This window comes from Helianthus annuus, chromosome 2 (genome assembly GCF_002127325.2).
Source record: "Helianthus annuus cultivar XRQ/B chromosome 2, HanXRQr2.0-SUNRISE, whole genome shotgun sequence".
NCBI lineage: Eukaryota > Viridiplantae > Streptophyta > Magnoliopsida > Asterales > Asteraceae > Helianthus > Helianthus annuus.
In genome coordinates, this window is record NC_035434.2 from 158562982 (window position 1) to 158621308 (window position 58327).

General features: G+C 39.6%; 2 protein-coding genes across 2 annotated transcripts; one reads left to right on the forward strand and one right to left on the reverse strand.

Annotated features, from left to right (window-relative positions):
* Positions 1 to 24193: 24193 nt before the first annotated feature.
* Positions 24194 to 29918, forward strand: LOC110925891 (cytokinin riboside 5'-monophosphate phosphoribohydrolase LOG7). Its single transcript, XM_022169697.2, has 7 exons — positions 24194 to 24419; positions 25479 to 25576; positions 26985 to 27015; positions 27728 to 27827; positions 27916 to 27986; positions 28260 to 28403; positions 29599 to 29918. The coding sequence occupies exons 1-7, from the start codon at positions 24309 to 24311 to the stop codon at positions 29692 to 29694; spliced, it is 651 nt and encodes a 216-aa protein (XP_022025389.1). The 5' UTR covers positions 24194 to 24308; the 3' UTR covers positions 29695 to 29918.
* Positions 29919 to 33982: 4064 nt separating this feature from the next.
* Positions 33983 to 34678, reverse strand: LOC110899108. The gene has a single exon (XM_022145987.1). The coding sequence runs from the start codon at positions 34676 to 34678 to the stop codon at positions 33983 to 33985; it is 696 nt and encodes a 231-aa protein (XP_022001679.1).
* Positions 34679 to 58327: the final 23649 nt, after the last annotated feature.

Below are 58327 nucleotides of genomic sequence, written 5' to 3' on the forward strand. Positions count from 1 at the left end.
GATGAAGATGTACACAAGACTGCATTTAGGACTCGCTATGGTCATTACGAGTTCCTAGTGATGCCTTTTGGGCTCACAAATGCACCGGCTGCGTTCATGGATCTCATGAACCGCGTTTGCAAGCCATACTTAGATAAATTCGTCATAGTCTTCATCGACGATATCCTTATCTATTCCAAGAATCAAGCTGACCACGAGAAGCATCTCCGTTGCGTTCTCGAATTACTACAACGTGAGAAACTCTACGCCAAATTCTCGAAATGTGAATTCTGGCTACGAGAAGTTCAGTTTTTAGGACACGTTGTGAGTGAGCGTGGTATCCAAGTGGATCCCGCTAAAGTAGAGGCAGTCATGAACTGGCAAGAGCCAAAGACGCCTACCGAGATTCGTAGTTTCCTGGGATTAGCAGGATACTACCGGAGATTTATTGAAAATTTTTCAAGGATTGCTGCGCCCTTGACTTCCTTGACCAAGAAGAAAGAAAAGTACATTTGGGGCCCGAAGCAGCAAGAGTCCTTTGAAATACTGAAGCAGAAGCTAAGCAACGCACCTGTGTTGACCTTGCCTGAAGGTACAGATGAATTCGTAGTTTACTGCGATGCATCACACACAGGCATGGGGTGTGTTCTTATGCAGAAGGGCAAGGTGATTGCCTATGCTTCAAGGCAATTAAAGGTGCATGAAAAGAATTACACCACCCATGATTTGGAGTTGGGTGCCGTTGTATTTGCACTTAAGTTGTGGAGGCACTACCTTTATGGTATTAAATTTGTGATTTATTCAGATCACAAAAGCCTTCAGCACCTGTTCAACCAGAAAGAGTTGAACATGAGACAACGCCGTTGGATGGAAACCCTGAATGATTATGACTGTGAAATCAGGTACCATCCCGGCAAGGCGAATGTAGTCGCCGATGCCTTGAGCAGGAAAGAAAGGGTAAAACCTATTCGAATCAATGCCAAGAGCATTGAGGTCAAGAACAATCTAATTGAAAGGATTTTGGCTGCACAGCGAGAGGCTGTGTTGGAAGCTAATTATCCTAATGAAAAGCTGGGAGTAACTGAGGAGCAGTTGACTCTTAGCAAGGATGGAATTCTTAGGCTGAACGGACGTATATGGGTTCCGATTTACGGAGGACTACGTGATGTTGTTCTCCAGGAAGCCCATAGTTCCAAATACTCAGTCCATCCTAGTGCTGATAAGATGTACCAAGACTTAAAGGCAAATTATTGGTGGATAGCCTTGAAAAAGTCTGTAGCCGCCCATGTAGCAAAGTGCTTGACTTGTGCTCAAGTCAAAGCCGAGCACCAAAAGCCGTCTGGCTTGCTACAACAGCCTGAACTTCCCGAGTGGAAGTGGGAATGCGTAACTATGGACTTCATAACCAAGTTACCCAAAACCAGGAAAGGAAACGATACAATATGGGTCATAGTCGATAGGCTGACCAAATCAGCTCATTTTCTACCCATCAAGGAGACGTATAGCTCCGATATGTTAGCCCAACTTTATGTTGATAAGATTGTAACCTTACACGGCATACCTGTGTCTATTATCTCCGACAGGGATACTAGATACACATCTCACTTCTGGAAGAGTTTCCAGCAATCTTTGGGCACGCGTCTAAACTTTAGTACGGCTTACCATCCACAGACGGACGGTCAAAGTGAGCGTACTATCCAAACGCTAGAAGACATGCTTCGTGCATGTGCGATCGATTTAGGTGGTAACTGGGATAAAAACCTACCCCTAATCGAATTCTCCTACAATAATAGCTACCACACCAGCATAAAGGCTGCGCCTTTTGAGGCATTATATGGTAGGAAATGTAGATCGCCTGTTTGTTGGGCGGAAGTAGGAGAGGTCCAATTATCAGGACCAGAGATTGTTTTCCAGACAACGGACAAGATTGTCCAGATCCGGGAACGTCTCAAGGCTGCCCGCGATAGGCAGAAGAGCTACGCTGATCCAAAGCGTAAGGATTTTCACTTCGAAGTGGGTGAAAAGGTATTACTTAAGGTGTCACCCTGGAAGGGGGTGATGCGCTTCGGCAAGAAGGGCAAGCTGAGTCCGAGATACATAGGACCTTTTGAGGTCATTGAACGGGTCGGATCAGTTGCCTATAAACTAAACTTGCCTGAAGAGCTCAATGGAATTCACAATGTGTTCCACATCTGCAATCTCAAAAAGTGCTTCGCCGACGAGTCGTTGGTGATTCCACACACAGATGTGCATATAGATGAGAGCTTAAAGTTCATAGAAAAACCTTTGTCGATTGAAGATCGACAGGTGAAGAAGCTTCGCAGAAAGCACGTACCGATTGTAAAAGTCAAATGGGATGCTCGTAGAGGTCCTGGATATACGTGGGAAGTCGAAGCTACAATGAAAGAAAAATACCCCTATTTATTTGAGTAAATCTCGGGTCGAGATTTATTTTAAGGGGGTGAGGATGTAACACCTCGAAATTTTGTGTCCAATGATGTGTTAACACGTGTCATTTGTTTACACGTGGCATCTATAATAAATAAAGGGCTAATTTTGACAAACCTTGAAAGTATATAAATTCGAGGGTTATAAATGTCAACAAGGGTAAATATACTGTATAGTATCCCTAAATAATACTTAAACCTTCAAACGAATAAATTATAGATCGTACAAAAACAAAACGCGGAAGAAAGTGAGAGATTACAAACTACAGGGGTTAACTGTGTCAACATGTTTAATAATACCTCTGAGTGACCCTTTAACGTTCCATAGACTTTGTAACGGTATTATACCCTCACTAAAATAATATATATGAATTTCGCGAAGTTTCGATATGAAACGAGAAAGTTACGATCGAATTCGTAGAAGAAGGGTTAAAAGCGTCAACAATGAAAGTTAAGGCTTTCCAATATAATTAATAAATAAACCGGGGACTTAATAATGCGGGTAAATAACACGAGGCCCCTATCGGTAAATAACCGAGGGCCAAACCGCAAAGTTACCCCTTCAAAACCGAAAGGTCAGGTAAATCATTACGAAAGATTTCGTTATTAATGACCGGATTCTGTAATCATTGCAAAAAGATTTAAAAATTTCTGAAATCTTAACCCACGCGGCCCGCATTGCATAATGGGTTAAGTTGAGGCGGGCCGCGAGCCTCCTCAACTATGCGTCTGATCTTTTAATCCCAGGCGGCCCGCGTAAAAGAAGCATGGAATGTCCATGCGGGCCGCATTAGACGCCCAGATGCAGAATTATAGTAACTACTTGGCTTTTGGAGCTTTTGAATGATCAAACACCAATGTATGAGGCATGGGCACCCTACACTTGACCCATAACTTCAGGGGACACCTACCCATCACCCTTGACCTGTTGTAGTGCTTGTAATGATCATGCTTGCTTGACATTGGCTATAAATAGCCAAGTTTGGCACATAACATTCACACAACTCAAACAACACCTCTCTGATCATTCTAAGTGCTCCCAAGCATTCTCTTCTGCTCTATAAGCAAGAACACACTTCTGTAAGTCGTCATAACCATTTTGGTTTCACATTTCCATAGTTATAGCTCATAAACGCAACCGTCGTAACTAACGGTTGTCATTACAATAACTCGCAAATGATTCAGTCTTATGACGAATCAAAGATGGTTATGAGTTGGTATTTATGTGGGTATTAAACCTCTAAAATGGTTCCCCCTGATCACCACTCTAACTATGTCAATTATCGAGTCAAACGTGCGGTTAAAAAGTCAACAGAAAGCTATTTTAGCGATTTATGCATAATCTGTAATATATATGTTATGGAACCTGTTTTGATAATCATAAAACATGATAATAAGTATATAAACATGTTTGCGCTCGTTTGAATCGATCATTTACAATATTGAACCGGTTCGGAGCCGAAAGTCGCAAAAGTTTGACTTTTGCTTTGACTTCAGTTCTGACCCGTTTTAGCGAGGTATAAATATACCTTAGGACTCTCTTAGGACCAGGTCACATATTGGTATACACCTCTGTGGTCGGTTCATGAGTTATCCGAGTCTTTTACGTATTTCCGTCATTCGCCTAAAAGTTGACCGTAACGGCCTTTTAAAATAAAAACGAGTATTTCGGACACGTGAACGGACCAAAACCTTGCTTATTAAATTATAAGCATGTCCTTAAAGTTTCACGTCAATCCGAGGCCTAGAATGAGAGTTATGCTAAAAGGCGCACTTTTAAGAAAGTTTTGTAATTAACGGCGCAATTAGCATAACGCCCATCTAACCCAAGTTTTCGTCACCAAAACTTTTACCCACTGTGGTAAAATAATATTTTGGGAATTTTAAAGATTTTTAATAAATTTTACCTTGCTCATAACCTGCGGTTATAGCTACGGTTCGGTAAATACCGAATATGCCCTTTTTGGCCAAAACGGGAGTTCTACAAGGTCTTTTGACCCGATTCCAGTTGATACTGGTTTTAAATAATAAATAAAGTATTTTAAGCTTTATAAGCTGTTCGGGAAACTCAGATTCCCTGTAGAACTCGAAAAACCCTTTTAAAGTCTTTAAAATGACCGAAAAGCCCCTACGGGGCATAATATTAACTTAAACTCGTTACGGGCATTACGGAAGGTATCCTACTGATACCAAAATACTTTTAAAGCATATTGACTTAGGAAATAAGCGTACGACTCTTATGGTTAACTGTTTCGCCTATTTGCGCACACGGTACGGCTCATGAAACTAGTTTTCGTGCAATAGCCGATATGGGTCAAATTATATTATTTGAATCCCAAAAATCCAGAGTATGAACAGTAAACCCATATAAAACAAGTCACTAAACTTGTTGGGTCCAAATCATACTCCATTCTCGGTTTTCGCCTTTTCATGCGAATTAACCATATCTATATATCGGAATCAACCGGTTTAAAGCTACGGCTAATACAAAGACCGTTAGGATTCTAAGAGGTTAATTAAAACCTTCGTTCCAGATTAGGAGCCCCAGTAAAAGCTATCGGTGACTTGATCTAAATTAAGGATTAATACTTGCAAAGGTAAATACTTTAACTTATTTCCCCTATATGGGCTTGGGTTACGGTATATTAATACCGCTTGATTGAGCATTATATACTTCCATCGCTTGGGTGGTTAATTGCTTAAATATGATTGGCTCATTTAAACAGTTTTGTTGCTTATAAGCCTTTGGGGGGTTTAATGACCGTTGTCCCGGATATCCTTGGCATCATTTTACGAAATGGCCACGACCATCGACATCCCGGTGTAGGCGTACACCCGGTATAAAGTGTCGACATTAAAACTAAAAGACGTAGCCGTTGGTTTTTATACTACGGTTTTACGCAAACGTGGTGTGTCTATAAATCTTTAACCCGGCACGACCCGGGCTACTGAACGCATAAAAGAACATGTAAAACGTTCACAAGATCATTATGAATTTTCCCAAGTTATAAAAGAGTTTGTGCCTTGTGCATTCAAATCAATTTTAATAAACATTTTCAAATGTGTCAGTTGAATGTATTTACCAGTGTAAACTGACGTATTTTCCCCAAAAAGATTAAGTGCAGGTACCTAAACGTAATTGGCTGGTATTAGCTCCCTAGCGTCGGGATAAGCCTCGCAAGCTTGATTGCAGTATCTGATGGAACAATACTTTATCTGTATTTACGATCCACTGTGGATATTCGACTTCTGTAATACATTTTGATATTACAAATCAGAGGTTGAATTTATATATTTATCTTATGCTTCCGCTGTGCATTATATAATTGTGTGCTTTGACTATATTGTTGCCAACATCGTCACGGTAATCCCCCACCGGGCCCACCGGTGAGACACGTGGAAATCGGGGTGTGACAATTAGTGAGCCCAAAAGGCATCACTAGGAACTCGAAATGACCATAACGAGTCCTGAATGCAGTCTTGTGCACATCTTCGTCTTTAACCTTCAATTGATGGTAGCCTGACCTTAGATCAATCTTGGAAAAGTAGCTTGCTCCTTGCAAGTGATCGAACAGATCGTCGATCCTGGGCAAAGGATACCTATTCTTGATTGTAACTTTATCCTTGCAAGTGAACAGAAAACAAGTCCACGCAGGGACCAAATACAAGGATAGATGTCCACACAGGGACAAAAAGATAAGTCCACGCAGGGACTGAAAGGCAATTGTCCACGTAGGGACTAAACACAATAAATGTCCACGCGGGGACTAAAACAAATAGATGTCCACACAGGGACTTGATTGAAATAGGAAATACAATAGAACATATAAAGACTAATGATCTCGCTTCTTCTTCCCCTTTAGCAGGTTTGCTAGGCCTTTAAGGAATCCACGATTGTTCTTACGTTCTTGCTCAAAGTCTCGTTCTACCCTATTTAAACGGTGAAGGATTTCTTCCTGCTCCGGTGGGGAAAAACGTGGCTGCTGCGACGGTTGTTGAACCGGAGGTCTAGTAGGTGCTGGATACCCATGAGCTGCGTATCCTAATCCCCGAGGGTTTCCATAAGGTCCTTCGGGATGGAGGGCGTTATAATTGGCCGCTACCAAATATGGGTCGGCGTCAGCATAATTATAGTGAGTGTGAGTCGGCAACTCAAACGGGTTGTACGTGGTGGAACCGGCGTACGCAGGTATTGGGTTATCATAGCCGAATGGTGGTGGAGGTGGTGCAACTGGTGCAGAATTCACCTCTGCAGGGTGGCTCGAAGGTTCACCCATTTGTGGTTCTTCAGGCAATGGCGGAAAATGACTTGCACTCGAGTGGCGAGGGGTGCTAAAGTGAAATTCCCCTCCTCAGGTGGACATCCGCGCGCCTGATCTCCTACGCCTTGGCGGATCTGGAGGTGCTTGATGAACTGGTGGCGGAGGAGGCGGTGGCGTAACTGCCACGAAACGCGAATCCTCGGAAGGATCCTGCTGCTGTTGCTGCTGGTGAGGTGATGAATGGTGGGAGGGTGTAAAGTACCACTCGCACTGGTTAAACCTCTCCTGGTAACTGTCAGGACCTTGATAGGGTGTTCCGTGGAAGGATGACCCATCAGAGATCTCGATAGGATGGTTGGGAGTGCCTCTTGCGGGTTCGATGGGGTCCGTGCCCTCGTCCATATCTACCGCATTATCCTCGGAGAAATGGTCTTCGGGTCCTAAAGGGTTATAATCTATTGGTTCTTGCACATAATCAGCCGGGTTGAACTGGCCTTGGAAGAAAGGAGTGGGATTGCCATAGGAATGTTGCGAAACAGAACGCTGGAGAGGTATGAAAGAAGGTTGAGGGTTACTGGGCTCGTTCTCTGAATTCGGTCCAAAAGAGTGACGGTATGAAGGTGTCGAACTGTGTGAGGTAGACCGTCTTGCGGGCTCAAAGAGGTTCCTCCTGCGCCTCTGAGGTTCTTCACTTCTTGTGCTGGAAGGAGCTCGCATATGTGAAGGTCCGGCCTCGTGATCATTATGAGTAGTGATCGGCCCTTTGCCTCTTCCTCCTCTTCTAATTGCTGGTGGCATATTTCCTGCTTAACAAATCTTTAAATCACAATAAACAATAAAAGACAAACTAGAATAACAATTCGAATTTGTCCTATGTTCTTGTCTAGACTCGAGTATGTGCAATTGTGTCATTGAGATTAAACACATAAGGATAGTGTTTAATTCACTCAACGTTGGCTCTGATACCAACCTGTCACACCCCGATTTCCACACGTTTCACCGGTGGGCCCGGTGGGGGATTACCGTGACGTAGTTGGCAACAATATAATCAAACCACACAATATTTAAATGCACAGCGGAAGCATAAAGATAGATATATTTCAACCATTCAATGTAATATCCAAGTATCACAAATAGTCGAAATAATCCACAGGGGATCAAAATAAAAATAGAAATATTGTTCAACAGATAGTGGCATCCCAAGTTTGTGAGACTCTAACGATGCTAAGGAGTGGCCAGCCTATTTCGTGTAGAACCTGCATTTAATCTTTTTGAGGAAAATACGTCAGTTTACACTGGTAAATACATTCAACCGACACTTTGGTAAAAGGTTTATTAAAATTGATTTGAATGCACAAGGCACAAACTCTTTATAACTTGGGATAATTTATAAATTAAATCTTGTAAAAGAATTACATGTTCAATATGCATTCAGTCACCCGGGTCGTGCCGGGTTTAAGGTTAATAGACACGCCACAAAGCATAAAGCCGTGGCGGGAAAACCAACAGTTATACCTTATAAATATAGACACATTGTCGGGTGTACGCCTACACCCGCGTGTCGAGGTCGTGGCCATTTCGTAAAATGATGCCAAGGATATCCGGGACATGGTCATTAAGCTCCCAAAGGCGTAAAGCCAACAAAACCAATTTTTAAACGGGTCACATTGAAAACACCCAACTACTAGTGAGTTGCGGTCAATTGCCCGACCAAGCGGTATTTTTATATACCGTAACCCAAGCCAGTATAACGGAAAATAAGTTAAAAGTATTTACCTGAGCAAGTAATAACCTCAATAAACAAATGCAAGTATCTTTTACTGGTCTCCTATTCTGGAACGAAGGTTTATAACAACCTATTAGAATCCTAACGGGTCTTTAATTTAGCCTTAGCTTAGACCGGTCAGTTTCGAAGGATAAATACGGTTTAATCGCGTGAAAGGCGAAAACCAGGGATGGAACGTGGTTTGGACCCGACAAGTTTGAAGACTTGTTTTATATGGGTAATATAACCACACTCTGGATTTTGAAGTAAAAACGATAAGGTTTGACCCGTTTCGGCCAGTTTATGTAAACGAGTTACATAAACCGAACCGTGCGCGCAAAAGGCGTAACGGGTAACCGGAAGAGTCCTACACTGGTTTCCTAAGTTAATATGCCCTAAAGAGGTTGTGGTATCAGTAGGATACCTTCCATTATGCCCATAACGAGTTTAATCCCAATATACGCCCCGTAGGGGTATTTTGGTCGTTTTGAAGATTATAAAAGAGGTTTCCGAGTTCTACAGGAAATCTGAGTTTTCCGAACAGTTTATAAAGTTCAAAATACTTTATTTATTATTTAAAATCAGTAGTAACTGGAATCGGGTCAAAATACCATGTAGAACTCAAGTTATGTCCGAAAAGGGTATATTCGGTATTTACCGAATCGATGCCATAACCGCAGGTTATGAGCAGGTTAAAAATAATTAAAAATCTTTAAAAATTCCAAAATATTATTTTACATCAGTGTGTAAAAGGTTTGGTGTCGAAACTTGGGTTTAGATAGGCTTTACGCTAAATGCGCCGATTAATTACTAAAGTTTCCTTAATTGCGCTATTTAGCATAACTCCTATTCCAGACCTCGGTTTGACATGAAATTTTAGGGACATTCTTAGAAATCAGTAACTAAGGTTATTGTCCTTTCACATGTCCAAAATTCTCGTTTTAGAGTTAAAAGGGCGTTATGGTCAACTTTTAAGCATTTAACGGAAATGTGCAAAAGACTCGGACAAACAATGAACTGGTCAGAGAGGGTTATACCATCATGTAACCTGGTCCTAAGGGAGTCCTAAGGCATATCTAAATCATACCATAACGGGTCAGAAGTGAAGTCAAAGCAAAAGTCAAAGTTTTGCGACTTTCGGTTCTGAACCTGGTCAAAACAGTAAATGGTCGGATCAACAAGCTTAGACCACTTATAATACTTATTATCATGTTGTATGAGTGTTAAAACATGTTACACGCTATCTACATTGTTAATTATGAATTAAATCGAAAGTTAGCATTCTGTTGACTTTTTCTAAGCAAGTTTGACTCGACATTTGGACTAGTTAGAGTGGGAATCAGAGGGTGCCCTTTTAAGGGTTTAAAGCCCACATGATTACCAACATATAACTACATTTATTTCGATTAATTACTGGACCATTCGTGATTTATCGTTAAGTCAATCGTTAATTACGACGGATTGACTTTTAAGCTATATTTAAGCAAAACTTAACCAAGAAATGGTGGAGCATACTTACAAGAGTCCTATGCACGACCAGGGATGAGTAGTGAGAGTTCTTGAGCTCTAGAAGTGATCAAGAAAGCAGTTGAAGGTGTGAAGAACAATGTTGCTACTTATGGTCCTTTTATACTAGTTTAGGATGCATAAGATCATCACAACAAGGCCTACAAGTGTTCTTGGATGATCAACAACTGTCCCTGAGTGCTAGGGGACGTTTAGGGGGCGCCCATGCTCTCATTATTGCTCAATAAGTCGGTTAAAACAGCAAACAGTGCTTCTGTCCGACTTTTCTGCATCTGGGAGGCTGACGCGGCCCGCGTTAATGATCAGGTAACCTTTACGCGGGTCGCCTGAATCTCAATGTCAGAGCCCATATCTATACTGTCAGCGCGGCATTCTAACGCCTCTTTCTTGAAAAAGTGGGATGCATACATAACCTTGTCTTCCTCTGCGCACTTACAGATTTTAATTACTGCTTTGGTCTTCTCTAACCAACACAGTGCGGCAATTGCACCTTCATTGCCTGCAAATTTGACCGGCTTACAGGCAAGAAATTCCTAATAAGTGCAACCAGGTGTTGCAATTTTCATTTTCTTAAGTATTGGGGCTTGAACCACATTATTGTCATTATTGCCGCCTCCATTTACACTGTTACTGAAATTATCGTCGCGAGTGCGTTTACTATGGTTGGCTTGTGAAGGTTTAGCAGGATTCTTAACAGCAGCGACGATTGCAGGGATAACGTTGGCTATTCCCTGAGCGACGATATTTTCTATATCTTGCCTATTAAGAAAATGATCTTCATTGTGTTGTTCAGATTGGTTAACTTCGGTTGCCGGTTGGTTTATTGCGTTTTCCATCTGAATAATTATCAATATATATTATTGTCACAAAATGGATAGTAACTAAACACAATAAGGAAAACACAAACACAATTAAGTCACACGTATAGCCAAAATCGTCGACCTTGCGACATTCATATATTTTTATAATATTATGCATCCGTACACGCCCGATATTGACAGATGTTTTATTTTAGTTAATATTATACAATATTATATTATTTTATTGTTATTATTATTATTATTATATTATTATTATATAAACATTCAACCTCCGTTAGCTGGCTTCTTCAGAAACGACGTTCCCTCTCGTCGTACTTCCACGTGATGTTTTCCCCCACTTCGCGAATCCGATTTCCCGCGTTCACCAATTCCTCGCCGTAGTGGCGTAATTCGGCAACGTTTTCCGCGCTCATAGGTGGGAAAGGTGTAGGTTCAGGATCAAACTAGGGAAAATAAACATTGGGGTTATTCATGAAATTCTGAAAATGCCAGTCGCTCATCCACCATTCTTCCAACTGCCCTGTAAAAGGTTGTGGGTTGACAATCGGGTCTGGAATAGCAGGTTCCAATTTGATTGGAAGTTCGGATTGGGCAGGAAAATTGAAAAGGGTTTCGTCAGCAGGTCCGATGAGGTCACAGTTTGCAAGTTTCCTATCAAGTTCTTCCCAAGGTGGCATCTCCTGGGCTTGACCGAAACTCTCCCCTATTTCCTTTCCTTTGCCTTTTGGATCCTCCGTCTTTTTCACCTTTTGGGCAGCGGGCTTCTTCCTTCGTTTGCATTTCCAGTCCAGGAGTCTTCTTCTCTTTTTGGGTTTTGGTTTTTCCTGGGGTTGGGCCTGGAACACTGGTGGCTCCTCAGTATCCGCTTGATAGCCGGATTGGGTTCCTGTTGTATCCATATCGGTGGTATGGATGGTAAAGTTTCGGAGTGCCTCCGACAGTTCATTCATGCTGTTAGCACACATGAAGAAACACATAAAAATTCAGGATAAAATTTTCATTTATTGTAAATTAATTTATCACAGAATCACACAATGGAAATCTGAAAAAAAATAAGTATTTCTAAATACTTAATTAGCTTAAATCAGTGGCTCTGATACCACCTTTTTCAGTCACGACCGCCGTCCCGGTTTTACCCGGTTCGGAAGCCGCGGGACAGAAACCCGTGGTAATGGTGTTGGATTTGGTAGCGAAAATTTTAACAGGATCGTTTAAACTGAAAACACTCATTTATTTTATTTAGAAATTCGGGACAAACCCCGTAATTTACAATAAAGGAATTTCCCTGGGAAATTTCCTGATTTTCAAAACATGTTTATTTATTTACTGAGCCACTTTATCCAAGCTGGTAGTGCTACACGGCACTTTTTCCTTGTTCACAGTAAATCACCTGAAACATGTTTAAAAAGATTGTATCAGCGGGGAAATACTGCCGAGTCATTCAAGTTGTACAAAACGACACATTGTTATAAATTACAGTATTGAGAGCGATTACAATTGCCCCTATCTCATAATTAGCTGGTTCAGTTGTCACTCGATCGGATCTATGACTGTGGTCATATCACAATTGGGTCCTTTCACCTAAAGGTGACGTGTATCACTATTAGGTCCTTTCACCTAAGAGTGATAAAACTGCAGTAATTGTGCACAATACCCCACTTACTACCAGTAATTTAAGATAACAAAGACTTAATCCCTGTAACATATAACTGGAAAACATTTAGGTATTGTAAAACACTTTTGATAAAAGATAATGACTCACATTGCAAGTTTAGTTGGACAGAGTTTTGCCTACTGATTAAGCCTGGTAACCTAGTTGAATAATGCAAACGAAACTAGGTTAGTAACTTAATACAACATTTACGATAACTCACGAAATCAAAACCCTCACGACGAATGACAAAGTATAGCTCGAATTCAGGCAGCACTTAAACATCCATCCGATCGGTTTCAATTGATCGGACATTGTATCGTAGCAGTGATCGAGTTATTACCCTGTTATCGAAGCAGTGTTTCACCACTAAAATGTAAAATTTGCACAGAAAGGAGGCTGTATTTGTGAAAGTTTTCAAGCAGACGGAAATGGCCATGCAACGTACAATTTATATCTGAAAATTAGGTTCTTCGCGGCCCTCGTAAACTCGAAGGACAATCCTTCGCGGCCCGCGAGGGCCATTCTAGCTACGACTAGGACTGCTATATCACCCCCTAGGTCTGCCACGTGTGTGACACGTGGCCTAAAGCTTATCCGGAGAGTTTTCAAGCTGTCGCGCCCCGCGTAAGTTTTGGTTAACTCTTACGCGGCCCGCGACAGATCAATAAAATTGGATTTTCTTGATTTTTCATGAAATTTAGGGTTTTAGGGGTCCGGGGTTCTACTTACGGAGTGTTTTAGGATATTTTCGTGCAGGTCCTTACAAAAGTAGTTTTTCAATAAAATCATGGGTGTTTAAATTATTTACATAATTAGTCCTTGGAAAGGTGAATGACAAAAATACCCTCCTATGCCAGACACATGATCAGGTTTAACAGAAAATTATAACTAGGCTAGGGCTAAAGGACAAAGCGTGTAACATTTGGAAACATTAAGTACAAAAATCGTCAATTTTAAAGACAAAGGACACGGCCTGCAATTTGATGTAAACATAAAGGAGAAAACTTGTAATTTACTCTTAAATGTATCTCCAAACATACACCATCTCTTAGTTTTCTTATTCGTACACGCTGCACATCCAAACTACAACTCTTGATCTCCAACACGGATAAGTAAGGTGTTATGAGCCTCCTTGAGGGTATATTGGCTTTTTAATATTAGGTGGAGTCAAGTAGGGTAGCTGATGTTTTTTAAGGCAAAACTTCATTCAAAAAAACAAAGTAGCAATAAGCTAGACCAACTACAAACAAGGCACAAACAAAAACACAACCAAGTGGAGGAATTATTTTATTATGCAAATTCAGTAGCTATGATGTTAATCTTATTTACATATTTTTCCTAGGAATTATTTTGCTATAAACTAGATATTTATCTTTATATCCTATTAGTATATTTTATACTAGAAATTCATGTTAATCATTTTAGATTAGTAATTATTAAATTTCTAGAATAACATTGGAGTATTATGATTATAATTTTACTAATCTAGTTGTAGCCTTTACTAAATTAAGTCATATATTTTATGCAATAAATGCTTCGCATTTCTGTACTTTCCATATTTAGAAAGTTGTATCAGTATTTCTAATTTTTAGGCCACATGGGGGACGGCCTAGGGTCGGTGAGGGTCGGCACTGCCCAGCACACCACCCCTAGCCACGTCCCCGTCGTCAACGTCTTCCCCTCGACGTTCTTGTCGTGCCTGTTATCCTCACACACACATATACATACAACACACACACACATATATATGAGGCCCATCCCCCACACCCTAGGTCCATCCCCTTCAGCCCCATCCTCACACCCGTTTACGTGGACGCCTACGTGGTGGAGCATCCTTTGAGGACTACCCTCCTCCACACCGAGTAGTCTTAGAAACTTGTATCCGTACTTCATTTCCAATCTTATAATCCGAGACTTCGATCATAATGGAATTTCATATTTATATCAATCATACTCGTGTTATATATATACAATCAATCATTAAATACATATTTATACGCAATACCGAGACTTATTATACATGCAGACTACCACTCATACACGCACAATACATGATACATGATACATGCATACATACACTTCCTATACTTGAAACCCCCAGAATATAAACTTCTAACATAAAATAACATATCCATACAAGTTCAGGGCCAGTCTCGTCAAAAATCAAACTTCGGATGAATTTTTTACATGCCGCGTCACGCGGCGGGCAAATACAAGGAGCCCGCACGACGCGTAGATACTCAATTCGAAGAATGTTATTTTAACCAATCCGGATTTCACCTTTCCAACCTCATTTTTTCCCAACACCTTCATTCTTCATTAAACTCTAACCCTAATCCACCATTATATAAACAAGCCTCCTACACCTTCATTTCACTTTTCCCACACTCTAAACACTCTCAAACTACTAAAAATACAAGCTTGGGGTAGATTCTTGCAAAGTTCAAAAGTGAGCTTCAAACTCACTTTTCTTTCTCTTCTTCTTGAATTCTTGCTTCAAACTCATTTGGAACACCTCTAGGAGTGTTTCCACAAGTTTCCCATGGTAAACTAAGGTGGAACATCACCATTTTAAGGTCCAAACTTTCTGTTTTGGTTTAACTTTTTACAAACTTTTCATAAGCTTGTTATTTATGTGGTAATCTTGCACCTACCTTTCTTCTAACCAAACCTATGGTTGTGGGGCTTGAGTATGGTTGATTCCTATAAGTTTAGAGGTCCAACCACCTCCTAAACTTTCTGTTTTAACAAGATTCCAAGAAACCTACAAGTGTTGAGAACATCCAAGCTCACCATCTTCAATGTGGTGAGAGTTATGTTTTGGTAATGTGTGAACCATGGAAGCCTTGGCTTTACAACTTTGTTTCCACTACCTCACTTGCTTAACTTGTCATTTAATCTTACATCTAAGTTTCCAAGTAAACTTACTAGTAACAAAGTGACAAAACTACACCAAGTCTCCAAAAACTTGCCATGATTGGAATGCACTAGTCTAGTTTGCGATCACTTGATTATTTGGTTACTTAGATATTACAATATTTCAAATAGCTTCCTAGAATCAAAGTAAGCCAACCCCACCTCGTCTCCAACATTTGCCATGTTGGATATGCACAAGTTCGGGTTGTCCTTATTTGGAAACTTGGAAAACGTTGTTAGTTGTAATCTCAAACTTATTCATGACCAACCGAAATCCTTAACGAAGTTGATAATTTTGTGATTTGGTGAATCATATAATGAGGTTTAATGGACGTTAATCATCCTACCTCCTTGCATGACCGTTCTCGTGGTACCTTTACTTTCATTTACATATAAACTATTCTCTAAACTTCGAATCCAATCCAATAATCGAATCCGCAACTCACACACCTTCATTTCCCCTCTTAGGGTAACTTCATTGTTGTCACACCCCCAAAATACCACATGCGAATTTCACCATGAGGAAGCGTGACGTACCTGGATCTATCCACTAGTCATGTCGAACTAATAGTAATTAATAATAAACGCAATCATTAAGTCCAACATGAATAATGGATTTCAATAATAAATGTTTCAAAATTGTATACGTTCAATGGAAACAATTGTAAATGTTTTAATCATATGAAACCAAATTGTTTAAAAAGCATAACATTCATTGTTCATTATGCAACACATCCCATGATACTCTTCGTTCCTCATACTGCAAGTTCCAAAGCATGATGTATCTAACGACTTGTAAGCATGCAGAAAAGTGTGTCAACATAAAGTTAGCAAGTTCACAGTTTTGTTTATCGTAAATCATATAAGTGTTTAGTTTAAAGACATGCCAAGAATAATAAACTCGATACCGAATGACTGTCATGTTTGTTATGCCCTCATCAATGTCTATCAGCATTGATACAAGTGTTTAAGGTCATTAGTTCACGCCAAGCTCCCAGCACGATGTGAGGTTGTCAAGCCTAATAGCGCTATCAACTAATACCCCATTGCCTCCCAGGCAACTAGCTCGATAGTAAGTAGGGACTTTCGTTGTGACGACCCGAGATTTCAAGTTCTTGCTTTTTACGTACCTCTTGTGTGGCAATTCTGTTTTGTTAATTTGTTTCAGTTATGTGATGTGTAAGTTTGAAAGATTAGAGTTTGTGTTTAATGGATTGATTGGTGAATGGAACTTATAACTTACAAATATTTCGTCGCATGATGTTCACGACGAAAGACTCACGAAAGACTCAACTTTCGCCATCATCGACCAACCGGCGAAACATGTATTTCGTCGGGAGCCTTATTCGCTGGACTGGGCTTGGGCCCAAATGAAACCAGACGTGCTAACCTTCCTATTTAAACCTAAACCTGCTTAACCCTAAACTTTTCTTCTCAACTACAAACATTGGTAATACCATTCATCTCTTTCGAAGCCTTCTTGCATTCACGTGATTATCTCGTCGATCGGTTAGTGGGTTGGTTGATTAACTTGGAAACGGGTAACTAAACAAACCGAGCAAACCAAGGTGAGTTCACTGCTCTTTTTCCAATCATGCATCCCGGGGAGGGATATCGGGTAACGTTCCGGGGAGGAATGTCAGGTTATTGGGATGTTGGTTATTACACTCATTTCTATCGATAAGTCCCCTTACATATACCGATTAGTTGCCGGGGAGGCAACAGGGTTATTAGTTGATAGAGCTATTTGGTTTGGCACCCTCACACCGTACCGGGGAGGACGGTCGTGAACTAATTACCTTAACCACTTGACCAATGTGTGATAGAGCATTGGGGTTTGGGCAAATAAATCTAGAGCCATCTGCGGTAATCGAGTTAATAACAACATCAAATCATTGAATCGTCTTATACTCATATCTGGTAACTAAAACGTGTTAACAAACTTTGAACTCACCAGTGTCGTCTGACACACTTGTCTGCATGCTTGCAGGTCGTTAGATTCTTGATTATGGACTTGCTATCTGGGAGTGCTGAAGTGGTCATGGGTCACAGCTCTTGGATATTTACTCTTGATTTAGTACATTGTTTTGAAACATTTGAACAACGAACAACCTTATGCTTCCGCTGAATGTTTACTTTGGTTTTAACTTATGACTTGGATTTTTATTATGAAATGAATCGAATGTTTTTATTTAAATATTTATTAATGGTTCAATGTGATTGGTGGCTTGGATCCTGGTACGTCACACGTCCCGCGGTGTTTCCGCATGTGATATTTTGGGGGTGTGACATTCGTGATAGAGTTTGAGTTTATTAACCGACATCAAATTTAAACTACAACGTTTTAAAAGTATTCCTCCCAGGAATATTAGTTTGTTTGCCCCCCTGGGATGCAAGCTTATGAAAGAGTAGTGAACTCACCTTAGTTTGCTCGGTAAGTGTTAACGTGCCTCTACGCGTTAACTAAATGTTAGGTCCATTACACACAACCTAAAGTACATTAAGCGTAAGTATGTATAAAAGTAGGGTTCGCAATACCCTATTGTCCAAACATCCGAGTATTTATGTGATCAGATCAACAAGTTATCACACAGTAACATAGTAACACAAGTAGCACACAGTTGGATTTCTCTAGTTGGTGACATGTTAACTCGGGTACATATATATAAGCTCTGATAATTCAACAACACATAAATTTGGAATAATTGCTTAACAAACAAATTCAGAATCTAGACTAAACTTGGATCATGTATATCCTACATACATAAATGCGGAACATCGTGTACAACACATCTACATAATTTTGGAAAAATATCATATATATACATTCATGTTAAGCTCGGAACTTCATGTGAATCCCGGACACTTGTTAAATCTATAAGTTCGGACCACACAAGTACGACATAAACCTAGAAATCATCATATATATACATGTTCAGGTTGAACTTGAAACTATTAGCAATTCGCAAACATACAAACTGATCAGAACTTCATATAACTCGGACTAGTGAATAACTCGGAATTTTTGTATTAATTCTAGTTCCCAGGTAAACAAAATCCAACAAAATCCGGACATCTAGTATACATTGTAAAACTCGGACCACCCATAAAGCTTGGACCAGGCCCAACACACATAACCCGGACGCACAAGGCAACGAAAACCCGAATCCACATCTATGTTTTTAATAAATCCGGACATTAATAAGTCCGACCTTCTTAATTCCATTTTTTTTAACTCGGACCCATGGCTTGTATAAACCCGGACCCTTTACTCCACTATATTAAACCCGAACCCTTTAACTAATGAAACCCGACCCACATGGAAACAATCCTCGGCAGGTATTCTTTTTCTTATAAACTCGGACATGCCATTTCTTTTTACTCAAACTCGGACCCATCAAGTGCAAAACTCGGATCCCTTTTATTTTTATTAACAAACTCGGAAGTTACATAATTATATAAAGAAAACTCGGACCTGATAACATATACAGACACAAGGAAACTCGGAATTTATACACGTTGGTTATACTCGGACGACTTTGTTTAATTATTAAACTTGGATACGAGGTTATATAATAAACTCGGACTCTTGTTTATATAGTAAACTCGGAATCTTGTGACTTCACAAGGTCGAACCAACCCTAGTCGCACAGTAACAGTTTGAAGTTTCTACGATCATAACTCTAATTAACAATGATCACAATGTTCTGAATCCAAAACAACCAATTAGCAGTTCTATCACATGAATAACATCAACAGTGTCTGATAAACAGTTACTCATTCATTTACAATCTTTCAAGCATGATCACTAAACATAGAACTATTGTTTGGATTTCTAGGGTTTACATGAAATCAAATGAACAGGAGTAAACATTACCTTAGATTCGATGTAGGGATTGTTCTTGAAGAAATTAGAGATCGAAGATTGATGATTTGAGATTTGTGTTGTGTAGCCAAAATGATTAGAGAATGATGGAACTGTCGTATGATTGATTTGAAAGGTTTAGGGTTATGCAGTAGATTATTAAGGTTTCTAATTTAACCATAAAGTACCCCTAATTATGTCACTTTCACAAAAGGCAAATAACAACTTGTAATTTGCAATCAAGCATGTATTTCATGTATTTGCCATGCAACACATAAGTTTCATATAAACCGTCCGTTTATAATTATTATCCGTGTTAATCACCAACGTTCGAGAGTTAACTTGTGTGTGTGTTCCGGTAATTCCCTGAATTACCAAAGTAGACTCATTTAACTAACCCTAGTTAAATGTAGTGCTATGAATGTATTTCTAAAGTAACAGTGGTTAGGTTAAAGTGTTAGCCTGAAATTGCGGGTTGTTACAATTGTTCCAAAACTCAAGACTCAACAAACTCACTTTCATGGACTTTCTACGCAAACCGTGAGTATACTCGAATCCCCCTTTTATGCTTAAACACTTTTGGGGTGTAACATGTATGATTAATCAACACACTTATGCACACAATTAAACTTATGAAATCACTCAATCCATCAAACATGTTATTTGTTATGCTTAGGTTATTCATGCTAGATACTCAAACACTCATACATGCAAATTATTTGTCATTAACTTTGCGCAAGCCTACCTTAACACGTATAATGCTATAGGAATAGCACACCACCCTTAGGAAGGGTCATTGTTAAGTATTCAATCATATACCGGTCTTGTTCATTGCGATGACAAGATTACGCTCGTGGAAACTATGGTTTGACATTTAGGTTGTGCATGCTAGTATGAAATTGACTTATTGTACAAAATGTCATGTTGGATTTGAGACAACCATTTATACGTATGCTATATAATCAAACTTGTATGCTCGCCAACTTTTGTTGATTGTATTTTAATATATGTTGCAGGAAATTAATGATGATGCGTGAAGAAAGTTACTTAGGATGGACTAGAAACGCATTTATTAATTTATGTTTTGTATGTCCTTGTCATTTGAATTTGTCACAATTAGTCTTTATGAATTCTCGAACAATCTTGTTTTCATCTCACTCCGATGTTTCTGCCATCAGTTGGGGTGTGACAATAAATGTATATAATGCTAAAATCTATATTTCGCTAATTTATATTTGTGCCTTTAGATGTTAGACGATCTTGCACATTAGTGTTAATGATAGACTTAATAATGTTAATATTAGACTTCATTTTATTCATTTCATCTACACTTGTATATATTATATGTTGTTAGGATAACTTTTGGAATTTATTCCAAAATACTACAACTTGTTTTAAGTTGTAATTTGCTATCTTCACAGCATGTGAACATTCATAGATCATTTTTTTCATTTTATGTTTTGGGGTGTATCATGAATTCACATTCTTTCATTTAAAGTTATGCGAATTATTATGTGTATGTGTTAATTTGTGCAATGTGTTGAACCACTTCTATTGCTAGCCTAAGCCTAAGCCTATTTCTAGCATTGATCATTAATAAACTATGCCTAAAGTAGTAGATAATAGCTCTATTGGATTGACACCCACCCGAATTTAACCTGGGATGGCATCTAGGTATTGAAACTGTTTAAAATTCTAATTCTAGTAAACTAAGGTTTGATCATTTCATTGTTTATACATATGTGCTAAATTATATCATTTTACTATTGATTCGCTATTCTATTTTTACTATGTGTGTGAAAACCTATGTTTTCTCACCAACTTGTTAATTGACTCTTTATTTTATACATGATACATGTGATGCAATTTAAGATAGTATCAAGCTTGATAATACACTTGGGATGCATGGGACTTAGTTTCAATGCATAAAATATTACTTTATGTTATGTTGTGAGACAATTTGTTTCTTTGTAATGAATCTTTAATTTGGTATGATTAAATATATATCACTTTTAAATAGTTTCATGTGTTATGAACAATAACACATCACGCCCCGACATATTCCGTTGTTGGTTGGGGTGAGACAAAAAACACTAAGGAAGGTGGTCGTGCTTGATCAAACACACCCCCGTGCCCATGACCCTGAGTGAAGACAACACTAAGTGGACCCACGAGAGTTGACTACAGTCGTGCCTTACCTAGGAACAAGGTCGTGCCCCATGCAAAATGTCAACTCTATAACTGGCAAAAAAAGACAAATGGCAAAAAGTCAAAGGCACAAGGTTCGTGCTTCACTAGGCATGGTGGCATGCCTCATGACCTGGACAACCTATAAATAGAAGTTCTTGCTTCCCACTTCCACCCTCACCTACTTGACTCACAACCCATTTCCACACCATCAACCCACCATTTTACCACCTTTTCATTGTTTAATTTCGGTTTTATTTGTCAAAGGTTGTAAGAACTTTCTTTAACAATCATTCTTGTATGTCTTTATCTACAAAATCAAGTTTGATATTTTCCATATTTATAGCCAGGCTAAGTTCTTATGTCAATTGGGGGAAATGAACCCTTAATGGCTCATTAACCCTCAAAGTTATATATTAACTTAAGGTGTGTTTAATGACTATATTGAAAGTGAATTTTATCAAATTCTTAAAAACAAATCATAACCTTATGTTTGTTGAATCAAGCATTCACATTTATAATGTATATGCAGTCAATAACGTGTTAATCACTTGGAAGAGGTTTTGGTTAAGGATTTTGGGTTTGGTAATTTTTTGGTTCAACGTGGTCGCAAAATCTAAGCATTGAGGACTTGGTCTAGTTCATCTCAATTACTCTCGAGTTGGCGAACTCGAGTAAGAGGTCCATACTGGTTGGTGGTTTTACCCCTACAACGGTCCATACTTATGAATGGTTTTTACTTAATATTTTACCCTTACAATGGGTAGTTGTTGCGTCGATGGATTCCCACGATACCTATTCCCAATGAGTAGTATGTCATCTAAATACATAATCAAGAAAGTAATAAAGCTCCCACTTGCCTTTTTGTAAACACATGGCTCATCTTTGTTTTTGACAAAACTAAACTCTTTGATTTTCTGGTCAAAGCGAAGATTCCATCTTTGAGATGCTTGCTTTGAACTATAAATGGATTAATTGCATACCTTATCAGGATGCTTTGGATTTACAAAACCTTCTGGCTGAACCATATAGACATCTTCAGTAAGGTGTCCATTTAGGAACATGGTTTGACATCCATTTGCTATATATCATAGTTATACTCAGTGTTGCAGAAATCGGCCTAGGCAGCCGATTAATCGGCGCCTAGGCGGTAGTCGGAGGTCCATCGCCTAAATTTTGCCAAATCGGCCAGCCTAGGCAGTAACGGTCAACATTGGTCAAGTTGTCAAAATCGCTAAAAATCGGACCTAGTCGGTCAAATATGAGGTCAAAATCGGATCATAATGGGACAAAATCGAACCAAATCAGTCAAAAAGGAACGACTTCTTACCTTAATTGAACCAAAATCGGATGTGAACTTGTCTCCATTGTGCAAAATCGAACCACATTGAGGAACTAATCGATTAGATGAAGCAAAATTAGGCATAGAGTATGTGTTCTTTTGTTGTCTAATGAAAACGGTGGAGTTGGGGTAAGAGGCGGCGTATTTTGGACCTAGGTGAGGATTAGGTTATATTAAGTTTAGGTATTTTAACATTTAACCCCCTCTATCTTTCACTAGCTTACATATGGTACCTAAACTTGTAAATTTATTAATAAAAAATATAAAGTTATCTATATATAAAAAATTGTAAAATTATACATAAAAAGTCCAATCCGATTAATCCCTAGGCGGCACATCACCTCCCGATTAGTGCCTAGCGATCTCTACAACACTGGTTATTATATGCAGCAATGGCAAGCAAGATCCTAATTAACTTAAGCATGGCTCCAGGTGAGAAGGTTACCTCATAGTCAATTACTTGAGTCTGAGTAAACGCTTTCGCTACAAGCCTTGCTTTGAAGATTTGCACATTTCCATCCATGTCAGTTTTCTTCTTGAAAACCCATTTGTTTCCTACGGTCTAACTCTTAGGTAGGAGATCAACTAAGTCCCATACTTAGTTGTCATACATGGATTGCATCTCAACATTCATTGCTTCAAACCATTTCTCAGATTCATAATCTTTGATTGTGGCTTTATAAGTGTTAGTCTCAGCCTTATCAACTATCTGGATGTGGCTCATCTCGTGAAGTTCAATATACCTATTGGGTTCAAGATGATCCCTAGTACTTCTGCGAACACTAGGTGTTGTAACCGTCTCTTATATCCTCTCTGGTTCAAGTTTAACAACTCTTTGTTGATTGGTTGTTTTGGTTTATCGTTCAGTTACAGGTGGTATCCGGATCTCATCCAGATCTACATGGTTTTATCCAAAATCACGTGCTAGAAGTTCCTCCTCTAAGAATTCACCTCTACGCTTTGTGAAAACCCGATTTTCAACAGGTTTATAAAAGTAATAACTGGCCATTCTATGGTATCCGACGAATACAACTTTATCGCCTAGGGAATCTAATTTTAATTTTTTTTTTTTTATCCAATCATATAGTTTAAAACTATAAATGACCAAGTTATAGATTCAATCGGATTTTAATATAATTTTAATTTTTTATATAATAATATAGTTTAAAACTATAAATTACCAATTTATTAAACAATAAAAATTCAAAATAATTTAAACAATTCCAAGAAAATCTCACTTGGCCACGGGGTTAAGAGAACGTGAGATAGGTGGGGTAGTCTTATTGTTATGTTGAGGGGTCTCTTGACTCTCCTCCCATATTACTTTTTTAAAAATTTTAAATTTTAAAATTTGGAATAAAATCTATTTAATTATTTTTTAAGATATTTATAATTATTTTTATATATTTATACAGCATTCACACAATGTTTTCATTCTCAACTCCCTCCCCTCTTTCTCCCTTGTTCCAGGAAGCACATCATCATCATCTTCCCAATATTTCTAGAGAGAGAAAGTGAGATATAGAGAGAGAAACTTAGAGATATGGAAGGTGAAACAAGATCAAGATTCAATAGAATATGTGTCTTCTGTGGAAGCAGCCCAGGAAAGAAAGCAGGTTACCAGGAAGCTGCTATTGATCTTGGCAAAGAACTGGTATACATACATACATACATATATATATATATATATATATATATATATATATATATATATATATATATATATATATATATATATATATTATATGATATATCTCTATAATCTTTACATTTTTTATCTTTCACAATTCTTTGATGTTACAACAATATTATTTCAAGATTTCAAGAACCCATTTTTATACCACCATTGTTGTTTAAAAGTTAAAACCCACCATTGCTTCTTGTCTTTAATATTATTTCAAGAACCCATTTTTATTCAACCATTGTTGATCAAAACCCACCATTGTATCTTATCTTTAATATTATTCCAAGATTTCAAGAACCCATCTTTGTTTACCTTTGTTGATCAAAACCCTTCTTTGTTTCTTGCTGGTTTCTTGATTTACACTATAAAGTTTTAATCTTTGTTGATGCATTTTATTAAAATTTTCAGAAACCCATTTTTATTCCACCATTATTGATCAAAACCCTTCATTATTTCTTGCTGGTTTGTTGATTTAGACTATAAATTTTTAATCTTTGATGATGCACTTTATAGATGAAAAAAAATCTTTTTTTTTTTTGTTACATTATTTCACCATTTTAAAAAGAACCCAACTATCCAAGCATTATGAATGAAGAATGGAAGTTAAGGGTTTATGTTTGGCATGAAGAGGGGGGGGGGGGGGGGGGTAAGAGAGAGAAACTGCTAGCTGTACCGTGCTGTCAGTTGAGCAGCCTTCTTGCATGATCTAAAGTTAATGGTGGGAGGTTGTAAAAAAACAAAAAAAAAATGAAAATTTGGAAGAAACAAAGGGACAGAATGGTGTGTGCCAATGAATGGGGAACCAAACGTGCAATCTTAGAATAATGGCAATATGTTAACCATGTTTCCAGCTTTTAATCAAAGGCCACCATCATCATTTTTGTCAATGAAACAGGTTAAACTTGATATAAAAATTGAATCTTGATAAAAGGGTATTGTTTTCTTGACCCTGTAATGTAATGGTGAAGTGGGTTTGTGACACGTGTCATTGGTTTTTGGTTTTTTAATGTGTTGTATGCAAATTGGAAGGTGGAAAGAAGGATTGATTTGGTCTATGGAGGTGGCAGCGTGGGTCTCATGGGTCTTGTTTCTCAGGCAGTTCATGATGGTGGGCGTCATGTTCTAGGGTATGCTCTCTCTCTCCTCTTTCTCTCTCTAGACCTTGAATGTGTCTTTACACCTATATATTTTGAGTCTATCACTTCTTATTAAAAAACAATGACGAAACTAGAAAGTTTTAACCAGGGGTCATCATAAACTTATTTTCTTTATCAGTTATAATTAGGGGTCTATCTCATGTTCATTCTGTAAATTCCGGTGACTGTAGCGTCAACATATACATATACTCTTAACCCCCCTTTAATTGACTACGTTTGTTCGTTCTAGTATATCACAAGTTGTTTTTTTGTTGACTTTGTTCGGTTTTTTGTTGACTTTGTTCGACAAATCGATTGTTTTTTCGATTTTGAAATAATATATCCAGATATCAAGTTTCTTGAAACAAATATTTTTATGTCAACATGCACTAAATCAGAGTGTGGAATAACAGTTAGGGTTGAAGATAAAGATGAATAACATTACTAATTGCAAATTGCAAGTGTAACATATATAAGTTTGACCTTTAAAAGTCAAAGATTACTCAAAACAAAACATAACAAAATAATTATGCATGTTTCACAGTATTCTATGCAAATTTGGTGTTTGCAGACATCATGGGATCAAATGCTTTAAAAAAACTCTGATCTTTGTACTTAATCAAGCTATTATTTTCACCTTTTTCCTGTTGAAAACTGAACATAAACATCAAGTTCTCAATAAAGTTGACATCTTTAGTTTTGTGAAAGATTGAAAACATATCCCACACTTAAAAAAGCATGCTGGATTAGACCGGACGGTACAGGGCTCGTCCCCAGGTCCATTCCTCCACAGCCGCCCCAGCCTTGCCACCCCCCTGCTCCGTCGCCGCTCAGGTGGCGTCCTCTTCGTCCGCAAGCAGCCGCCCAAGACGGGCCTCACTCCCTCACACACACCTATACATACATATATATAAAGGGGTTCATTCCCCACCCCTAATTCCATCTCCTTTAGACCCATCCTCGCACTCGCTTACGTGGCGGCTCATCTCCATAGAGATAACCCTCCTCATACCTTCACAGATTAAATGAATGAAGCATGTTTTGTATCATCAAAGATTAAAAAAAAAAAAAAAAGCCATCCATATTTGTTTGTCAATCCATATTGGGACTTTGTACATAAAAAGGTAAAACAAAACATGTTATTTTTTTATTTGTTTTGTAAAAAGCATGAAACCTTTTAGGCAGACATTCAAGTATGTCTACTTTCTTACTTTCTTGAATCTTGATAGTTAAAATAAATAATTAAAATTCCAGTTTTACCCTTCTAATTACATGACTACACTGTCTACATGTCACTCTACTACAAGGGCATTTTCATCCTTTTCTTATGCTATGCAAAGGTGACTTGTACTGTACAACCTTCTTTAATGATGGGGATATCTTTTTTGGTTTCTTGCAGGGTTATACCAAGGACTCTAATGCCTAGAGAGGTATATTCAGGAACCTTCATATCAAAGTTTTTAGTTTTTTTTTTTTTTGCTAAAATATTATTCAATGACTTGTTCATTGTGCTTTGAGAGTTGTACATTAGTCTTAGTAGTGATTCATGTCTTCATACAAACTGCATTTACTCAACTTCTTTTTCAAAACCATATATAGCAATAAGTCATTAAATCAACTAGTTATTTCTATTTAATTTTGGCTGCTGGTTCAACTCTAACTAAATCCATCCACATTGGTTGCAAACTTATAAAAAAATTTAAACTTTTTAACTTTAAACTCTTTTTGACAAAAAAAAAAAAAAAAAAAAAAAAAAAAAAAAAAAAACACCATCCACCCAGCATGTGGGACCAAGTGTTGGGTGATAGTGACACAAAGAATTTGTTTTAGAAGTGTAATGGGCCCACGCCCTTGGCCAGATCAGCATGAAGGGGCGTTATAGGGGCGCGAAGGAACGAAGCGTGAGCAGCTTCATGGGCGTGGGGCAAGACAAGCCTGAAACCATTTTTAGCCACAAAACTATTTTTTTTTTTTTGTATTTTCATTTTGTTTCGGTGAAATTATTACACACATTTGAGAAAAAAGTGAGTAAGAGCCCCTGTCTAGGTGTAACACTTTTTTCACACATGGTTTTATTTAGTGCCTGATACTTGTTTTTTTTTATATGTAACATACAAAGGTTAACATATTTGTGATTTGCAGATAACGGGTGAGACGGTTGGTGAAGTGAAAGCAGTGGCGGATATGCACGAAAGAAAAGCTGAGATGGCTCGTCAAGCTGACGCCTTTATCGCTCTTCCGGGTATAGTTTCTTTTATTGTTTAATAAAGATTCAAAATCTTGAAAAATATCATGAAAATAAATAATATTCCTTTGGTGAATTTTCTCAGGTGGTTATGGCACTCTTGAAGAACTGCTAGAAGTCATCACATGGGCTCAACTCAAAATCCACCATAAACCTGTAAGAAAATTAACACATACAAGTTGTACATCATGCATAGAAGGTAGTACTCCAATGATGTTAATAGTAATAAACATTGGAAGAATTAAAAAGAGTATCTTTTTGGTCAAATGTTGGGAAGTATAACTATAGAAGAATCATGTGCATGTGGGTAGATGGTTTAGAAGATTTGTTGCATCATCATACCTTATTTATTATTTTATTTTATTTATTTATTTATTTTTTTGTGGGGACAGTTAAATAACGGTATCTTATTATGTGGATCATGTCCAGGTTGGTCTGTTGAATGTGGAGGGTTACTATAACTCATTGTTGTCTTTCATAGACAAGGCTGTTGATGAAGGCTTCATCTCGCCGATTGCTCGCCGGATAATTGTCTCCGCCCCAACCGCTAAACAGTTGGTCAGACAGCTTGAGGTTAGTCTGGAAAAGAAATATAGAATTTCAGCTATTTATTTTAATAATTAGAAAATAAAAAGAGAAAGATGCCAAAATCGTTTAAAATGACTTTTTTGTGCATTTGAGTCCTTTGCGTTTTATTGTGATTTCATCCTTGAGTTTGGCAATTTATTGCGACCTTCGTCCCGCAAAATTTGGTCCTCATGGACAAAAATGACAAGATTTCAAACTTTTTAGATGAAAATGACACCTAAGAGACGAAAATCATAAAAGTGGTCAAACCTCATGGACGAAATTAATTTTACTCAAATAAAAAAATTAGTTGAAGGGTGTTTCCAAGAAGCTTGAAGAGAATGTTAAAATAGTAAAGCATACAATTTCAACTATTTATTTATTAATTAGAACTTATAAAAAGTTAGTTGAAGGGTTTTTCCAAGATGCATGAAGAGAATGTTAAATTCAAAGAGTATTAATTGATAAAATAAAGAATATGCATACAAAATGCTAATAATTAAATATAATTTTTCTATTGTTTGGCACATAGTTTATCATTTTTATTTTATTTATTAATTAGAAATTATAAAAAGTTAGTTGAAGGGTTTTTCCAAGAAGCTTGAAGAGAATGTTAAATTCAGAATATTAATTGATAAAATAAAGAATATGTATACAAAGTGCTAATAATTAAATATAATTTTTCTATTGTTTGACAGATAGTTTATCTTTTTTATTTAATGAGTCAAACTCGAGCTTCAATTTCAAACTCAGTTATGTTGAGTCCATGCTCAACACGACTAGTGAGATATTTTTTCACATGTAAGATTTATATATAATTAACTATGTAACTGTAAAATATATGTTATATATAACACAGTTGTATATAACATTTATTCTGTAAAATATACGGTATATTATACATATTCAATCATATGTATACAAGTAATAGGCTCGTTTAGGTTATCAAAACCTAATTAAGCTTGTTGAACAAACTTCGGGCTTAAGCTCGGTTATTAAATGAGCTCCAAGTTATATTTGAGCTTAGCTCAAACTCGTTTAAGCTTCACATGAATCTCTTCATGCCATCAACAACTTATTTTTTACTAGAGCTAATTAATATCTTAATATAATTACTCAATATCACTTTGATCACTCTCAAAACGCATACCCAAACACCCTTTATTGCATCTTCTAATATAAACATGAATGTGAATCTCAGGAATTTGTTCCCGAGTATGATGAAATCGCAGCAAACTTGAGTTGGGACGAGGTGGATAGACTAAGTTATGTACCCGAGGCAGGAGTTCAAACGTAAGATACGGTGATATTAGTAGTCGGGTTATATATACACACGATTTAGGTATATATTGGTTCTGTAATGAACGTACCACTATATATAGGCTTATGAAATGGTACATCTCCGCGGGCATGGTGCCTCTTTTGGTTTAGTCTTGGAAATTTTATGTATATGATATGGAGATGACACTTTGGTTTTAACCTTTTGCAAGTTTAACGATTATATATTTTAATATTTACATTTTGTGTCTGATTTGTCTATCTTGTTACCTAAAACCTTAAATAGTTGTTGTCTTAGTAAATATTATAAATCTTATACGTATTTTTGCGTTATACAAATAATCGTTGTGTTCAACATACTTTAGAATTGTCACGCTAGTAAGTATATTTAGATTTCTAACGAGATTAGACAAGAACTTGTTACTAATAAACTCATGGGACTCATCTTGCTCTGCTAACAAATGATATCTTGTAATATGTAGCTGTCGATAGACATGTGACACGCGGAAAACCAGTCGAAGTTGAATTTGTATTAAAACTACTGTGAAAAAAATAATTCTAATAAATCGTGACATAAAAACAAATATTATAAAACTTTAGATATGAAATTTAATATCAGAATTAAACAAGCTTCATGTATTATGAATTTATCAGCCATTAAAAAAATGTATTATGAATTTATCATGTCTTCAAATGGTGTTATTTCACATTAATAACTTTTACTACAGCATTATAGTTAAATTATATAATCTTTATGTATCTATACTTGTTGTTGTGGCCACAGAATTGATATTGAACATGTATATATGGTTAGCAACTGTTCACCTATTTAATAAAGTATTAAATCAAAAATTAGTTTTGATATAGCGAATGGTAAAATCGTATACATTTGAATATTGATACTAAAATAGAGTTAAATGTGACTATAAAACCGTGTTCTATACCAGGGCTAATATTCGTTGGGCATATCCGCTAGTTTCTTAAAAATACCCGTTGGGATTTAGAAATACATTTTGTTTCTTATCATTATAACCTTTATATAATTTCATGTTTTTAACAACTGCAACATAAAAATATGATTTACACACACACACACACATATATATAGGGTCGGGATTTAGAGAAAACGGTAAAAAGTGTGAGAACGGTGAGAACGTTTATGGATCGTCAGATCAAAACAATCCATAGACTAGATTGCGCGGTGGCGTTTTCGTAACTAACATCAATATCATTATGTGGGACGCGCTTCATTAAGGGTAAAAGGGTCTTTTACCTCTCATATATAAAACGCCATCAAATGATAAAACGCCATACCAAAAAATAAAACGCCATTAAAAATAAAGCACAAAAAATTAAAAATAAAACGCATTGAATATTACAGGAAGATGAAACAACACAAATAACTGAATTTCAGTTATTAACATTTATTAGAAGAAATTCCCTCCTAAATTACGCGCCAAAAACATCATTATATAAACAAACAAAAAACATAGCTTCCATAATCACTTCAATCTATCCATTTTCTGTAAAAAAAAAAATCGTTAACTAAAAACGCCAACTTAAACAAAACGCCAAAAAATGACAACAATCGTTTCGTGGAGATACACTCTGGGAATCAGGCGATACGTCCTCCATTTTGACAACAGAAGGAGGGTGTATGTTAAGACGGTCAGGGCAATTCTGAAGATGGAAGAAGAGATACAGAGACAAATCTTATCCATTGGCATCGCTCTAGACAACGAATGCCATGAAACGCATATGCTTATGAAAGCATTAACCAGCAAATTTGGACCAATCAAAGGAGATGTGAAGTCAGACCCTGTCATGACATCATGGCGTTTTGATGATGAAACAGACATGGTGACGGTTACATACGACAGCGGAGAGCAGGAAGTTTACTGGCTAGAGAACATCATGACAAAGCAGCGACTGGGTTTCATGGAAGAATTGCATAACGCCACTTGTACCAACACATAAATAGACTCAAAATTGGAGTTAATGCAAGACATGTTCAGATGGAGGCTTCAAAATCTTCAGGAACAAGAAGCTGATGAAGGTGAATGTGATGACATGGATGAAGATCAAGATGAAAACTCCGAGGAGGAAGAAGACGACACAAGTGATAGATACTATTCAGATAAAGTACCTTCTGGCGAAGGATATTAATTTTTTTTCCTCTTTTTTTTCTTCTATCTAATCTTTTTTTTAAGATAATTAAAGGATATATATTTCTATCTTTATTAGCAAAACGCCAAAAAAATACTAAAAATGGTTAACCCTAACAAAACGCCAAAAATAACAAAAAATATTTTTCCTGCTTAATATTTTATTTACTCCGTTATTGTATTTTGTCATGTTGGTCTGCATAAGGCCATTTAAAAAAACGCCAAACTTAGAAGATGGGACGTCTATAACCTATAAAACTGATAAAAGTTGATCAACACAGTAAATAAAAAAAACAGTAACTGAAAAGACAGTTACTTTATTACTATCATTTATTATAATAAAAAGTCCCGCCTAAACTACGCGCCAAAAAACTCCTATAAGAGAGGGGACTATACACAATGAAATTAATCACACCCAGAAAAACACAAAAACGCCATATCCTCTAGAAACCACTCCCTTTAAAACGCCACAAATGTCAAAGCTTTCACTGAAATGGATCTTTTTTTCTGAGGGGGTTAACTCAATAATATTTTGCTGGATGAGATGGACAAATATTCAAGAAAAAGAGACTGATGACAGTGATACGACATCATGTGAGCTTTGTTCTTGATGATTATAGGCATGGAAGAAAGGGTTCAACACAAGTATAAAATGCTATTTTGGACTCCATTATTACAAATAGCACCAAGCAAGAGTTGATCTTCAATGACATGCCACCAAACAAGAATATCACACCAAAAAACAGGTTGCCAGTAAGCAGCTTCTTTTAAAAAAACGGGGTTTATGAAGGAAAGTTGGCATCTAGCTAAAGGATTCAAAAGAGGTTTAAAACGCCAAAAACAAATTCAAGAAGGAAGAGGCTGATGACATTGAAGATTCGGAAGAAAAATTAGATTACCATTTTGTATTACTTTTGTTTTCATTTTATATTGTTTTGATATCAAGTTACATGTTGTTTTGTTATATAATTCTCTATAAATAAAATAGATTATTATATAAAACGCCAAAAACTACAAACACCAAAACACTAGTAGTATGAAAACTGGGAGAACAGCTGCTGGCAAAGCACCTTGTAAAAAGAGTATTAAACGCCAAAAAACTTCACTAAATGCCAAATAAAAATTAGTCTTATTGTAATCTTATGCAAATTTTAATGACTCGTAGGGAATTATTATACAAAACGCTATAACGCCAAAAAATTATATATGTGACACAAAAACAATAAATTCAACGCCAAAAAGTTTAATAAATACAATTAACGCCAAAAAAAAAATTAGACGCCAGGAAATATTATACCGCGTTGTGAAAATAAAAGAAGAATGAAAAGACAAAAAAGCCCCTCCGCCCTTCTCTATGCCGCGGGACACGTGTTAGGCTAGGATGCGTTCTCACCATTCTCACACTTTTGAGCATTTTCTCCCGAACCCGTTTCTATATATATATTATCACTAAAAAAATAAATTATCTCAAATATATAAGATTCATATAAATATCAAAATAACTGTTAATATTTATATATCATAAAAAGTAAAAATAATATTATCAAATAAATATTCTAAAAGGTAAAAACAGTTTTCACTTAACAAAATCATTAATATGAACCGTTAATAAAATAGGATAAATAAAAGACAAAATAAATATTAAAAAACTTCAGGTATATGGTTCGAGTAAACAGGTAGACGTTTTATAGTAATCGTGCTGAGTATCACCTAATCTCATTCCTGCAAAAACTTTTAAAACTAATCTCATAACTAGTGTCATACCCAAATACCTGTCCCATTCGCCGTCCTGAATATTTCATATTTCAGGTTTGTCGATCATGTTCGAGTTTGTTTGTTATCTTGTGTCTAGTAATTACTAACATTTTTGACGAGAGTAGTTATTACATTTGCTTTTTTGAAATTTACCTATAATATTAGGTTTATCTAACTTGTGCAGTAAGCTCATTTACAAAAGAAACATTTAATGAATATCTATTTTTATTTATGAATAGTTAATTACTATTAGTGATCTACTCTTTTTTTAAACCCATCAAGATTGCCCTTGCTTTAATTGGATTTTTTTTTAAAGGAAAACTTCATTAAAACACAACTCGCAAATTCCTCAAAGCAAGGACTTACGAGAGAACAAACGAAAATACATCAACCCAAAGGGCAAATACACCAAGTTTTCCAATCTGTATCTTTCCATCTAGTCCTATTTCGTAACCAAAAATAAGTCGTAGATTTAATATTCTCCACAATCTGAATAGGACTCCGCTTCTTGTCGTTGAAAATCCGGTCATTGCGCTCAATCCACAAAACCCACATAAAAGTGTAGACTATACCCCTTAAGATGTGCTTATTATCTTTGGACATAGACGTCGATTCCAGCACACGAATAAGATCCGTAACATCAAAAATAAAGGTATGATTCAAGCGGCACCACCGTTCGATTCGAAACCAGACCTCGTGGGAGAAAATACACCCTGTGAAAAGGTGCAAGGCTGTCTCCAAGTCACTATGACACAACGAACAAGCGGTATCGAGAATATTGACTCCACGTTTGATAAGCTCTACAACGGTAGGAACCCGATTAAGCAAAGCTCTCCAAACCAAAATTTTGCACTTGAGTGGCGTCCATCCCTTCCATTTAACCATCGACCTGCAAGTACCCGAAGTGTCATTTGACATCAATCTTTTAGCCGAAGAAACCTTGAACAGCCCATCCTTCGTATCCTTCCATTTCCAATTATCAACTTCACCTTGCCACTCTAGATTATGAACATCATTAAGAAGTTGGAACAATTCCGAAACCTCCTCAAGAGAGGAAGGCGTTGATTTCCAGTCCCAAGTCATAGTCTTGAAGCCGTCCACACAATGCATCCGAGCCGCAACCTTAATCCATTTCCGATATGCTTTAATTGGATAGGAACCTTCCGGGAGAATATATAATATATTAATTAAGAGAAGAACATAACTAGTAGAATTAAAGATGATAATGTACTCCTTAGATATGTTCTTGAGATGTGTTTTCTTGAAATAGATTCTAAGGCATAGGGTGTAGGGAGTATGGTGTCACACCCCAACCGATGGCGGAATCATCGGGGCGCGGCACTGAGCGAAACAGATTGTTCAGAAGTTTCCACAACAACTATCATACAATTCAGTTATATAACACGTCCCATACCGTGTCCCAAATAATAACAAGTTATCATAGAAATCAACTAAACAATATGGGAACTGTTCCGACAACTCAGATTCTTAGTTATTACAAACCGAATTTAAATATTGTTTTAAGACTTCTAGACGGCTAACTATAGATCTTACTGACTACAGGTGCCAGTACAAGATCTACAGATAATTATGGCCCTGGAGCAGGTATGTGGACACTGTCCTAAGGTCACAGGCTCCTAGAAGCTTATTATTGCCTCGCTTCCCTAGCACGCTAGTAGCTTAAACACCTGTCACATACGTTAAAATAAAAGTCAATACATATAATGTAAAGGTGAGTACACAAGTTTGATATAGCATATAAAGTTCGAAAAGTTTACGCATAACCCAAGCACGTACACAAGGGCAAACGATGCATGTAAATTATCAACATGGGACCATCGATACCAACGACTTCGAGTTGACTGTCCGAGACAGTTCGCAATACATGATTACCACTGTAATCCATGCAAGTAATTGTCCTTAGCAACCCCCGTGTGAACGGGTGCTGAGTCCAAACTATAGTACTACGTTGCTAAAGCAGGTAGATAGCACTCCACGTGTAAACTTAATAAACAGCAATCATTTAGACAAGTAATACATGCAAGTAGGTTAGCGTTCAAATAGTTTGTGTTGTTCGTGAATTTGATAGATTACGTATGTAACACCCAAAAGTGCTGAAAGCAAAAAGGGATCGAGTACACTCACAGTGGTTGATCGTGGGTTGAGAGGAGCACTGAGAATAGGTTAGCCTGAATAGTTCGATAACAATACAACGATGAGTGACGCGGAAAAGTAAACAATGTATTTGGATCGAGTAGGCCATTCAATCGGACAGCAGTTCGATCGAGTGGGCTGTTCGATTGGTTTGAAAGTCCGTTCGAACATCCATTCGATCGGCCGGCTGGCTCGATCGGCTGGTTCCTTCAAGTGGATTGTTTCTTCCTTTGATGAGAAGGATGTGTTTGTGTATGATGGTTTGAACTTTTGAAGTTCTTGCAGCATTACCTTTCAAGTTGGCCGATCGAACAGCTGTTCGATCGGTTGGTCCAACCGATCGGTTAGCAGCAAGGACTTGACAATATGTCACTCGATCGGGTAGCATGCTCGATCGGGTGATATTCCAATGTTTCGAATAGGTTAAGTGTTGAAGTGTAGTATCTCATGATTCGAGTAGTAATGCTTACAATCGAGTGGCGTAGTCGATCGAACAGTACCTCGTCAATACTACACTTTTGTGAGTTGGTGTGTCTAAGTGCTAGTCGATCGGTTAGCCTAGCCGATCGGCTGGCATAGTCGTTCGGTTGGGCTGTTCGATCGAACAGCCTAGCCGTTCGGCCAGCTTCTCGATTCGGTTAACCTATCACTTAACACTTGGTTATTCCCGTTAATTGTTGATGTTTTAGAGATATTTTGACTACGAGTTGAACCACAAAGCTGAAGTCCCTACTTAGTCTACTGACTCGAGCAGGAATCACCCAAGCTCGGCCAGAGGCGGTTTGGAACTTAAGTTTAACGTTTAACCCGAAATCGGTATATCTCTCGGTAGAACCCGAATCTTGAACCATGTGTTTGTTCAGATTGATTTGTAAATCGGTTCAAGTCTCGTTTTCACCTTTTTGAGCGTAAAAGAGTTGAAAGATAGATGAAAACCCATCTTCCAATCCTTTTCCACCGTGAAATGTTAAGATCTTTGGTAGATTTTAAGTTATTGATGTGGAAATCGGTTAGATCTAGCTTATTCATGGTTGAATGAAGTCAAGAACATGAAGTTCTTGATGAACACCAAGAACACCATGATGACATCACTCAAGAACACCTAGATTTTGGTGATTTCATGGTTGAAATTCAAGTTTTGAAAGATAGAAAGGTGGAGAATCGATTAATGAACAAAAACGTACAAGGATTAGAGCGAAATACTTACCGGTTTGAGAGAAATCTGAGATTTAGTGAGAAGAAGAGGCTGGTCGGTCAGAGCTTTTCCAAAAGTGGAAAGTTTGACAAGGACAGCCCTATTTATAGGCTTCCAAAAGAGGAAAGGGTCAGCTGATCGAACAGCATCCCTGATCGAGTGGCTGTCCGATCGAACAGCCTGTTCGATCGGCTAGCCTGTTCGATCAGGTTGCCCTGTTCGATCGGCTAGCCTGTCCGATCAGGTTGCCCTGTTCGATCGGCTAGCCTGTTCGATCAGGTTGCCCTGTTCGATCGGCTTGCCTGGTTTTGAGTGTTTCGCGACGATTTTTTATATTTCGAGTTCGATGAACGATGATTTGAGAATGATGGAATTCCTAATCAAATTACTTTTAGTCTCAACTACTATATCTATCATACGAGCATTCTTACAACCATTTCGGGTTCGATTTCCATTGAGTTTGATTCACCTTTGAGTCTTGATTGATTTGATTGACTCACCACACACTTTAACATAAAAGTAAACATGCACAAGTAACATATAAGGCACACACACACGTATAAAAAGTACTAAAATCATCCACACTTGAGTTCAATGATTGATTTGATTAGCTTGATTATTGATTGACTAGCTTTATTGCATTGTTACTTCCTATCATTCACAGTCGGTCGTTGATTCACAGTTCGATTATCGGTCGATTAGTTTGATTATACAACACTTACTCCAAATAATATGAAAATCAAAATGAAACTAAAATGAAATTAATCTTTATTGATCTTTAATTCCAATAACAGTCAACTCTTGACTTTGACTTTGACTTTTGGTAAAACACGGGGTGTTACAGTCTCCCCTCCTTTAGGGAATTTCGTCCCGAAATTAGGCCGAGAACCGTACATCGCCGTGTGATTTTACCAATTTGACGCTTCAGATCTATCTGAATAACTGCGGGTACTTGGCCTTCATGTCACTTTCGAGTTCCCAAGTGAACTCCGCGCCTCGTTTGCCTTCCCATCGTACTTTTACAATAGGAATGCGAGAGCGTCTGAGTTGCTTGGTCTGTCGATCCATGATCTCGACAGGCTTTTCCACGAAGTGTAACGTCTCATTGACCTGAAGATCGTCGAGTGGTACTATTGCGTCGTGGTCGGCTACGCATTTTCGAATGTTTGAAATATGGAAAGTCGGGTGGACATTGCTGAGTTCCTCCGGTAATTCGAGTTTGTAGGCAACTTTACCGATCCTTTCCAGAATCTTAAAAGGTCCAACAAATCGAGGCGCAAGTTTCCCTCTCTTGCCGAATCGGACTACTCCCTTCCAAGGTGATACCTTTAGGAGCACGTAGTCGCCAACTGCAAATTCGCGGGGCCTGCGTCGTTTATCGGCGTACATCTTTTGTCTGTCTCGGGCCTTCACCAAGTTTTCCCTTATCTGGTGGATCTTGTCAGTCGTTTCTTGCAGAATCTCGGGCCCAGTCAGTTGTGAATGACCGACCTCGTGCCATACAATAGGCGAGCGACATCTCCTACCATACAAGGCTTCGAAAGGTGCCATTTCGATGCTGGAGTGATAGCTATTATTGTACGAGAATTCGACCAATGGTAGGTGTTTGCTCCAACTACCACCAAAATCGATAACACACGCACGGAGCATGTCTTCAATAGTACGAATCGTTCTTTCAGTCTGCCCGTCGGTTTGCGGGTGGAATGCGGGACTCAAATTCAGCGTCGTACCAAGAGCTGCTTGAAAAGTTTCCCACAATCTCGATGTAAACCGAGCATCGCGATCAGAAATGATGTCTCGAGGCGTACCATGATTCTTAATGATCTCGTCGGTGTAGATTTGGGCTAGCTTGGCCACCTTATAGTCTTCTCGTATTGGCAGAAAGTGGGCTGATTTGGTTAGACGGTCGACTATAACCCAAATACTGTCGTGACCTGATGGCGTGGTCGGAAGCTTAGTTATGAAATCCATAGCTATGCTTTCCCACTTCCATACGGGTATCGGCGGTTGTTCGAGTAAGCCTGAAGGTCTTTGGTGTTCAGCCTTGACTCTTGCACAAGTTAAACAGCTACCAACATATAGAGCAATATCCCTTTTCATCCCAGGCCACCAGTACTTGTAGCGAAGGTCCTGGTACATTTTGTCCGCACCGGGATGAATGGAATATCGGGATTTGTGGGCTTCGTTCATGATGATCTTTCGCAAATCTGTCCTCCTCGGAACCCAGATTCGGTCCAGATAATAGAATATCCCGTTGGCTTTGCTCACGAGCTGAGTTCCATCGTGATAGATTCGTTCTTTCTTCAACGTACGCTCGTTAAAGCAAGCGTGTTGTGCTTCGCGGATGAGAGCTTCGAGGTTATACTGAGCCTGGATGTTTCGTACACCTATCACGTAATTCTTTCTGCTGAGGGCGTCTGCAACTACATTCGCCTTGCCTGGGTGATAACGGATCTCACAGTCGTAATCGTTGAGAAGTTCTACCCATCGGCGTTGACGCATATTGAGTTCTCTCTGGTTAAAGATATGTTGTAGGCTCTTGTGATCGGTGAAGATCGTACACTTTGTACCATACAGGTAGTGTCGCCAAATCTTTAAGGCAAAGACAACTGCGCCTAGCTCAAGGTCATGGGTTGTATAGTTCTTCTCGTGGATTTTGAGCTGTCGAGATGCGTAAGCTATAACCTTGTCTCGTTGCATGAGAACACAGCCAAGTCCAAGGTTTGAAGCATCACAATAGACAACGAAGTCATCGCTTCCGTCCGGCAGTGTAAGAACTGGTGCATGGCACAGCATGTGTTTGAGGGTTTGGAAAGCAGTCTCCTGCGCGGTTCCCCACACAAAAGGCTTGTCTTTATGAGTAAGGGAGGTAAGCGGTACAGCAATCTTTGAGAACCCTTCGATGAATCGCCGGTAGTAACCGGCTAATCCGAGAAAAGAGCGAACTTCTGACGGATTCCTTGGCGTAACCCATCCCTTGACTGCCTCAATCTTTGCAGGATCAACGTGTATACCCCGACTATTCACAATATGACCCAGAAATTGAACTTCCTCCAACCAGAACTCACACTTGGAGAACTTGGCGTAGAGTTGGTTTCCCTGAAGCAACTCGAGAACCAATCGCAAATGCTGCGCATGTTCGGCCCTCGATCTGGAATAGATCAGGACATCGTCGATGAATACAATGAAGAAACGGTCTAAGAACGGTTTACACACGCGATTCATCAGATCCATGAAGACCGCGGGTGCGTTGGTCAACCCAAAAGGCATGACAACAAACTCGTAGTGGCCGTATCGGGTTCGAAAAGCGGTTTTGGGTATGTCTTCCTCTTGAATCCGCAACTGATGGTAGCCTGAACGTAGATCAATCTTGGAGAAACACTGAGCGCCTTGTAACTGGTCAAACAGATCATCGATTCTTGGTAAGGGGTATCGGTTCTTGATGGTCAGCTTGTTCAATTCCCGGTAATCGATGCACATTCGGAACGACCCGTCCTTCTTTTTGACGAAAAGGACTGGTGCGCCCCAAGGAGAAGTGCTCGGGCGAATGAAGCCTTTTTTCAAGTAACTCTTGGAGTTGGTTTGAGAGTTCTCGCATCTCAGATGGAGCGAGTCGATACGGAGCTTTGGCCACTGGGTTGGCTCCTGGAATAAGGTCGATTCGAAAGTCGATATCACGACTTGGAGGTAATCCAGGAAGATCATCAGGGAACACCTGAGGAAATTCTCGGACAACAGGAACATCCTTGACTTCAACTTTCCTTTTCTTGTCCGTCTCTGCTACAACAATGTTGGCCAAGAAGGCTCGATATTCCTTGCGGAGATATTTGCGAGCTTGAAGACATGACATGAGCTTGAGATCTTTTGCAGTAGTTTCACCATAAACACATAGAATATCACCACTAGCTAGCACAAAACGAATCATCTTATCGGAACACACAACTTCAGCATGGTTTTCACGAAGAAAGTCCATGCCTACTATGACATCGAAACTTCCGAGCTGCATTGGAATGAGATTAATCGGGAATATATGATTGTTGAGCTTGAGAGTACAATCACGGAGCACAGAATTGACAGCAATGGTTCTTCCGGTAGCGACTTCTACTTCGAAGGGTGACGAAAGATAAGAGCGCTTACGTCTAAGAAGCTTCTCAAATTCAAATGACACAAAGCAGTTATCGGCTCCAGTATCAAACAAACATGATGCATATATACCATTCACAAGGAACGTACCATTGACCACGTTGTTATCAGCTTGAGCCTGGCGTGCGTTGATGTTGAAAGTTCTGGCGTGAGCGGCTTGTTGTTGAGGCTGCTGTTGTTGTTGCTGGGGTTGTTGGGCTTCTTGTTTCACCACCCTGTTCGGGCACCGGTTTGCGAAGTGGTTAGGGTCACCACATGCAAAGCAGGTCCGAACATTGTTTGCCGGGGCCTGTGCAGCTTGAGGAGCTTGAGGAGCAGGTAGCAGGGCTTGGTTAACAGCGGCTTGAGCTTGCGTTTGACGGGGACCATAGCGGCAATTCGCAGTGAAATGCCCGTAAACGTTGCAGTGGGTACAGTAACGGCAGGCCACACCCACCGGGTGATGATAAGAACATGTAGCACAGAGTGGGTGGGGGCCGGTGTACGCACGCTTAGCCGGCGGCGCATTGATCACTGGCGCAGTGCGCTGTGGTTGTTGCTGTTGTGGCGGTACTGACTGAAGAGGAGCAGCATTGGTTGCGGCGGCGCAACCCTTGTTCTTCTTTCTTCTTCTCGAGGACTTGGAGGCTTGAGCAGTAGGGTTGTCGGTTGATGCGGTAGTAACTTGATGCAACGACTTGGATGGCTTATCCCAGACTCCAGCCTTAACTCGCTTGTCGTTGATCTCGGCAGCGAGTAGGTAGGTTTCCTCGATTGATGCGGGTTTGGCGGCGAACACATAATCTGCAACACAATCCGGAAGAGCACGGATGTATTTCTTGATGGTCATCTCTGGAGTCTTGACCTGGTCTGGACAGATAATGCTCAGTTGCTTGAAACGGGCGGTGAGACCAGCGTTGTCGCCCTCCTTCTGCTTGATGGTCCAGAATTCATCCTCCAACTTTTGGCGTTCGTGGGGAGGACAGAACTCGTCCAGCATGATAGCCTTCAGTTCCTCCCACGTCAGCTCGTAGGCAGCGTCGTTCCCGCGCTTATTCCTTTCGGCTGTCCACCAGTCCAATGCCCGCGACTGGAAGACACCGGTAGCATTGAGAGTTCGAAGATGATCCGGGCATCCGCTTTGACGAAGGGTAACTTCCACTGAGTCAAACCAGTGAAATAAGCCTGTAGGGCCCTCTTCACCGGTGAACTCCTTCGGTCCACACGCCTTAAATTGCTTGAAACTGAACGGAGCTTTGCTGGGCTCAGTGAGGGTTCGGGATTCTTCCGACGACTTGCTTGTGTTTTCGTACACCTCGCTGACAGCTTTCGCTACAGACCTTGAGATGAGCTTGGCGAGACGTCGGTCTCTCTTTTCCTGACGGGTAAGGTTTTGGCGAGTTCTTGATGATGACGACATGGTCTGCAATAGACATCGCCATAGGGCTCAACACAACGAATTCGAATCTCGCACGTCTTAGTTTACTAAAGCTTAGAATCACGTCGCATCTCACGTCACGTAACACACATAAACACACAAGCACATAATCATAGAGGCACATAAGCACAGAAGCAATTAGGGCACATAAGCAATTAAGTAAATAGAGCACTTAATTCCCTAAACACGTACGAAATTTTATCACAGAGGCAATTAATGTCACGTAATTCCTCCTAACAGTACGCAGTAGCACACTTAGTTTCCCAACAGCCTCTAAGTTTTGAATATACAACACATCGAGTAGCATAGTGTGGCGTAGCGTAGCTTAGCATATTGGTTTCGTTTAGATCACATCAACAGGGGTTTGAATCGAGGTAGGATAGCAACAAAAGTCACGCAGATTGATAACAAATGGAGTAACCAACGAATCTTAAAACACGTAAACAGGTAAATCATATAAAATCAACGAAGCAACACTCAAAATCGGAAAATGGATTGTCTGCGGCTACTAGACTTTGACTAACCATGGCAATTTAACTATTCACAGTTGACTTGTCGTCACTTTCGACTCTAGGGGACACGTTTCTGCCTCGATTCTTGGGCATTATGCATGCGCATTCTAGGCCATACTCGTGAGTTCAGGTCGTTGGAGTCCGTCAATTGCCTTGGCGAGATAAAATAAAGTTGGAATAACTGCCAAGGTTAGGGTTTCACCCCTAGCTCAGCAATTTCTTCCTTGTTTTAAGAAAAATCTAGAGGAAAGTTTTCATCAAATTACGGGTTTCAACCCTGATTTGGTATAATTCTCCCCCGTTTGTTGATAGAAATTTGCACAAAATAATTGGCGAAAATTTGTAATTTAGGCAGGACTTCGCGGGTTTCACTCCTAATCCCGTCCAAACTACATAATTTGGCTCGAAGTTCGGATGTGATGATAGAATAGAAGGGAACAACATAAAATAAGCACATAAACTTGGTCTCTTGGTTCCTAACTATAGTCTAGGTCTCTAAGACAGCGATCCGGACTAGATCGTGTCTAACCTAATTCCCTATAGTTATGGCTCTGATACCAATCTGTCACACCCCAACCGATGGCGGAATCATCGGGGCGCGGCACTGAGCGAAACAGATTGTTCAGAAGTTTCCACAACAACTATCATACAATTCAGTTATATAACACGTCCCATACCGTGTCCCAAATAATAACAAGTTATCATAGAAATCAACTAAACAATATGGGAACTGTTCCGACAACTCAGATTCTTAGTTATTACAAACCGAATTTAAATATTGTTTTAAGACTTCTAGACGGCTAACTATAGATCTTACTGACTACAGGTGCCAGTACAAGATCTACAGATAATTATGGCCCTGGAGCAGGTATGTGGACACTGTCCTAAGGTCACAGGCTCCTAGAAGCTTATTATTGCCTCGCTTCCCTAGCACGCTAGTAGCTTAAACACCTGTCACATACGTTAAAATAAAAGTCAATACATATAATGTAAAGGTGAGTACACAAGTTTGATATAGCATATAAAGTTCGAAAAGTTTACGCATAACCCAAGCACGTACACAAGGGCAAACGATGCATGTAAATTATCAACATGGGACCATCGATACCAACGACTTCGAGTTGACTGTCCGAGACAGTTCGCAATACATGATTACCACTGTAATCCATGCAAGTAATTGTCCTTAGCAACCCCCGTGTGAACGGGTGCTGAGTCCAAACTATAGTACTACGTTGCTAAAGCAGGTAGATAGCACTCCACGTGTAAACTTAATAAACAGCAATCATTTAGACAAGTAATACATGCAAGTAGGTTAGCGTTCAAATAGTTTGTGTTGTTCGTGAATTTGATAGATTACGTATGTAACACCCAAAAGTGCTGAAAGCAAAAAGGGATCGAGTACACTCACAGTGGTTGATCGTGGGTTGAGAGGAGCACTGAGAATAGGTTAGCCTGAATAGTTCGATAACAATACAACGATGAGTGACGCGGAAAAGTAAACAATGTATTTGGATCGAGTAGGCCATTCGATCGGACAGCAGTTCGATCGAGTGGGCTGTTCGATTGGTTTGAAAGTCCGTTCGAACATCCATTCGATCGGCCGGCTGGCTCGATCGGCTGGTTCCTTCAAGTGGATTGTTTCTTCCTTTGATGAGAAGGATGTGTTTGTGTATGATGGTTTGAACTTTTGAAGTTCTTGCAGCATTACCTTTCAAGTTGGCCGATCGAACAGCTGTTCGATCGGTTGGTCCAACCGATCGGTTAGCAGCAAGGACTTGACAATATGTCACTCGATCGGGTAGCATGCTCGATCGGGTGATATTCCAATGTTTCGAATAGGTTAAGTGTTGAAGTGTAGTATCTCATGATTCGAGTAGTAATGCTTACAATCGAGTGGCGTAGTCGATCGAACAGTACCTCGTCAATACTACACTTTTGTGAGTTGGTGTGTCTAAGTGCTAGTCGATCGGTTAGCCTAGCCGATCGGCTGGCATAGTCGTTCAGTTGGGCTGTTCGATCGAACAGCCTAGCCGTTCGGCCAGCTTCTCGATTCGGTTAACCTATCACTTAACACTTGGTTATTCCCGTTAATTGTTGATGTTTTAGAGATATTTTGACTACGAGTTGAACCACAAAGCTGAAGTCCCTACTTAGTCTACTGACTCGAGCAGGAATCACCCAAGCTCGGCCAGAGGCGGTTTGGAACTTAAGTTTAACGTTTAACCCGAAATCGGTATATCTCTCGGTAGAACCCGAATCTTGAACCATGTGTTTGTTCAGATTGATTTGTAAATCGGTTCAAGTCTCGTTTTCACCTTTTTGAGCGTAAAAGAGTTGAAAGATAGATGAAAACCCATCTTCCAATCCTTTTCCACCGTGAAATGTTAAGATCTTTGGTAGATTTTAAGTTATTGATGTGGAAATCGGTTAGATCTAGCTTATTCATGGTTGAATGAAGTCAAGAACATGAAGTTCTTGATGAACACCAAGAACACCATGATGACATCACTCAAGAACACCTAGATTTTGGTGATTTCATGGTTGAAATTCAAGTTTTGAAAGATAGAAAGGTGGAGAATCGATTAATGAACAAAAACGTACAAGGATTAGAGCGAAATACTTACCGGTTTGAGAGAAATCTGAGATTTAGTGAGAAGAAGAGGCTGGTCGGTCAGAGCTTTTCCAAAAGTGGAAAGTTTGACAAGGACAGCCCTATTTATAGGCTTCCAAAAGAGGAAAGGGTCAGCTGATCGAACAGCATCCCTGATCGAGTGGCTGTCCGATCGAACAGCCTGTTCGATCGGCTAGCCTGTTCGATCAGGTTGCCCTGTTCGATCGGCTAGCCTGTCCGATCAGGTTGCCCTGTTCGATCGGCTAGCCTGTTCGATCAGGTTGCCCTGTTCGATCGGCTTGCCTGGTTTTGAGTGTTTCGCGACGATTTTTGATATTTCGAGTTCGATGAACGATGATTTGAGAATGATGGAATTCCTAATCAAATTACTTTTAGTCTCAACTACTATATCTATCATACGAGCATTCTTACAACCATTTCGGGTTCGATTTCCATTGAGTTTGATTCACCTTTGAGTCTTGATTGATTTGATTGACTCACCACACACTTTAACATAAAAGTAAACATGCACAAGTAACATATAAGGCACACACACACGTATAAAAAGTACTAAAATCATCCACACTTGAGTTCAATGATTGATTTGATTAGCTTGATTATTGATTGACTAGCTTTATTGCATTGTTACTTCCTATCATTCACAGTCGGTCGTTGATTCACAGTTCGATTATCGGTCGATTAGTTTGATTATACAACACTTACTCCAAATAATATGAAAATCAAAATGAAACTAAAATGAAATTAATCTTTATTGATCTTTAATTCCAATAACAGTCAACTCTTGACTTTGACTTTTGGTAAAACACGGGGTGTTACATATGGTTTTGGTTATCAATCGTCACATAGGACTATTAACGGATTGCTACATCATCCCCTTTCTCATTCATCATGGTTGGCATGGATTAAACCATGACAATTATGGGCCTCATTTCCTTTTTCAATATTCCCTATTCCTTTTCACAAAAATAAATTAAAATAAGAGAATAGTAGTTTGGGTCATGACCACACCCTTAGGGTAGTGGTTTTGGATGATGGATTAGAAGTGGATGACATAACGCTGATGTGGAGGGTCATAACCACACCCTATAGCCTAAGTGTTTTTTTTTTTTTTTGTAATTATACGTGTAAATCGGATCAGAGTGTGACAAGATCATAAATGATATGTTAAAATAAAGCCGTTGAAAAGCGGCTAGTTTTTTTTATTCAATTTTCTTTTGCTTTTTTGTCACACCCCAACCGATGGCGGAATCATCGGGGCATGGCACTGAGCGAAACAGATTGTCCAGAAGTTTCCACAACAACTATTAATACTATTCAGTTAAATGATACGTCCCATACCGTATCCCAAATAATACAATCAATTATTACAGATAACAACCAGTCAAGTATTATGTTCCGACAACTGAGATTTTAAATAAAACAAATAAATATTGTTCAAATGCTCCTAAAGACCCAGCCTGACAAGATCTACAGACAACTATGCTCTAGTTGCTTTTTCCTGACAGACAACTATTTGTTGGGGGCCTCTAGAGCTTTATTCTAGCCTCGCTTTCCTAGCAAGCAAACATCTTAAACACCTGTCACATACGTTAAAATATAGTCAATACATATAATGTAAAGGTAAGCATACAAGTTTGATAATAGCATATAGAGTTTGAAATAGTTTACGCATAACCAGCACGTACACAGAAGAAAACGAAGTGTAACACCTCGAAATTTTTTGTCCTATAAAGTAATGACACGTGTCATAAGTTTGCACGTGGTAATAAATACTACAGAGGGACTAAAGTTGACAAACATAGAAAGTATGTGAATTCAAGGGTTCAAGATGTCAACAAGGGATAAATATACTTTACAGTAACCCTACATGATGCTCGTACCTTCGAACGAATGAATCATGGATCATACGGAACGAAATGTGGAAGAAAGTGAGATATTACAAGCTACAGGGGTTAAATGTGTCAACATGTTTAAGTTGTACCTCTGAGTGACCTTTTAACAAACCCGAGGCTTTGTAACGATAAAATATGCTCACTAGAATGCACGATATAAATTTCATCAAGTTCCGTTATAGAATGAGAAAGTTATGATCGAATTCGTATGAGAAGGGTGAAAAGCGTCAAACATTGAAAGTTATGACTTTTCGGGTAATAATAAAATAACCAAGGATTAGTAAGTTGGGTAAAAGTCCCGAGGCCCTTATACGTAAATAAGAAAGGCCCAAAATGCAAAGTTGCCCCTTCGAAACGCCAAGAGCCGACTGTAATAATTGAAAAAGATTTGAAAATCTTACAGCAGGTCTCAGGCGGGCCGCGTAAAGGTTGCAATGGGCTTTACGCGGGCCACGCTAGCAGTAAAAGATATGGGCTCTGACAAGGAGATTCATACGGGTCGCGTAAGAGTTGCAGGACCTCTTACGCGGGCCGCGTCAATGGCCCAGATGCAGAAAACGTGGACAGAAGCACTGTTTGGTGTTTTAACCGACTCTAGACATTATTACAAGAGCATGGGCGCCCCCTAAACGACCCCTAGCACTCAGGGACACTTGTTGGTGATCAGGGAACCCTTGTAGCCTTAGTTGTAATGATCCTAAGCTCACAAATTCACTACAAAAGGCCATGAGATGCACACATTGTAACCACACCTTCTTTCAACACTTCTGATCATTTCTGGAGCTCAAGTGTTCTCTCTACTCATCTCTGGTCATGCATAGGAGTTATGCTAAATAGCGCAATTAAGAAAACTTTAGTAATTTAACGGCGCAATTAGCATAAAGCCTATCTAAACCCAAATTTCGACACCAAACCTTTTACACCCTGATGTAAAATAATATTTTGGGATTTTTAAAGATTATTAATTATTTTTAACCTGCTCATAACCTGCGGTTATGGCGTTGATTCGGTAAATACCGAATATACCTTTTTCGGACATAAAATGAGTTCTACATGGTATTTTGACATGAATCCAGTTGCTACTGATTTTAAATAATAAATAAAGTATTTTGAACTTTATAACCTATTCAGAAAACTCAGATTTCCTGTAGAACCCGGAAATCTCTTTTATAATCTTTAAAATGACCAAAATACCCCTACGGGGCGTATATTGGGATTAAACTCATTATGGGCATAATGGAAGGTATCCTACTGATATCACAACCTCTTCGGAGCATATTAACTTAGGAAACCTGCGTAGGACTCTTACGGTTACCCGTTACGCCATTTACGCGTTCGGTCCGGTTTATGTAACTAGTTTACATAAATTAGCCGAAACGGGTCAAACCTTGTCATTTTTATCTCAAAATCCAGAATGTGTTTAGTTTACCCATAATATACAAGTCTCCGAACTTGTTGGGTCCAAACCACATTCCATTCCCGGTTTTCGCCTTTCATGCGATTAAACCGTATTTATCCTTTGAAACTAACCGGTCTAAGCTTAGGCTAAATTAAAAGACCCGTTAGGATTCTAATAGGTTATTATAAACCTTCGTTCCAGAATAGGAGACCAGTAAAAGATACTTGCTTTTGCTTGTTGTGGTTATTACTTCGCTTGGTCGGGCAATTGACCCTAACTCATTAGTAGTTGGGTATTATCTATGTGACCCGCTTGAAAATTGGTTTTGTTTGTTTTACGCCTTTGGGAGTTTAATGACCATGTCCCGGATATCCTTGGCATCATTTTACAAAATGGCCACGACCTTGACACGCGGGTGTAGGCGTACACCCGACAATGTGTCCATATTTCTAAAGGTATAACCGTTCGTTTTCCCGCCGTGGTTTTATACTATGTGGTGTGTCAATTAACCTTAAACCCGGCACGAACCGGGCGACTGAACGCATAAGGAACATGTAATTCTTTTACAAGATTAGATTTGATTAATTATCCCAAGTTATAAAAGTTTATGCCACGTGCATTCAAATCAATGTTTATTAAACTTTTTAAAAGTATCGGTTGAATGTATTTACTAGTGTAAACTGACGTATTTTCCCCAAAAAGATTAAATGCATGTTCTACACGAAATAGGCTGACCACTCCTTAGCATCGTTAGAGTCTCGCAAGCCTGGATGCCACTATCTGTTGAACATTAATTCCTATTTCATTTTTGATCCCCTGTGGATTATTTCGACTACTTGTGACACTTGGATATTACATTTGTTGGTTGAAATATATCTATCTTTATGCTTCCGTTGTGCATTTGAATATTGTGTTGTTTGACTATATTGTTGCCAACTACGTCACGGTAATCCCCCACCGGACCCACCGGTGAAACGTGTGGAAATCGGGGTGTGACAGGTTGGTATCAGAGCCAACGTTGAGTGAATTAAACACTATCCTATGTGTTTAATCTCAATGACACAGTTGCACTTACTCGAGTCTAGACAAGAACATAGGACGAATTCGAATTGTTGTTCTAGTTTGTCCTTTATTGTTTGTTGTTGATTTAAAATTTTTAAGCAGGAAATATGCCACCAGCAATCAGAAGAGGAGGAAGAGGCAAAGGGCCAATCACTACCCACAATGATCACGAGGCCGGACCTTCACACATGCGAGCTCCTTCCAGCACAAGGAGTGAAGAACCTCAGAGGCGTAGGAGGAACCTCTTTGAGCCCGCTAGACGGTCTACCTCACACAGTTCGACGCCTTCATACCGTCACTCTTTTGGGCCGAACTCGGAAAACGAGCCCGGTAACCCTCAACCTTCGTACATACCTCTCCAGCGTTCTGTTTCGCACCGTTCCTATGGCGACCCCACTCCTTTCTTCCAAGGCCAGTTCAACCCGGCAGACTATGTCCAAGAACCAGTAGGTTTTAACCCTCTAGGACCAGAGGACCATTTCTCCGAAGACAATGCGGTAGACATGGATGAGGACACGGATCCCATCGAACCTGCAAGAGGTACCCCCAACCATCCTATCGAGATCTCTGATGGGTCATCCTTCCATGGAACACCCTATCAGGGTTCAGACAGTTACCAGGCGAGGTTCAACCAGTGCGAGTGGTACTTTACACCCTCTCACCATTCATCGCCTCATGAGCAGCAACAGGATCCTTCCGAGGATTCACGTTTCGTGGCAGTTACGCCACCGCCTCCACCGCCACCAGTTCAACAAGCACCTCCGGATCCGCCAAGGCGTAGGAGATCAGGCGCGCGGATATCCGCACGAAGAGGGGATTTTCATTTCAGCACCCCTCGACACTCCAGTGGCAGTCATTTTCCGCCACTGCCAGAAGACCCACAAATGGGTGGACCTTCGAGTCACCCTGCAGAGGTGAATTCTGCACCAGTTGCACCACCTCCGCCACCATTCGGCTATGATAACCCGATACCTGCGTACGCCGGTTCCACAGCGTACAACCCGTTTGAGCAGCCAGCTCACACTCACTACAACTATATGGGTGGCGACCCATACATAGAAGCGGCAGTAAATTACCACGCCCTTCATCCTGAAGTACCTTATGAAACACCTTGGGGAATGGGATACTCAACTCATGGGTATCCAATACCTGCTAGACCTCCGGCTCAGCACTTATCGCAGCAGCCGCGTTTTTCCCCACCAGAACAGGAAGAAATCCTCCACCGTTTGAACAGAGTGGAACGAGACTTTGAGCAAGAGCGTAAGAACAATCGTGGATTCCTCAAAGGCCTAGCAAACCTGTTAAAAGGGAAGAAGAAGAAGCGAGATCATTAGTCTCTATATGTACTATTGTGTTTCCTATTTTAATCAAGTCCCTGTGTGGACATTTATTTGTTTTAGTCCCTGCATGGACTTGCCTTTCAGTCCCTGCGTGGACTTGTCTTTCAGTCCCTGCGTGGACATCTATCCTAGTATTTGGTCCCTGCGAGGACTTGTTTTCTGTATAACCTCTGCGTAGGTATTTCGTCTTTTAAAAGTCCCGTTTAGGGCAGTGTGTAACTTTTTATATGTATTGGAATGTTAAGTTTATAAATTTCATCTCTGTCATTATATGCATAATTATATGAAATAAATAAATCAAAAATCATTCCTTTTAAATTAATCTGCCTACCAGTTATTAAATAAAGAATCTTAGTGGTGAAACCTAGCCTGGTGTCGTTATAAGACCCGGCCAAGATGGTAAGACCTGATTAAAGGATTCAGATTCCGGTTAACATCTGTAAACATGTTAACACTCCTGGCAGACGTGATTCGTTAAAATCACATGTGTCATTTTACACTAGGATCCTTCTAAGAATTCCAAAACCTAAATTAATGATTTATGAATCATGGGTTTACATCATCAAGTAGATGATCACTTATCAAACATCCATTAGTGATGTAGTGCCTACGGGCTATACTCATTATCATATAAGACAAAGGACAGTTGTAGTCTATGACTCCCTGTCAGAAAGGTAAGGAACTATGTTCAAACCTGCATGCCTTGATTCTCTGAAATCCTGGCTTATAATATAAAATGTCCCTGTGACTAGGCTTCTGTGCCACTAACAATATTATTTGTAATTAGGATAAGTTATATTAAAATCCTAAATAAATGTGAGTAACAAATTAACCAGATATGGTCTATGTTTACCATGGTTGATGAATTACCCAATAAGGGTAATTCCATAATAAACTCCCGAATAAGACTTCTGTTATTATCTTTTGTAGCAGATCAAGATTTCAATGGCTGACTCGGACGAAAATAACAGTCATCCAAAGGAGAATGAGAATGATAACGCCCAAATTAATATAACGGGTGCTGAATTAAAAGCGTTAGTAGACGACGCTGTTAAAACAGCCTTAGAACGGCAGTATGAAGATTATAGCGAGTCTCGAAGTAGGACCCGATCTGCACCACACTCTAAACCAAGAACCCATTCTGAATCTCATAGCAAACCACCCTCGACCCAGACTAAACCTAAGACAGATGATGATCGGCACTCATCAAATGAGAATAGTGTCCACCCTAAGAAAATAGTGTTCGATGATGCATCTCTCGCCAAGGGTTGCACATATAAGTATTTTGTTTCCTGCAAGCCCCGAGATTTTACTGGGGAAAAAGGCGCTGTGGATTGCATGACCTGGCTGGACGAAATCGACGCTGTTGTGGACATTAGTGGTTGTGCTGAGAGGGATGTGGTAAAGTTTGCATCCCAGTCATTTAAGGGTGAAGCCCTAGCGTGGTGGAGGTCATTGGTTCAAGCCTCAGGAAAGGTTGTTTTGTACAGCATGTCATGGGAGCAATTTGTTGCTCTCATCAAAGAAAAATACTGCCCTCAACACGAGGTCGAGAAGATAGAATCTGATTTCCTATCACTGGTCATGAAGAACTTGGATTGCCAGGCATATCTTACAAGTTTCAACACCCTATCCAGATTGGTTCCGTACCTTGTGACCCCAGAACCCAAAAGGATCGCGCGCTTCATTGGGGGTCTGGCCCCATAAATCAAAGCTAGCGTGAAGGCCTCTCGGCCCGCTACATTTAGATCCGTAGCAGATATATCTCTGTCTCTCACACTAGATGCAGTGAGGCAGAGATCATTGAGAAATGCTGACACTGAGAAAAGGAAACGTGAAGATGATAATTCGCGTCGGTCAAACAAGAAGCATCGGGGGAATCGTGACCACAAAAAGGGATCTGAGACCAAGAAGAATGACCAACAGTCGGGCGATAGGCCTAAGTGCAAGGTTTGCAAGAAGCACCATTTCGGGAGGTGTAGGTATGAACAGAAATCCCAGCCGAAGGCATGTGGGATTTGCAAGTCCTCTGAGCATAGGACTCTTGAGTGTAAGAAACTAAAGGATGCAACTTGTTATAGTTGCAATGAAAAAGGGCACATCAAGACTAACTGCCCAAAGCTGGTGAAGAAGGCTGAAGAAGGGAAAAAGACCAATGCCAGGGTCTTTCAGATGAATGTTCAAGAGGCTATCCAGAACGACAACGTCATAACCGGTACGTTTCTCATTAATGATGTATTCGCAAGAGTATTATTTAATTCTGGAGCAGATAAATCCTTTGTGGATAGTAAGTTTTGTGAGTTGTTAAAATTGCCTGTTAAAGCCTTGAGTGTGAATTATGAGGTAGAGTTAGCAGATGGGACTATGGAAACAGTCTCAACTATGTTAGATGGATGTGTCATATCCATTAGGAACCACTCATTTCCTTTATCCCTGTTACCCTTTAAGCTAGCTAGTTTCGACATAGTGTTGGGTATGGATTGGTTATCGCATAACCAAGCTCAGATTGTGTGCAATAAGAAACAAGTGGTGATCAAGACTCCGTCTGGAGAACCACTTATCATTCAGGGAGATACTCGGCATGGATTGCCTGCGCAAGTGTCTATGCTAAAGGCATCCAGATGTTTGAAGAAGGGATGTGTTATTTATATGGCACAGGTGACCATTGGTGAGGAGAAACCCAAGATTGAAGACATCCCAGTCATCTCTGACTACCCTGAAGTTTTCCCGGAAGAACTGCCTGGTTTGCCACCAGATAGGCAAGTGGAATTCAGTATCGACATCATTCCAGGAGTAGCGCCTATTGCAAGAGCGCCTTATAGATTGGAACCAACAGAAATGAAAGAATTGAGAACGCAGCTAGATGATCTGCTAGCCAAAGGTTTAGTTAGACCTAGTTCGTCTCCATGGGGAGCACCAATCTTGTTCATCAAAAAGAAAGATGGTTCGATGCGTCTATGCATCGATTACCGTGAGCTTAATAAGGTTACTATCAAGAATAGGTATCCTTTGCCCAGGATCGACGATCTGTTCGATCAGTTGCAAGGAGCAAGCTACTTTTCCAAGATTGATCTAAGGTCAGGCTACCATCAATTAAAGGTCAAGGACGAAGATGTGCACAAGACTGCATTTAGGACTCGTTATGGTCATTTCGAGTTCCTAGTGATGCCTTTTGGGCTCACTAATGCACCTGCCGCATTCATGGATCTCATGAATCGCGTTTGTAAGCCTTATTTGGATAAATTTGTCATTGTCTTCATCGATGACATCCTCATATACTCAAAAAGTCAAGCTGACCACGAGAAGCATCTTCGATGTATTCTTAAACTGCTTCATCAAGAAAAGCTTTATGCCAAATTCTCTAAATGTGAATTTTGGCTACGAGAAGTTCAATTCCTTGGACATGTAGTCAGTGAGCGTGGTATCCAAGTGGATCCCGCCAAGGTTGAAGCCGTCACGAATTGGCAGGAGCCGAAGACGCCTACGGAGATTCGCAGTTTCCTAGGTCTAGCAGGATACTACAGGCGCTTCATCGAAAATTTCTCAAGAATTGCAGCACCCCTAACCTTGATGACTCGCAAGAATAGCAAGTTTAATTGGGGCCCTAAGCAGCAAGAAGCTTTTGATATCCTTAAGCAAAAGCTAAGCAATGCTCCTGTGTTGACATTGTCGAACGGAATGGAAGAATTTGTAGTATACTGTGATGCATCACACACCGGGATGGGATGTGTGCTTATGCAGAAAGGCAAGGTCATTGCCTATGCTTCACGTCAGTTAAAAGTGCATGAAAAGAACTACACCACCCATGACTTGGAGTTGGGTGCCGTTGTATTTGCACTAAAGCTATGGAGGCACTATTTGTATGGCATTAAATTCGTGATCTATTCTGATCACAAGAACCTCCAGCACCTGTTCAATCAGAAAGATTTGAATATGAGGCAGCGACGCTGGATGGAAACTCTGAACGATTATGACTGTGAAATAAGATACCATCCAGGCAAAGCCAACGTAGTCGCAGATGCCTTGAGCAGAAAAGAATGAGTGAAACCAATAAGGATCAATGCCAAGAGCATTGAAATCAAGAACAGTTTGAATGAAAGATTGTTAGCTGCACAGAAGGAAGCTGTGTCAGAAGCTAACTATCCTAACGAAAAGCTAGGAGTAACTAAAGAACAGTTATCCTATGGCAAAGACGGAATTCTGAGATTAAATGGAAGGATATGGGTTCCTGTTTATGGAGGTCTTCGGGACGTTATCCTTCAGGAAGCCCACAGTTCCCGATATTCCGTTCATCCTGGAGCGGACAAGATGTACCAGGATTTGAAGGCAAACTTTTGGTGGATAGGCTTGAAGAGGTCTATAGCCACCTATGTGGCAAAGTGTTTGACTTGTGCACAAGTAAAAGTTGAACATCAAAAGCCGTCGGGCTTGCTGCAACTGCCTGAACTTCCCGAGTGGAAGTGGGAAATGGTGACGATGGATTTCATCACCAAGTTGCCAAAGACAAGGAAGGGAAACGATACGATATGGGTAATAGTTGATAGACTGACTAAGTCAGCACATTTCCTACCCATTAAGGAGACTTATAGCTCTGATGTGTTAGCCCAGTTGTTTGTAGATAAGATTGTATCCCTCCATGGCATGCCTGTGTCTATTATCTCTGACAGAGATACCAGATACACGTCACATTTTTGGAAAAGTTTCCAACAATCTTTGAGCACGCGCTTAAACTTCAGTACGGCTTACCACCCTCAGACGGATGGACAGAGTGAGCGTACAATCCAAACGTTGGAAGACATGCTTCGTGCATGTGTGATCGATTTAGGTGGTAATTGGGATAACCACCTACCATTAGTCGAGTTCTCATATAACAATAGCTACCATACGAGCATTAAGGCTGCTCCTTTCGAAGCCTTGTATGGTAGAAAGTGTAGAACGCCCGTTTGTTGGGCAGAAGTTGGAGATGTCCAGATGACAGGACCTGATATAATTTTTGAAACGACGGACAAGATTGTCCAGATTCGTGACCGTTTGAAAGCTGCCCGAGATAGGCAGAAAAGCTACGCAGATTTGAAGCGTAAACCTTTTAACTTCAAAGTAGCTGACAAGGTATTGCTTAAAGTATCACCCTGGAAGGGAGTGATGCGATTTGGTAAGAAAGGAAAGTTAAGCCTGAGATACATTGGACCCTTCGAGATAATCGAACGTGTCGGATCGGTTGCCTACAAGTTAAACTTACCAGAAGAGCTCAGTAGTATTCATAATGTTTTCCACATCTGCAATCTAAAGAAGTGTTTCGCTGATGAATCACTGGTTATACCGCATACAGATGTACACATCGATGAGAGCTTAAAGTTTGTTGAAAAACCGGTGTCGATCGAGGATCGACAGGTTAAGAAGCTTCGAATGAAGTATATACCGATTGTAAAGGTAAAATGGGATGCCCGTAGAGGTCCCGAGTACACGTGGGAGGTAGAGTCCACGCCCTCATTTGTTTTAGTAAATCTCGAGGTCGAGATTTCTTTTAAGGGGGTGAGGATGTAACACCTCGAAATTTTTCGTCCTATAAAGTAATGACACGTGTCATAAGTTTGCACGTGGTAATAAATACTATAGAGGGACTAAAGTTGACAAACATAGAAAGTATGTGAATTCAAGGGTTCAAGATGTCAACAAGGGATAAATATACTTTACAGTAACCCTACATGATGCTCGTAACTTCGAACGAATGAATCATGGATCATACGGAACGAAATGTGGAAGAAAGTGAGAGATTACAAGCTACAGGGATTAAATGTGTCAACATGTTTAAGTTGTACCTCTGAGTGACCCTTTAACAAACCCGAGGCTTTGTAACGATAAAATACGCTCACTAAAATGCACGATATAAATTTCATCAAGTTCCGTTATAAAATGAGAAAGTTATGATCGAATTCGTATGAGAATGGTGAAAAGCGTCAAACATTGAAAGTTATGACTTTTCGGGTAATAATAAAATAACCAAGGATTAATAAGTTGGGTAAAAGTCCCGAGGCCCTTATACGTAAATAAGAAAGGCCCAAAATGCAAAGTTACCCCTTCAAAACGCCAAGAGCCGACTGTAATAATTGAAAAAGATTTGAAAATCTTACAGCAGGTCTCAGGCGGGCCGCGTAAAGGTTGCAAAGGGCTTTACGCGGGCCGCGCTAGCAGTAAAAGATATGGGCTCTGACAAGGAGATTCATACGGGCCGCGTAAGAGTTGCAGGACCTCTTACAGGGCCGCGTCAATGGCCTAGATGCAGAAAACGTGGACAGAAGCACTGTTTGGTGTTTTAACCGACTCTAGACATTATTACAAGAGCATGGGCGCCCCCTAAACGACCCCTAGCACTCAGGGACACTTGTTGGTGATCAGGGAACCCTTGTAGCCTTAGTTGTAATGATCCTAAGCTCACAAATTCACTATAAAAGGCCATGAGATGCACACATTGTAACCACACCTTCTTTCAACACTTCTGATCATTTCTGGAGCTCAAGTGTTCTCTCTACTCATCTCTGGTCGTGCATAGGACATCAGTAAGTGTGCCTAACCCTTCTTGGTTAAGTTTTTGCTTAGTTATAGCTTAGAAGTCAAACCGTCGTAATTAACGGTTGACTTAACGATTAATCACTAGTGGTCCAGTGATTAGTCGAATCAAAGGTAGTTATATGTTGGTAATTATGTGGGTATTAAACCCCTAAAAGGGCACCCTCTGATTCCCACTCTAACTAGTCCAAATGTCGGGTCAAAGTTGCTTAGAAAAAGTCAACAGAATGCTAATTTTCGATTTAACGCATAATTAACAATGTAGATGGCATGTAACTTGTTTTATCACTCATATAACTAGATAATAAGTATTGTAACTGGTCTAAGCTTGTTTGATCCGATCATTTACTGTTTTGACCCGGTTCGGAACCGAAAGTCGCAAAACTTTGACTTTTGCTTTGACTTCAGTTCTGACCCGA

What these genes read in the sequence shown, in the direction of transcription:
- LOC110925891 (XM_022169697.2), top strand. Translation starts at nt 24,309, where the DNA reads ATGGAAGGTGAAACAAGATCAAGATTCAATAGAATATGTGTCTTCTGT. An exon ending in TCAAAATCCACCATAAACCT is followed by an intron (nt 27,987 to 28,259) that starts GTAAGAAAATTA and finishes GATCATGTCCAG; the next exon opens with GTTGGTCTGTTGAATGTGGA. An exon ending in AGTTGGTCAGACAGCTTGAG is followed by an intron (nt 28,404 to 29,598) that starts GTTAGTCTGGAA and finishes TGTGAATCTCAG; the next exon opens with GAATTTGTTCCCGAGTATGA.
- LOC110899108 (XM_022145987.1), bottom strand. Translation starts at nt 34,678, where the DNA reads ATGACTTGGGACTGGAAATCAACGCCTTCCTCTCTTGAGGAGGTTTCG.